This window comes from Coffea arabica, chromosome 2c (assembly GCF_036785885.1).
Source record: "Coffea arabica cultivar ET-39 chromosome 2c, Coffea Arabica ET-39 HiFi, whole genome shotgun sequence".
In the NCBI taxonomy this organism is placed as follows: domain Eukaryota; kingdom Viridiplantae; phylum Streptophyta; class Magnoliopsida; order Gentianales; family Rubiaceae; genus Coffea; species Coffea arabica.
In genome coordinates, this window is record NC_092312.1 from 31,759,887 (window position 1) to 31,831,975 (window position 72,089).

The 72,089-nt window shown below is 34.0% G+C and overlaps 3 protein-coding genes across 5 annotated transcripts; 1 reads left to right on the top strand and 2 right to left on the bottom strand.

The window, feature by feature from the left end:
• The first annotated feature begins 307 nt into the window (after positions 1–307).
• LOC113727195 (putative calcium-transporting ATPase 11, plasma membrane-type) lies at positions 308–9,005 on the top strand. 3 transcript variants are annotated; one of them, XM_072075739.1, is made up of 7 exons: positions 308–780; positions 4,014–4,068; positions 4,160–6,102; positions 6,192–6,350; positions 7,170–7,341; positions 7,445–7,743; positions 8,460–8,655. In XM_072075739.1, the coding sequence occupies exons 1-7, from the start codon at positions 607–609 to the stop codon at positions 8,472–8,474; spliced, it is 2,817 nt and encodes a 938-aa protein (XP_071931840.1). In that variant the 5' UTR covers positions 308–606; the 3' UTR covers positions 8,475–8,655. The 3 variants fall into 3 exon arrangements, with proteins under 3 accessions (XP_071931840.1, XP_071931838.1, XP_071931839.1); XM_072075737.1 differs by having other exon boundaries at positions 311–780; positions 8,318–9,005; XM_072075738.1 differs by lacking the exon at positions 308–780 and adding an exon at positions 1,685–1,863 and having other exon boundaries at positions 8,318–9,005.
• Positions 9,006–9,878: 873 nt separating this feature from the next.
• On the bottom strand, positions 9,879–12,241 carry LOC113727196 (uncharacterized). Its single transcript, XM_027251226.2, has 3 exons — positions 11,944–12,241; positions 10,920–11,231; positions 9,879–10,195 (listed from the first exon to the last, which is right to left on the bottom strand). Exons 1-3 carry the CDS (start codon positions 12,138–12,140, stop codon positions 10,126–10,128), a joined length of 579 nt encoding a protein of 192 aa, XP_027107027.1. The 5' UTR covers positions 12,141–12,241; the 3' UTR covers positions 9,879–10,125.
• Positions 12,242–17,554: 5,313 nt separating this feature from the next.
• Positions 17,555–24,018, bottom strand: LOC113727197 (probable glycerol-3-phosphate dehydrogenase [NAD(+)] 1, cytosolic). Its single transcript, XM_072075740.1, has 5 exons — positions 22,629–24,018; positions 21,002–21,223; positions 19,192–19,439; positions 18,108–18,247; positions 17,555–17,960 (listed from the first exon to the last, which is right to left on the bottom strand). The coding sequence occupies exons 1-5, from the start codon at positions 23,278–23,280 to the stop codon at positions 17,840–17,842; spliced, it is 1,383 nt and encodes a 460-aa protein (XP_071931841.1). The 5' UTR covers positions 23,281–24,018; the 3' UTR covers positions 17,555–17,839.
• Positions 24,019–72,089: the final 48,071 nt, after the last annotated feature.

The window sequence follows — 72,089 nt, forward strand, 5'->3', positions numbered from 1 at the left end:
ATAATTGGTGATTTATAAATCTAAATACCCCCATATTTAATCTAAACAATTAGAGGGATTTGAAATCCTTTCAAATCCTTTGCCGAATCCCTTGATCCAAATGAAATCTGAATGAAGTTAGTTATCTTAAGAATTGTTTTTTTTAGCTTTGGTTCAATTTAGATCAAACATATATACATAAATTGCAACTATACGTTCCCCAATAAGCCCATTATTATACATAAATGGTAACAAACATAATGGGAAAATGTACATATGCTGCATGGATTGTTCGAATCTTTCAGTTTATTTGGCGCCTTTTCCGGACAGAAACTTTGAAACTTTCCTGAATTCAATCACACGCAGCATCAAGCAGACGTCAATCTCCAGCTCAATCATTAGCTATATTTATACCTGTCCAACCCTGAAATTTCCAGATTTATATCCATCCAAGCTCACGCGGCATCACGCAGACATCAATCACCAGCTCAATCATTAGCTATATATGCCTGAAAAAACAAGATTTATATCCATCCAATTATCCCAGCCAAAAAAGAAAAAAGAAAAACCCATACCAGCTTTAAGCTAGCTGCCTTGTGCCTTAAACTGCATTTTTTTTTTTTTGAAATGGAGAAGTATTTGAGAAAGAACTTTGATGTAGAGCCCAAAAGGCCATCTGAAGAAGCTTTAAGAAGATGGCGATCTGCTGTTTGGTTGGTGAAAAACCCTCGAAGGCGGTTTCGAATGGTTGCAGATCTTGCCAAACGTGCCGAAGACGCGCGAAAGCTTGAAAATTTTCAGGTTTCACTACTAACTTTTCTGGCCTTTTACCTCTTACCTTCTTGATTATATGACATCGTTTTCTTGTTTTTCATGATGTAATGTGTGTGATTTTTTTGGGCCACGTTGTATAGTACTAATTGCTTATTATCTTGAATTCAAGTTGATTTAAAACATTTCTTGCTCTGCATTTGATCTTTTCTCAATTTCAATTATTTTCTACAATTATCTTTATTTTAATTTAATCCCTTTTCTTTCTTACTCAATATATAAGTACAGAACCCTTTCCTTGTCATTCTTCTTGCTCCACTCCTGAAATGCATGTTTACGTGTTTTTTGTGGGTGTGAGTATGAGTGTTTTTTAGCTGCAACTATATAACGTATCAAATTGAGAACTATTCACTGTCTGTCTTCTTCTGTGTTATGAATTTTTGGACTGACTTTTTCTTTGTTATGATTGCTTTTTCTGTGTTTTTTGCCCTCTTCCTTTTGACCTTAGTTTGATTACTCTGATTTCACTTTGTTGTTGTTATGGAAATTGGAAAGTCCAAACAGTAAGCAACAAATTTTAAGCCTTTGGTCCATTTGTAAATCTCCTTGCAATTTCCACTTCACAATTTCACATGAGAAGAAGAGAAGAGTAGAAACTTTTGGTAAATTTCTTGAACATTGAGAGCTAGGAAAGTCAATTGTTAATAACCAAAATCAAGAAAAGGAAACGAAAAAAGAAAGGTAAAAGTCATAAACCTTCTAAAGCTAAAGGTTAAAACATGGAATTGTCTTTTTAGGCAAGGCCTACAATTTCAGAATTTGGACTGTTGTCCTCAATTAGCAAAATGTTTTCTGGGGGGGTCCTTAGTGAAGTATGCAAACAGGCTTTTTGGAATACGGCAAAAGCAGAATGACGAGGACAACAGATTTTTGGTTATCATACCAATAATTGTTTGTCCATGCAGTTTTGCCTGAGTCCTGCAAAACCCAAAGCTTATCTTTAGGATTCCACCTAATTAATACAAAATCCCAAGGCTTATTAAAGAGCCTTAGACTTCACTTTGGTATGGAAGAACTTTGCCTGTCATGCAGGGAACACCTTCAAAAACCCGAGTAAGTAGCCATTTTTTCAGTTTGTTGTGCTAAGAAATTTGAAGTCCTTTTCGAACACTCCTAAAAAACTTATAAGTCTGCGGGATTATTTACTTTCTCTTATTAATCTCAAAGTATGTACTAGAGAGAATACATGTAGTCGATCTGATTTCTCTTTCTCTTGTTGGACAAAAGCAAACAAATGGAGCTTTGATTTCTCTTTTCTGTTGTTTTGTTATTCCACAAATGGAGCTAATCTTCTAAAATCTTGAATCTATTATCGATTGTCTATCTAAAGTTTGAGAGCTAATTCCATTAATATATGCATCTGCCTTTTATTTGCACTCATCATGGTTTCACCTTTTGAAGTACTGAGCATAGATATATATAGTACTGGCTCCCGCAGTATAATTGAAATTGAAGTGCAATATCATACCCCATTCAAATTTTAGTTTGCAAGCAACACCTTTCACATATTTGGTCCTTTGAAACTCAATAACTTTGAATTCCAAGCAAGTGTACATCAACTCTGACAACTTATCCATGAATAAGATCTTTGCACTAGAAGTTTTGTACTGACATCCGGGTTTTGCATGAAAGGATGTAAGATTGGTCGGAGAGAATGGTTGACACCGTAAAGGGTTGGAAAAGTCGTACTATATACCGAGTAATATTTGTTGAAAAAGACAGATGAGTTTGACACTTACACCCTAGACCCCATTTAATTGGTTGGATTTGAAATGAGGGGGCCTAGTAAATTTTGACTTGAGAAATTAAGAGTCTATTTGGATTGCTATTTTCTGCAATTTTTTTAGAAAAATGAACTATAGCGATTTAATGTGTATAAGGTAAAATGGTGATTAAGAAATGTGTTTACAGAAAAGATTTTTTTTAAAAAAAAAAAATTGCAATCCAAACAATTCATGGTAGCAAAAAGGGAGTCCTATCTAAAATTTTTTGAACACCATTTATGAATTATGTAATTAGGAGTAATTTACCAGAGCGCCTTAAGCTTCTTTGAATTTACGCTTTACTCCTTGGGCCCTTTTTTACAAGTTTCGGTTTGTTTTCTGTCTTCTAAAAATATTGGTCGAACATGGACCTTTTGATTTAGATGCATAGTAATTATTAACTGAAAATTCGTTAGTTTTTCTTTTCTCCTTTGATTAATCTCTGTCTTTCTATCAATTTCTCTTAGTCACTGTCTACTGATTTCACGAGGAATTTCCCTATATCCAACTGACAATAACTAGTGCTCATATCTAGGGGTGATTTACCTAGGAAATTTCATTCAGTTTAATCTCTATGTCACCTAGATGGAATAAATTGTCAATTTTCTGAGCTCACTCCTTACGATATTTAACTTGAGTCAAATTCTAACCATTGATTGTGACTCCCATTTTCTTTCCTTCTTACTGTTTTCATTCAAGAAAATGAAGCAAAATCCGTCTGAGGTTTGAAGAGAAAATAGTTTTCCTCAAAACTTTTCTGCTGCTAAATTTTCGTCATTTTTAATCTATGCTGGCCTCAACCAGTCAGGAGGTAAGATGGTGTTGAGTTTCTGAAACATTTTACAGAGTGCCAGAAAGACCAAGTAGCACTGCTCTTGTTGTTCAAAAAACACACACTAAATCATCTGGGGACATTATTCGTGTTGGAAACGCAATCCAAGTGTCTGAAAATTTAACAGTTAACCGACCTCCTTATGCCGCCATAAATGTCCCTCCAGCTCTGTTATTGTCAAGACTTGGGAAGCATACGTAATTGCATGAAATTTTTCCCCTCTACCTTTTTGAGGCGTAAAGAGTCAAGAAATAAGTTGAAGGGTCAAAGTTGGAGATGACCATAACTCCCCGTGAGTTGTTACCGTAAATTTGGGGAGTTTCAGAAGTAAAGTGATCTAGTCCCCAACATCATAAAGATTATACTTGGGTGCTTGTACTTCATGAGTTGGGCTTGATCTATCTCCCAAAATGTGGACCTTGACTTATCATAAACAGAACTTGCAGGATGCATCAGCAACTGAGATATTTGGTTGAGTATCTTGCAACATTTGGAACAATATGGTTATTTTTGTCAAGATTGAAATATTTGTTTAATAAATTGTTTAATTTCTGACTTCCTAGCTTGAGTTTCCTTGGCTTTACTCTGATACGCTTTTTTTTCTTCAGGAAAAGATACGGGTAGCTTTGTACGTTCAAAAAGCAGCATTCCATTTTATTAGTGGTATGATCTTTACTAACTGCCCCTTGCATTGTTCTGTTTAATTCAGTTTTCTGTTTCCATTTTGTTTCTTATTCTCATTTACGTTGGGCAGGGGTTAGTCGAGGGGAGCAATACAGGATATCTGAAGAGATTAAGCAAGCAGGTTATGGCATTGATCCGGATGAACTCGCTACTATTGTGCGGAACCATGACTTCAAACGCTTGGAACAACATGGAGGAGTTGAAGGATGTGCAAAAAAGTTATCTGTTTCCATTCAAAATGGGGTATCCTCCAACGAAATTCATCACAGACAGAAGATATTTGGAGTAAATCAATTTGTTGAGAAACCTGCAAGACCCTTTTGGATGTTTGTATGGGATGCCTTGCAAGATATGACTCTGATAATTCTCATGGTATGTGCTGTGATCTCTGTAGGAGTTGGAATTGCTACTGAAGGATGGCCAGGAGGTATGTATGATGGTTTAGGAATAATCTTGTGTATCTTGTTGGTAGTTTTAGTTACTGCAATCAGTGATTACAAGCAGTCGTTGCAATTCAAGGATCTGGATAGGGAAAAGAAAAATGTAATTGTTCAGGTTACCAGAAATGGAAGCAGACAGAAGGTATCTATACATGACTTGGTGGTGGGAGACATAGTTCACCTATCCATTGGAGATCTAGTTCCTGCAGATGGGATGTTTTTATCAGGTTATAGCCTGTCAGTTGATGAATCAAGCCTTTCAGGTGAAAGTGAACCGGTTGATAGAGGAAGAGAGAATCCTTTTCTTCTATCTGGTACTAAAGTGCAAGATGGATCTGGTAAAATGCTTGTGACATCAGTTGGCATGATGACTGAATGGGGAAGATTGATGGATACTTTAAATGAAGGGGGAGAAGATGAGACACCATTGCAGGTGAAGCTAAATGGGGTTGCAACTATTATAGGAAAGATTGGTCTGACTTTTGCTATTTTGACATTTTTGGTGCTCACATTTAGGCTTATAGCAAAAAAGGCAATACTTGGTCAAATCAGAAAATGGTCTACCAATGATGCACTGGATCTGCTTAACTTCTTTGCTATTGCAGTGACGATTCTTGTAGTTGCTGTACCTGAAGGGCTGCCTTTAGCTGTAACACTGAGTCTTGCTTTTGCAATGAAGAAGCTGATGAATGATAGGGCGCTAGTGAGACATCTCTCTGCATGTGAAACCATGGGTTCTGCAAATTGCATTTGCACTGATAAAACAGGAACATTAACAACCAATCATATGATAGTTACAAGACTATGGATATGTGGAGAATGTAAGATTATAGGAAGTAACAGCTCTCAAAATGCTTTGATGTCTACTGCATCAGAGGAAGTACTACACACGCTTTTGCAATCTATATTTCAGAACACCAGTGGTGAGGTTGTGAAAGGAAAAGATGGAAAACCAAGCGTTCTAGGTTCTCCAACAGAGACAGCCTTATTAGAGTTTGGCATGCTTTTTTATGGCAACAGTGCTCCAATATTTCGTGAGTCCAAAATACTAAAGGTTGAGCCTTTCAATTCAAACAAAAAGAAAATGTCTGTGACAGTGTCTCTTCCAGGTGGTGGGGTTCGAGCGTTTTGTAAAGGTGCATCAGAAATTGTACTGGGTATGTGTGATAAACTAATTGATAAGGATGGTCAGTCTGTCCTTCTAACTGTAGATCAGAGAAAAAGCCTAACAGATGTCATAAATGGCTTTGCCTGTGAAGCTCTTAGAACCCTATGCTTCGCTTTCAAAGATATAGAAGGAAATTCTTCTACAGATGATATTCCTGAAAACTCTTATACACTCATAGCAATTGTTGGAATCAAGGATCCTGTCCGCCCAGGTGTAAGAGAAGCAGTTCAGACTTGTTTAGATGCTGGAATTATTGTCCGGATGGTAACCGGTGATAATATTCATACAGCAAAGGCCATAGCTAGAGAATGCGGAATACTGACTGATGACGGCATAGCCATAGAAGGCCCAGAGTTTCGTGAAAAGAATCTGCAGGAAATAAAAAGGATAGTACCAAAGCTGCAGGTTTAGAAGGATCTCTAAGATTGCTTTGTCTTTGTATGAAAAGAAGCACTTCTCTAAATGCTATATGTTTTTTTTTTCTTCTTTTGCAGGTGATGGCAAGATCTTTACCTCTGGACAAGCACAAATTGGTGACCTTCTTGAGGAAAGAATTGAGAGAAGTGGTGGCAGTGACTGGTGATGGAACTAACGATGCTCCAGCTTTGCATGAGGCAGATATTGGACTAGCCATGGGCATAGCAGGAACTGAGGTATGTTGATTATGCAGTCTTAGTATTTTATTTTTATTTTTTTATTTTGAGGCTGCCATCTATTATGTTACGTTATTACAACTAAGCAGAAATGTTCCTGCAGCATGTTTCATCCCCTTGTTAACTCTTCTTAATGCAACTAATGTAGGAGTTCAATCTAATGAGCCACTATGACAAAAACTTAAGATTCATTGGTCCATTAGAGAAGTATATATGGCTGATAAAGTTCTTTCAAGTTTTTGGTCTATAGTTTCTTTCTTCATACATGGTAACCTTACAACTATTTGATGTTTACATTCCCTCAATTACTTTCTTGCTCTGTCAATGTCCAATGTAAAACCATTTCATTTCTGCATTATTTTTAGTTCTTTTGACCACATTTCTAACACAAACCCTTATGCTGATATCTTATAGTTAATGTGATGTCTACATAAGCTTCCTAAACTTTTGTTTTTCTTATAAATTTAAAAAAAAGTACCCAAGGTTATAGATTTTTGCTTACAGCAAGTAATAAATGTGTACCTGTGTGTTTGCATTTCTGCAAGATCCATAATGCTCCAATAACTAGCTACAGAAAGAAGAATTCACAAGATCCAAAAAAAAAAAAAAATGAAAGCATGTTTACTTGCCTAAACCGCTGAAGGTGCCTAACCTTTGATTTTCATAGCATGAGCACTGTTTTGCAGTACCATTCATTGCTCGACCGAAGCAATGGAAAATGGAATATCTATTAACCTGTTAAAGATGCATTCAGTCTAGATTCTTTTGTGCCTCTTCATGCTTTCCCTTAATGACTTAGCACCTCCTTTCTAATTGCAGGTTGCTAAAGAAAATGCTGATGTAGTCATAATGGATGACAATTTCGCAACCATAGTGAATGTTGCCAAATGGGGTCGTTCTGTTTACTTCAACATTCAAAAGTTTGTACAATTCCAGTTGACAGTAAACGTGGTTGCTCTGATAACAAATTTCGTTTCTGCTTGCATCACAGGTTGCATTCAATTTTAGGCTTTAATCTTATAAAATATTCATATATTCACAGATTTTCCATCTACCAAAGTATATAACATAGTAAATTCAATTTTTTAATGCAGGTTCTGCTCCTCTCACTGCTGTTCAATTGCTTTGGGTGAACATGATCATGGATACTCTTGGAGCCCTAGCACTTGCAACAGAGCCTCCACATGACGGGTTAATGAGAAAACCACCAATTGGCCGGAATGTTAACTTCATTACAAAGATTATGTGGAGGAACATAATTGGTCAGAGTGTCTACCAATTGGCTGTCCTTGGAGTATTACAGTTTCAGGGAAAGAAGCTTTTCAATCTTAGTGGTCCAGATTCCACCTCTACTCTCAATACCTTAATCTTCAACACTTTTGTGTTCTGCCAGGTACTTCCTAAAACCTTTTTACGCATTTGTTTCTTCAACCCGTAGAGGATAGTCTTCTGCATTCTACAGAAGCTGTTGATCTTGAATTTTAATTTCTGCAGAAAACATTGTTCAGGCCAGTTGCCATCTAAAAAATTTGTCCATCTTTAGAGAGAGTACATATTTGTTAATCTCCATTAGAACATGAATCCATTGGGTTACTTTCAAGTGTTTTGGTTTACAAGCTGTTCAAATTGTCAAGATTTGAGCCACAAACTTCACAGAACAGTCAGTCAGGACCAATCAGTTGAGGCCTCAAATCCTCAAATTTTTGCTACTTGTTAGCTTCCATGTCTCACTGCAGATTTAACCGATTGTAATCTCTTCTTGCATCTAGAATCATATTTCTCCACTGATTAACCAAGGCAATGAACATGGAAGCTTATCCTATTTGTAAAGCCATTTATGAGCTTCCATTTTGATGTAGTACTCGCCTGAAAGCTATTCTCGCACTTCTTGTACATATGCGTTTGCATTCATTATCATGCTTCCCAATTGCTAATGTTGTTTTTAATATCCATGCATTCACCACCAGATATTCAATGAAATAAACAGCCGCGACATGGAAAAACTAAATGTGCTGCGTGGCATTTTTGGGAGCTGGATTTTCATGTGGATAATTGTCTCTACAGTGGCTTTCCAAGTTATCATAGTAGAATTCTTGGGAACATTTGCAGATACGGTACCTTTAAGCTGGAATTTGTGGTTGGCCAGCATCTTTTTTGGAGCTGCTGGTTTGCTCGTTGGAGTTGTACTCAAGTGCATCCCTGTTTCGTTGGAGAGGAAGACTACGACCACTGCTAGCAGCCATCATGATGGCTATGAAGCACTACCCACAGGACCAGAACTGGCATGAAAAAGACATAATCCAAATGCAAAGTTTGAGTGGCAGCCTGAGCCAGATATTCTCAATTACAAGGAGATTAGAGCTCCAATTTTTAACTAGGAGCTACATTTTTCATTGTTCAATAGTATTCTTTATTTTTTGAATTTGAGGGAAAATGTAGGTAAGAAGATCAATTTGGGACAGAGCATACAGATGCAGTAGTTGGGACCTGGATGTACACTCAATGTATTTCCATTTCTTGCTGATTCATTTCATGTCAGAATACGAGCAACTAGTTTTTTAAGATTGAAGAACTAGGACTTTTTGTTCAACAGAATGCTGTTTAGATCATTTTTAAGACCTCAGGCTGGAATTTGAAATATGTTTCTGTTGCAGATATTTCGTGCACTATTTTCTTACTTTTCAGTGTTTATGTAACCAAGTGAACCACCCAGCCTGCAGTTTAATTGCATTCTTGTTTGCCTGAAGTTTAAGGTACACTTTTTCTAGTGAATCAAATGGTTGCAAAAATATTTAAATCTAATGTAAGAAAGATTTAGTTTGGGCAGAAGTAACAATATCATTCTCATTCCTCTTAAAGCATCGATAAATAGAATGAAGGTCGCACAAGAAAGAGTTATGTTGGGAAGGGAATGCCTGATAGAAATTTTGTTGGAACAACCAAGTAGCTAGCCATAATAAAGGGTGGTGAAGGATTGTCGTATTTACCTAGCTGTAAAATCTAGCAGACTTGGTAAGACACAAAATGCAAGAAACGATCTCTGTAAAAACTTCAATTCCACCACCAGCCATAAGCCGAAGACGAGGTAAAGCTGCCGGTAAAGCTCATTTGTTTGCAAAAGCCTTCATATCTTGTTGCTCATTCATTACATTTATTATTTCACTGTATAATCAAATTTTCTTGTTCTTCATACCATAAGGTAATAAATTTTGAGCCCTGTTATTCGAACAGTACAATAAAAGCTGCAGAGAAACTTCTCTATTTCTGTCTGGCCATGAACTCGGACATCTTTAAATAAGTGTCGTCCAGTTTGGACTGGAGAGGAGTGTAGATTCTAAAGCCAAATGCTTCCCTCCAAAATTTGAGTGATTCGAGGGGGCACAAATTCCTCCTGGTAAATAAAATTCCGGAGCTGGTAGGCTAGTTCACCTGTAGCTGGTAGTGTGCAACAGATATTAGCATGAAAATATGCAACAAATGCGCCAGAAGACGATAGCCAGTAGGCATACATAGACTTTCCCCAGAGAATTTATCAACTCTTGCAAAGCAAACACTTGATTCTTATTTCTTATCCATTAAAGTCAAAACAGTTAAGTGAGCTTATGTCACCCAAATATGGTAAGTGAAACAACACATTCATCAATTCTATCAAGGTCTCCAAATATGCAATCTTACATCTCTTGAAGGTTAATGTGACATGCACTGAAGTGTAATAACTATTCTCTAACATGCTACAAATTTTACATCCTGAATCAAAATTAAAATTGGCAAAATTCTATTCAGATGAGGAGTTGACATGCTTTTTGACGAAAAGCTTGGTCATGTCTTCAGTTACAATGTTGCTCCTGTAAAATATATATTAGAAGATGATTAGAAGTCTTCACCAAAAGGAATAAAAAATAGATAGTACGTCTAGGTCCAGAGCAGCAAAAGAACATAAATTTGGTATCAGCAGAAAATAATGGTTTCAATAAGTCAACAGTTCTGTTCTTCTTAGTCTTGTATCTCCTGCCATACACACGCTTCGATCGTCCACCGAAGCAAAAGATAATTTCAGATTCATACAAAAAGGTGAATTTAATTAATGTCAATGCAATATCAGTGCCTATCATTCATTGGTTCTTCAGTGAAAACTAGTTCATGTTCCTCAGTAACATAGTTTTTCACAGAATTATCACTAATGAACCGAACCAAACATCCTATGACATTTCTTGAATTAACTAACTATTTATAAACATGCAAGAATACACAAATATTGCAGCAAAAATTGTCTCTAAAAGAAAAACAGAGTTAATAGCATCTAAACATTTTCAAAAAATGAAAAGCTTGTACAATTCAGAGCACTTAGGAAGCTTTCTTCTTGGGAGTCCAGATGGCAAGTGTAGCTTTTGGAGATGACGGAATGTACTAATGTCACACATTCACAAAGTTCCACGAATGAAGTTACATCAGCCTTAGCGACTTGCTATTCCAAAATGCTAAATAAAGGCTAAATTTGGAACATTTTGACAAAAGGCACAGCATTGGTCGGAGAAAAAGAAGTAAACTTCCAAAGCAAGAAAAATTCACCTTCCGGCAAGTTGAGGTGGCAGCAAATGACCACCTACTGTATCTGGAACTCTTCTCGAACTGGGCAGGTTCCCTCTTGGTACTTTATTTCGAGTATGATTAGATGACGATGAACCATTTAAGTCTCTCTTTCTAGACTCACTTTCCGCCATTGCAGCTGCAACTCTGGAAGAATGATCGCTATGATTGCCCATGTGAGATGGCAAAGCAGGTGAATTTAAGAGAAGAGAAGCATCAGGGAGTACAAGCAGCGGAGTCTCCAACCGTTCTGGAACTTCTTCCCCTCTCTGATTTACACTTGACCCTGATCTCCTACACATTGAAAACAAAACTTTCACTCAAAAACAGCCACTACACAACTTGGAGTCTGATCTTTTTAACATCATTATAACATGTCAAACACCATATTCTAAGTTTCCCCAAACGAAAAGTACAAGATTCAGCCTAAATGACAGAGGAAGGGTTATTGCATATCCCCTAATACCTCTTTAAAGTTTTGTAACAATTGCCCTACAGGCACCAGTTAATACACCTCATCTACACCTAATTTACCATTTAAATTCACACACTCCCATTCATTGCCGTCTTGCATTGTGATCCATTCCCAAATTAAGTTCACTTTTCCAAAAACTAACACCTGAACCCCTCTTAACCAGTGCCTATTTGGCACCCATCAAACAACCCCTAATTTCCTTCCCTGTCAATAATCTCTCCGCTAAAACCAGAAGCTGGGAGTATCGTAGTTTCTAATACAATGTGAAACTCAGCATTTCATCCCAACTGTTATTCTCGGCCAGATCTTGCCAAACAGGCCCTAAAAAACTAGCAGCTAATTTTAAAGTTAAAAAAACCCTAGACCTAAAAATCAAATGAATTAATTATCAAGAAAGAAATTTTCTGGATTGAAAATTGAAACATATTCAAAAATAAACCACTGGAAAAAGGCCCATTAAGAAAAAGAAGGAAATAGAAACCCTAAGCTGAGGAAAAAAGGAAATTGAGAACAAGAAAAAAAAAAACTTACCTGTTGTTGTGATCTTCAGTAGAACTTGGAGCTGGAATTTGACTAACTGTAGCCTCAGGACGGCGTCGTTTTACATCGTCTGCAACAACTGTATCTGTTTCTCGAGGTTGTTCAGAAGCAGAAACTTTGGGTTCTTGTTCTTCTGCTTCAGCTTCTTCTTCTTCATCTGATGAGGATGCGTAGTCCACCAGCGACATGGCTGATAATCCCTCACTCTCCCTGTCTCCTTCGTCTCTGTTCCTCTCTCCCTTCTTTTACGGTGTGCCTTCGGAGCATCCTTCCTTTCCTGCGACCCGTTTGGCATAGCAGCGAATTTTTCATTTCTTTTTGGGATAATATCAGAAACCTCCCCTGAGGTTTCTTTTAATAGCACTTAGCATCTCTAAGGTTTACAAAATATCACTTACCTCTCTTGATAATTGCAAGATAACTTGGATAATAAATTATTTGAGATAATTTTATGAAAAATATGGTAACCTTTTTTTGATGTGATATATATGAGATAAAAAGATAATTAAAAAATATATTAATGATGTAAACAAGTCAATATGTGTAAATAAGATGTGAATAATGTGCATTCCAAACACATTCTATATTAATCCTCACTTCATACATAACACACACATCAAATAAATGGAATTAAAAAAATTAGAGAAAAAAAGTCACTTTCTTCTCTTCCTCTTTCTCCGACTTTCTATCTTTTCTATTGTTTGGATGATTATGTGATTTTTTTTTTGTAAATTACCATATAGTGAATTTTGTTTATCTTTTTCTGAGATTATATTAGAGTACGGTACACTTTCTTTGGTTATTTTAATTTGATTTTTATAATAATTTAGTACAACTTAAACGTTTTGGTCATGGGTTGAGAAGAGATTGGAAAAAAAATTAGAGTTCATAAAAAAATTATTTTTGAGCATATAAAGTTGAATTGGTGCTAATGTATTTCTTTACACGTATCTTTTTTGTTTTTCAAATTTATATTTTTAAGAGTTATAGCTTTGTGATATGGTGATAGTATTTAAGATCGTTTTTTAGGCGGTAATTTTTAATAGAGTAAACAAAGTGGCTTAAAAGTATTTTTGTTTAACAAAAGAAGCAAAAGGGTAGTTTAGGGTTTTTAAAGATTAAAAATACAAAAACAAAAATAAGAGAGGTAAGTAATATTTTAAAAACCTCGGGTGCATGAAGTGATATTAAGAGAAAGTTCAGGGGAAGTTTATGATATTATCGCTTTCCTTTTTGCACTGCTTTTTTTTAATTCTTTTTTTAATTAATTAGGAAAGAAAGCTATTCATTTACCTTGGAAAATTTTCATTTCTTTAATTATTTTTTATTTTATTTAAAGATATAACACATCTTCGAATTTTGAAATTGTTTTTTTTTTTCTTTTTTTAGGTTATATTTTCAAAATGCAGCCTCAATCTAACAAGCATCTGGTTGCAAAATCCAAACAAGAATTTTTTTTTTTTTTTTTTTTTTTGTTGTGCAATTCTCTGTAGCCAGTTTGGGGGGCACTCAATTCATAGACCATGACTAATTTTTATTTTTCGTGATAGAGTAAAACATTCACTATTATAATCATCTACCTTTTGAATATAAGAGAAAGAGAATTTATTTAATTAACAATTGGCAGTACTAGAATCCTCCACTAAGTTGAATCACCGAAAAAAAATGAAAAAAGAAAAAAGAAAGAAAAAGATCGCTAGCATATTCATGAAAGGTTTTGTTCTCGATGAGCACTCGACAACAAATTCAAATCAAGCCTGTCTTATACCATATTAATAAGCACAATCACAGTTGTTGCACTTTCTACATTTAGACTTTTTTCAAATTAACTACATTTTTCTAAATAATTAACTACGTTTAGTCAAACCGTTTTATTAATCATAATTTTTTTATTTGATTAATTGTACTGAACCAATTTAATTTTGATTATCATAATTTTTTTTTTTTTTGAGATCTCTTACTTGTAATTTGTCATTGTTTATCTAAGGTTAACTCAAGTCTATGAATCTATTGCAATTGGTCCAACAACCTCGGAATGGTTATGCAAATTTTCATATATGGCTTTTAATGTTTCACACATAATTTTGAATTCCGCTCATTGAGATATAAGCATGAATGAATACTAAAAACACACACTGAGGAGCAGCAGAAGGCAGGAATTTTAGGTATGCTGGGTGGAATGAAGGAGGTCAAGCAGAGTAAGTATCGTGGGCTACCAATGGTGATTGGTAGGACAAAAAAAACAGGCTTTTAGCTACATCAAAGAGAGAGTTATCAAAAGGCTAAGTAACTGGAAGGAGGAGTTATTGAGTAATGCAGGTAAGGAGGTACTGTTAAAATCAGTGGTACTAGCTTTTCCTACTTATGCTATGAGCTGTTGCAGGTTGCCAAAAGGCTTGTGTGTGGACTTATGCAGAGAAATGGCTAAATTCTGGTGGGGGGATAGTGAGGGTAATAAAAAAATTCATTGGATGGTTGGAAGGAACTCTCAGAGGTTAAAGGCAGATGGGGTTTGGGATTTAGAGATCTACAGGAATTTAATGATGCTATACTAGCTAAGCAGCTCTGGAGGATTTTAACCAATCCAAACCTGTTAGTTAGTAAAATTCTGAGAGGGATGTACTTTAGGGGAGTTTCAATTTGGAGGATGGAGGCTAAGGCTGGGGATTCAGTGGTATGGAGGAGCCTATTAAGTTCTAAGGAGCTGTTACAGAGAGGGATTAGGAAGACTGTTGGTGATGGACGAACTATAAATATTTGGGAGGATAATTGGATTCCTGATATGGAGAATGGAAGAATTAGGACCAGGAAACCTCAACACTGCCAACTAAAATCTGTCCATGAGCTGATGAAGGATGGTAGATGGAATGAGGACCTGATGAGCACCTACTTTGAGGAGGAGGACTGCAGCAAGATTAAGAAAATTCCTATTAGTGAACGAGGAGACAAGGATAGACTAGTGTGGGTGTTTTCAAGTGCTGGCCAGTATACTGTCAAGAATGGCTATGCGGTGGCAAAAGACATGCAGAAGAGGAAAGAGAGGCCTAATCATCAAAGGGGCAGCACCAATAGAAATATGGAGGAATCTGGTGCTTGGAAATTTTTGTGGAGTTTAAAGGTAAAACATAAATTGAAGCACTTTATTTGGAAGTGTCTACATAGAGTTTTACCAGTGAATGAGGCAGTGAAGTGTAGAATGAGGAGGGGAAATGACACACGTCTATGTTGTGGTGACATGACAGAGGCGTTGGAACACATGTTGTTTTTTTGCCAGCATGCAGAGCTAATATGGAAGGCGGCTCCCATCTGTTGGGATGGTCTCAATGTTTATAGGATTAATTTTTGGCATTGGTGGAATAGTTTGGTGGAAGCTAAGGAAAGAAAGGAGGGCAGGAACCATATTGAACTGACGATTAATACACTGTGGCAAATTTGGAAATCAAGAAATCTAATTCAGTTCAGCAATGACAGAAAATGTCCTGGCTTTGTTGTTGGTAAAGCTGTGCAGGAATGGCAAGAGTATGCTGAGGTAGTTAATGAGGGGGATGGGCCGAAAAAGGACGGTAAGGGAGAAGCTTATGGAGAAGGAAAGTGGTCACCTCCACCACAGCATTTTATCTGTCTAAACACTGATGCAGCATTGAGACAGAAGGATGGAAAGATAGGTTGGGGAGTGGTAGCCAGATGTAGCAGTGGTAAGATGGTAGGAGCCTGGGCAGGGAGTGAACAGAGATTTGGGGATCCTGCTGTGGAGGAAGCTAGAGCTATCAGGAAGGCTATGACCATAGCCATGAAGAATGGTTGGAAGGACATAGTTATACAATCAGATTGTAAGATTGTGATTGAGAAGATCAAGTTGGGAAGGTTGGAGGATCCTCGGACCAGTGCTGTGTTATTTGACATACTACAAGTCTACAACTGGGGAAAGAGTTTCGGAACTGCTCTTTCTCCTGTATCAGAAGGGATGGCAATGTAGTGTCCCATTCTTTGGCAAGATTTGCCTTAAACTTAGCTGCTGATATAGCCTGGAGAATTTCCTTTCCTAGCTGGCTGCTTCAGTTAGCCCAGCAATGATGCAGGAGCAGTTGCTCCAAGTGATGTAAACACTTTATAGAGTTTTATTGGAAATCTGTTATTGTTTGGGCAAAAAAAAAGAATAGTAAAAACACGCTTTAGAATGTAAAATGCGCCTGAATTACTTTTGTTTATATGTTTTCGAAAAAACTTTGGATTATGCCTTATCCTTAATTGCCCCTAATATTTTTAGGGTTTTTCTAAATAAGCACTTGTTAACAGATCTAAAATTCATCTAACCTACTATGTATATGTATACATACTACTCTCTCTGTCCCATTCATTTGGTTATGTTTGGGGAATCCAACTTTTTAGAAATAGTGGTTTGATTGTGATGTTTGTGGTTCTCTTTCCAACTTTATCCCTCAAATTCAAATTTTAAATTTGAATGTATGATTAAAAAGAAGGATTATATTGGAAAGAGAGTGTAAAAGTTGTTTTGACTTTTCTAACATGACAATTGTTTTGGGACACCCCAAAATGGAAAGTATAACCAAATGAATGGGGACGGAGGGAGTAACAATTATTACCATCTCTTACATTTATATACTTTCCCTATTTAACCTTACCTACCCTCTCATGTATTTATTTACTTTCCCCAATTAATCTTTCATTTTCAAAATATAAAAACCTAAAATATATTTTAACGGGTACCAATTGGCACCCGTTGGACAGATTCTATTTTTAATTCGGGAGTAGTTACCCCCAATGCTTAGTAGCTAATTCAATACTTAAGAGCATACCAATGTAGTTAATTAGTTATTCAGAGATAAACATAAAAAATTTGCCTCCTTCTGCTGTCATCAATAGCTAGTTTTTGAGTTTGTTAATTTGTGGAACAATATTCATTTTGCACTTGCGGTTATCTCACAAAAAGGCCGGAAAACTTACCATTTTGTATATAAACAGAAATAATAATATTTTATCGTTGCCTTTTTTTTTTATTCTTTGTCTATTAGATTACATCGTGACGCTTCCTTGACGCAAGTTCATAATGCTTGAGATAATTAAACTTTGCATTTCTTTTTTTTTTTCTCCCTCTTAAAGCATTAGCTTTTGATAGATACATCCCTTGCGTACAAGTTGCTCAATATATCGTACCATTCAGCTATTCCAAGTCAAAAAATATCCAAAAGTCCTTCGCTGCGTATAGGTAAAAGGTTCGAAACCCCTTGCGTGCTTTTCCTACCCGCAGTTTTCTCGAACATTTCAGAAGTGATTTAATTCCCTCCATGTTTTCAATAGTTTTCAATATTTTAGTTGGGTCCATTCCCATTCCTCTCTCCCTAACCCCAAGTATAGCACCATTTGTAAAATGTTGTACTTTGAAAAAAATACATAAGAAGGGTCAAAAAATGTCACCCATCTCACTTACTGAAACACAAGAATGAAAAACTTTGATTAGTATCAATGGCAATTTGAACTAGGAACATGGGTAATGGTTGCCTGTTGTCATGTCGTGTCTCTTGGCCCAAAAACAGATATAGATTACAAGTAGTAGAAGTAGTAATTATGAAGATATACCTGATTTTGTAATCAAATAAATTAAATTATAAAATACATACTAACACCATTTTCAGTTGAGACATTTTTACAAGAGAAGGAAGACAGGAAAGAACCCATAACCAAACGAACTGAGAAAACAAAGCCCAGAAATCTACTAATGCAAACTCTTGCTGATTCCTGGAATTCCTAGTTATCATTCTTCTAGAGCATATGGAAAATGGTTGAACATGAAGCATTCAGCTCACTCATATTCTCTTCCAAAAAAACCAAAGAAATTCATATGACTGGATGCAAACTATTGCTAAAACTATTGACCAAGCAATGTAGGCCTGTAGAAAGCGTGGCTTTGGGCCATCTCAATCCGTTCCCTAGGGTCGTTCATGGTTTCATCTCTCAAAGCCTGAAGAATTGCCTCGCATGACAGCTCCCTACATGATATACATAGGATACAAGGATCAGATGCATTGCAGTGAAAAAGGATCTTCACTGGAATGACTTTTGTCAAGTTTTGTCAGGAAAGACCTGTATTTGGAAGATGTAGATACAGATTTCTAAGGAAAGAAATTTGATCATACCTTAATATGAGTATTTTATGTAATGTCTTCAAGATAGGACACAGCTCAACTGGAGCAACATGCTTATTTTCGTTTGGATTCAGAAGATTCAGACGGGACTGACTGAGGAGCTCATAAAAAGCTTTCACTGCAGAAACTCCCTGCAAAACAAGCAGTCAATTAGGCTGGTTGATAGATGATACGAAGAAAAAAAAAAGCTATTAAAAGGCCATAAAATTCAATTGACAAAGCCAAACTCAATCCTAGGACAACCAAGTTAGTCAGTGATCTTCTGTATGAGCTATTGCAGTAGCAAATTATATGCAAAAGAGCCTCGAACACATATCATTCACAACGTATAACTGCCAATCAGTAACTAATTTACAATTGAGGCAAACTTCCAGCAGTCATGGTATTAGCCGTCAAGACAAAATTCTTTCATTTTCTTTTTCTGACAGGGACCTACACAAATTGTGAACTGAGACTATGAGGTTACTATGATGTTGCACAAGACTTTAACATGTAGATGCTTCAATCAGGCCCCAAAATGAGGTCAGGAGATACTTGTAGTTGTGACGCTAATACTATTAATTACCATTTCCTCCACAGTTATCAACGGACATAGTCACATCTTCACACCACACTTAAGAATCATAAACACAACAATGCACTATATATATATATATATATTGGACTGAAAGAACACAACAGAAATGAACAAAAGAGTTAATTTAATACACAACATGGGATCCCCTTCTCATTACTCCTCAATCATTCTTGCATACTACGAACATTGATGTTGGATATTTTGTATCTTATCAATTCTATAAGTTCAAATTGGTCATCATACATATCTGATTCAAAAACTTCTCTAGTATTTTTTTTTTTTTAAATAAGGGATGTACTAATTTCCTTTCTCTGATCCTTTGTACCATTCAAAAGGCATAATCCTTATTGAAATATCTAATGGTCCAACAAATACTCTGAATTAAAGAGAATCAGAAAGCTAACAGATTCTCATTATCCAACTAATGCCTTTTGGGCTTTTTTCAGTTGGATTGACATATTCATATACTAGATGCCACTTGTGTGTAGGAGAAAGTACCTGAATCATTCCCTTTCCCTTGATGCTGTCACCCATATCCAGGCTCAAATCGCCTTTAGCCAACTTCTGACCATACCATGCATTACGACCTTTTAACAGGGTCACGTATGTGTCAGCCAACAAAGGACCTGCAAGCTTCTCTGGTTCTTCCGCCAAAAGATGAGTAATAAATATCATCTCTGACGTACAGTGTGCAAAGTATACAGATTTGCTAGTTGCACTCTCATTAGTTAGAGCTGCTACCATACCTGTGAAGGCCAACCACAATGTTAGACATGAAAGTGCCAGATCAGAACTAGAATACTAATGAAATTACATACTTCTTGTATGCAAATGATGTGCACATAATACCTCTCCCACACAAATTTTCTCAGGCCTACGTCAAAACGATTTCTAGAAATACTGCATCAGTATGTGAAAGACTTTAGGTTTTAATTTCCACATCCCAAGCAAAAGTAGAGAATAGGATAGTGCAGAAAAGGACTCGAGGATAGGAAAACTATAGGTCTTAGAGAAAAAATACAAGAATCATTTGCTATGACTCATTAAATTGACAAAGCCACATTCCAATTAAAGAAATATGCATCTCTCTATTTGCTGCAGCAGCATGACCCATATATAGACAAAGAAGCTCCTGCTAAGGTAGCTATCTGCGTGCCTTAAATATGATGATCCAAGTGCTTCAGTGAAAGGGGAGTAGACAAGTGGAGGTAAATCAAAGAAGGCAATGGGTTTTGTAAGTTGGCTAAATGATCGCTTCAGATGTGAAACTATCTAAGTTCAAACCAAGAGAAGCACAATCTCAATGCTAAGGAAACATTGGCTTAATAAAATGGAGCCATGCTTTTTAATCAACTTTAATCACAAACAAATCCATTTGAAACAATAAATTTCTAACCATGAACTTTCCATAAGAACCAATATGAATGCTTAACTTGTTGATTCACCAAGATTGGTAAAGCATTCATAAGAGAAACTTGACTCATACACATGTAGGAATGCTTTAAGCTTTTTCACTAATTAGATTGGTCTTGTCAACATTCAGCTTCCAGATTTAACTATGTTGCACCCCAATTTATTAACTATAAAATTAATTTAACCAGCATTCTTATTCTCATTTTCAAGGACGATCTAACCAAATAAGTTATGGAGAAACTTTGGTTTAGGTCCAGCATGCTAGGCCCTGCAAATGCCATTAAATTTTGACAACACTGATGACAAGTCAATAATAGACAGAATGACATCATGAAGCATGATGCATCTTTTCTCAGAAGTTCAGCAAAAGAGTAACATCAATACTTTACTCCTCATTACAGCATAATCAGTTGATATAACACAAATACAACAGAAATTGAGAAAGTTGGCCCTTGCCATCACTCGAATCATTTCCACTCACTCCTCTAGCTCTATCAATTTCTTTTTTGCTGACATCTTAGATTAGATAAAAAGCCCAACTAATGGCACTTTTCCAGTTGAGAATAAGGCAAGGAATGTGTGGCATACTCATATTCTATTTGGTTCATGTGTGTCCGGAGCGAAATTTTGATAATACAGAACTAGAACTATTTAGGTTAACCTCAAAGATTTAGGCAAAAAGTGTCAGCTAATGCATAAAGCAAGCACAAGGATCTAGATCAAGAAACCTAGATCAGTCTACAACGGCCACACTAACTGTGCCTCAGTGACAGAGTCATGGTCATTCAAAAAGAATTGAATACTAATTTTGCAAGCAAAATTTCAATAATTAGGACTAAATACATTTTCAAGAACTCAGAAAATCTAAGAACAAAATAGCGCATTGGGTTCTTACCAGCTCCAATGGCATACACGTTCTTTAGACCGCCCATAACTTCATGGGTGACCAGATCACCATTGTCCCACACAATAAAATGGGGCTGCCTCAGAAATCTCGCCAGAGGTTTTCTCCACTTCTCAGCCCCACAAATCCGGGCATTAGCATACTCTTTGTTGTAAATTTCTGATGCTATGTTAGGTCCTCCAAGGTAGAGAATGTTCTCAGTAGGGACCCCAGCTATGGAAATACAATGCTCAAGGTTAGAAATTTATATTACCTCCATGTGTCTAACCAAAAAGTGAATTGCTTATAACAAAATTATCTCAAGGTTAACAGCTGTCAAAAATTGTTTAAGTAAGATGGCTAAATCAGACAAGTGGCAAAACAAATCACTTCCATTCTAAAGAACTCAAATAGACAGCAGACCAAGAAGTTCAAAAGGACCAGAGAGTATACTGCAGTTATATTCTTAGAAAGGCACTAAATTTGGTCCAAGAGGGCAGGGGCAGGCATTGATCTCAGAAGTAAGAACCTCTGATTTCATTGTCTCCCACTTGACCATTGAACAACTTGTTTAGTTATTGGAAGGAAACATTATAACCATCAGAAAATACCAAAAGAAACACAATGAAATATGCATGCATGACACTCAATTCAAGTTAGGTCAGCACTAGAAATGAGGAGATTAATCATCAAAAACTTTTAACCATGCTTTCTTCATGCAAAAGATTTCTTGCATTTGAAGAAGAATCAGTTTCCGAGACTGGAGTTGCAACTGATGGACTGATTAGCAGACTGATAACTTGTTCCTACCACGGCAATAGCTTTTGTCTCTGGAATGACTGCCACTTCAAAAATCTAGATCAACTGAAAAGTAAGATGCTTTATTTGTCCATACCAGTAAGGTAGGCTTCTGTAGTCCATTGGCATTTAACAGACATCTTAAAACAATTTACTCGATGTGACTATTTTAACAACTTCATCATCTCGGAAATAAGAATTTAACAACTTCATTCCACTGCTCAATAGCTCATTGATAGAATGACTAGACCCAAAAATTTAAAAGCCTATGTTACCTACAAGGCAAGGATTATAACTCTAGTTTCCATGCTCCAAAGTGTCCACCTTCTCAAAATTACAAAAGTTTGCGTCCAAAAGCTTTTCAATGAAACTACCACCTTGACTCAAACATAAATAGTTTTTGTTTCATTTTTTTTTCCTTTTATCCTTTCCATTTCCAATCTAACACCTTGAAGAGTATCGAGTTTGATCCTACCGCAAGAGGTGATCTAAAGTGATTACCTTCATAAATGCCAAGAAACAAAAAATAAACTAAACATATAAACACATATACTAAAATCATAAATGCCAAGGAGGTTAGCACACGATACAAATAGGTCCGGGGGGCAAAATACCAGTATAACAGAGAATTCACACCTATCAGTGACATCAGCAGATACGTGGTTTTTTAAGTTCCATTTGAAAGCAATAAAAATAATTAGTAGAGAGTGAAGCTATTCATCAAATAACGAACTATCCTCAACAAGTTGAAGTATTTGATAACCTTCTAGAAGTACTAGGCATCAGAATCAGATAAAAAAGGGCAGAAAACCAATTAAAAAGGCCAAAGAGAGAGCCTTACTTGCTCTATTTATCATCTGAGTGGGAGTAATTATCCGTGGTTCAGGCTCTAATTCAGCCTCTATACCCTTTGCTAAAGAAATTATAACTGGTACAGTCAATCTTTCTTTCCAATACCTTCTAATTTCTTCAAACACCACATGTGTTTCTGTTGATGGTAAACCATTGATGACAATATCAGCATCCCATACAGCCTCCTGCAGATTGGTAACAACTTTCATAGGACAAAGAGGCGTGTCAATCATATTCAAACAGAACCCATCCTTCAAAATCTCATCCGCATACAATGTTCGATCACCTAGCCTTCCCTCCACATACTTCAAGTATGCACATCTCCTAATCAACCTTCTCAGGATATCTTCCCTTGAATTAATCACCTCAAATAGGTGCTCTGCAGTTGCTCTGTCAACAGCCTTCCCAGCTCTCCTCCATATCCTAATATGAACTTTCTCGCGGAGATTACCATACGCATCCTGCAGCATTGCTGCAAAAACACTACCCCATGCTCCAGCTCCAACACCAACAATTCTCAACGGATCACCATCTGCTTTCCCAAAAAGTCGACGAAGCTCATCAACTTTCTCCTCCGTAGTACCATTAGTGGCCCCATTCAAGTAACCATTATTACTCATTCCCTCAGCAGTCCCAACCATCTTATATCAATACAAATATGAATTCTACCCCAACACAACCTTAATATTCTTTGCGAATAGTTACCAAACAATGACTACCAACCTAAAGCTGTTATACTGAATAGCTTAGAATACAAATTCAAGTAATCCCACTTGGAATTCTTGAATGGGGTTTGAACCCTTTATACTACACACCAAAATTAACCTAATCAAGCACTCAAACTTCAAGATTTCTAGATTTTCCAGGCATGTCTAACAGCAATATAAAACCAACTCCTCCAATCAAATTTTCAGCACTCTATGTACAGGAAATCTCCTCCTCCGTTTTTATCTGCTCTTTTAAACTTCTAGAACCGACCTAGCACGAAGAATCAAATTTTATCACAAAGGCTTTTTCTTAAATACCAAGAAATCATCCCACATCATATGAACATTCCTAAATAAATAATACAACAGTCAAACTTTGAAAACTCCGTCAAAGTTTGAAAACTCCGTCAAAGATAAATCTTGGTGAACTACCCCACCAAGCAAGTCAGCAAAATACCAACCGTGTAAAAGCATGAATCATTCAAAAAGAAACCAAAGCCAGCTGGGTTTTTGTCCTCTAGTCTACAGCAAAAGCAAAGCCGGTGAAGTTAAACAAAATCTGTTTGCTTCCTTTCTTCTTATTTAGCCAAAAATGCGTCAATTACTCCTCCACGCGGAATCGATGCAAGCACGAGAAAAAGGGAATCGTTAAAATGATTTGCTGGAAAGAAATGTGATATAAATAGCGATCAGATTGCAGCTGCCTAATCTAGGACTGGAATGGCAATTGGCAAAGGAGTAAATGAATCGCACAAATCTGGGTTCGGGGGTTCATAGAAGAGTTTGCCTTTCTTGTTGCTTCCTAGAAAGTGGTAGAAGGTAACGTTTTTCACGTTTTCTTAAAATTATTTTATTGCCCTTGAATTATAGAAAATGCATTTTTCTTGCCCCTTCAAATGGGTCTTTGTACAGATTTCTACTGCAAACTTTTTAAGAGCATTTTGATTGGTACTTTCTTAATTCCACCCAATTAGATGTAGCGTGTGCTAAATTAATTATTTTAAAACATTTATGGAGACCAAAAGACAAAAGATTCTTGATCAAGATAATATCCTTATACTAAAATAATTTGAGTTTGCAATGCTTTGGTGATTTTCAATGACCACCTTAGGGTTAAATACTGAAGGCATGGAAGAGCAGAAAATATCATGCAGTTTGCATTGGTAATATGAAAATTTCAATTTTTTGGGCTAAAAACATGCATCAATTATTTGTGGTGCTTTAGGAGTGTAGAGTATTAAAATTAAATACGGAGCCCAAAAACTCTCTATTATTTAAAAAGAAATATGAGAGTTACATTGTGAGAATTTATGCTTTAGTTTTTTTCTATTCAAGATTTTCTATTGTTTGAGATTTAGAGAAAAAAGAAACACCGGAAAATTATATTTTTGTAATCATAGAATAGATCCAATATAAAAGAAAATTTATTGCATAGTATTATAATTGGATTAAAGCAAAGGGCTAGTGATTGTGATTGTAAATCCAGCGTTAAAGAAACAGTCAAAATTTATATTTTTACAATGAGAGAAAAGGAGCATAAAAAAATTTATTTATGCTATCATGATCAAAGAAAAAATTAGCAAATCTTACGGTAAATGCAGCCTTATTTATAATTTGTGTATAGTATTAAATTAAAATTATGTATAGAGTATAACAACTCTCTCTATAAATACAAGCTTATTTATTTAAGGAAAAAAGGAATACCAAAAAATTATATTTTTGGGGTAACAAAAAATGCATAAAAGATAATCTATTTTACAGCATTAGAACCAAAGAAAAAGCCATTAAACTGTACGTGTAAATGCAACCTCATTTATTTAGAAAATAAATATACTATTTTATGTGTTTGAGAAAAAATCTAACAAAAGTTATATTTTAGTGTTGAAAAAAACGTATAAAAGAAACAAGACCCCTTTTTTGTTTTATAAAATTAATTCTTCTTTATCGGTGGATTTTCATTTATCACCTGTTATGTTTTTAGTTACCATTCGATTGTAAAATTAGCTAACTTAGAAATACTAAAGTTGTCTTCAATTACCCAACTATATATAGGTGCACAAGAAAACATAAAAAAGAAACATTTTATGAAGGTTAGCTCAAAAATTAAATAGAGACTACATATAAAAATAGCTAGGCACAAACAATTCATTATATTTTTCCAAAAATATGATCGCAGTTGAAAGCTTTCGGGTGGGCAGTGCTAACCTCAACTAGTATAATATATATATATATATATATATATATATATATATATATATATATATATGAGAAATCTAAAAGTTTTGTGCGTGACTGTACAAGGAAGAGATACATAAGCTTTCACATAAGCATGTGATTGAACCAAGTAATGGTTCAAACACATGGTCATATACTAATTTACGACATATATTGTTATCGACTATGCACACAACCATAAAGATCGAAAAAGTGTACGAGGCCACAACTGGGAGGGGCTATTATAAACTTCAAAAATTATACAATATGCAAAAGGTTGTTGGAAAAATTTATGACAAGTAAATTATTTATAGGAAACTAAGGTCCTTTTTCATAAGCCAAATCAGCATTTAAATTTAATGGGTTCAGATCTTAACATGTTCAGATACGCTTGATAACGAAAAATAGAATATTTCAATTAATTAAATGATACTAAATTTTCTGGACAAAACTTGCTTCCAAAATTAATTGATAAACTATTTGCTTATTACTTAATGTGATATACACTCAAATTTATCAGATTTAGACCTTGTTTGATAATCCAACTCAGCACTTAAATTCAATGGGTTCATATTTTAACATGTTCAGTTGCATTTGATAACTAAAAATAAAACATTTGAATTAATTAAATGGTACTAAATTTTCTAATCAAAACTGGATCCCAAAAATAATTAATAAACTATTTACTTATTATTTAATGTGATATACACTCAAATGTATCAAATTTAGTACTTAACTATTCAATAATTTAATGGATTCAGATTTATATTTCACATTTCAGATTTCAGTTTTATCAAACACACCCTTAGTACTTAACAATTCAAAACTTAATGGATTCAAACTTCAAATTTTAAATTTTAGTTTTTGAACTTCAGTTTTATCAAACACGTCCTAAGGTTCAATTGTGCTAGGTGTCCATTAAAGAAGAAATTATCATGCTCAACAACATAGAAGATTATTTCTATAATTTCACTAATAAAAAAATTTCAATACATTTTTTTTTGCGTAAGTGGGAGGTGTTCCCCCATATCACCCAATCTATCTATCATAGTTTCAATACAATTTGATTATTTATACTTTGTAATTGGTCTCTTTTCTACTTATTTATTTTTTTAAGTAAGGCCTATAAGATAACAAAAGGTTTTAATTTGTTTTCTTATCATCTAAAACGAATTTCACCACAGGTTATGAAAACACTATAGAAAAGAACCAAAATTCATCATTTTTGACAATTAAATACAAAAGTATGGTTACTAAAATTGTCATGAAGTCAACATTGCAAAAGATATGAAATGAATGATATCCCAAAATAGAAATACAAATTTTAATTTTTTTTCTTATGAATCACCATTTTGTCATCAACCAAAAAACATACACATTTTCCTAGCAAAAAATTTAAGTTTTTGCATTGAAATGCACCAATTTGCCAAGGATGGTTTTGATTTCAATTAAAAACTTTTTGTGGTCAATTGTTTTAGTTTGATTACAATTTTTTTGATGATCGATTATCAAACCATCATGCTATGATAAAAATCATGGTAAATTGTAGAACATTTGGTGATGATTTTTTAGATAACTGATTTTCAAACCACTGGATTATGAAAAAATCATAATCGATTCCCTACAACTTTTTTTGTGTAGCCAATTGTTAGACCATGCCACTATGAAAAAACTCATAGATGACTGTTGAACATCTGGTTATGATTTTCAAATAGCTGATTCCCAAACCATTCTAGTAGAAAAATGCTTTATTGAATTATAGGACATTTTGGTTTTTTTTTTTGTATAATCAATTATAGGACATTAAATTGTTTGTTGAATAGCAACTTTTTATACTTATCTAATTGTAGTGCATGATTTCAACTATTGGAGGGTCTCATGCAAGTACTAGATACTGGATAGCTTCTCTGGCAAACTGATAGAGCCGCTACTCATATCAGCTAGGATCAAGGAAACTCGCCGTTTAAAATGGCAAGTGGCGATGAAGTTGAGGCAGTTGTCCTATTTAGTCGTCAGCACCCCACAGGATCTCAGCAGGTTGATCACTCGCTGTCGCCCCATTTTTCGCGATGAAAAATAAAGTGATTTACAAAAGATGATGATTTTATTAAAAAAAATAAGTGAAAAAAGATCTAAAATAAGACTTAAAAAATGCAATAATTTGGATCCAAAATTTAGTCTAAAAGAGTTTTCAAGAAAAAGAGGAGTTGGCGCTTGGTATTGAGTGTGGGTGTACCAAGTCACTCAAAAGTGTTTTTTTGACAAAAATAAATAAAATAAAATAAAACCCTTTTCGACAACTCCAAATCTTTGAAAAACAAGAGAAAATGAGTTCGAGAGTCACAGTTGAATAAAAGGGAAGGGAAAGGTTCGATTAATTCAAACCTAAGGCACCCTTTCAACCTAGTCTAAGTTAGTTGCTAGATTTAATCAAAATTTTCCTAATCTAACCCTTAAATTTATCACATTTGAATTTTTCCTACATGAATGCAAGTCTAAATTTATAAAGGAAAAATCGTCCAAAACGTCCCTCACATTTTGTAAAATGATTTTTTTCATCCCTCACTTTTAAAAGTGTAATTTTATGTCTCTTATATATTCACATCGGTCAAATTTAGTTCCTAACTAGGTTTCCGATCATTTTTTGGCCGGAATCCATCACGTGCATGGCACGTGATCATTTTTGAAGGATAAATTTGTCAAATTATATTTTACATAATCTAATCTATAGTCCTCCACATTTTATAAAACAAATTTTTTCGTCCCTCACATTTTATAAAATGATTTTTTCATCCCTCACATTTCACAAAATGAATTTCTCCATCCGTCACATTTCAAAAAATGAATATTTCCATCCCTCACTAATTATGTGTGTGAGGGAAACCCTAAATATATATATATATATATATATATATATATATATATATATATGTGTGTGTGTGTGTGTGTGTGAATGCATTTTGTTTAAACACATGTATATGTCTATTTGATTTTACTTAATAATACGAATAGTATAAATATATGTATGTGTCTATTTGATTTCACTTAACAATACGAATACCATATATTATACGTGATCATTTGATTTCATCTGGTATTAGCTAGTAAAAAATCTTGCATTCATTGTCAAGTTGGCCAATAAAGCTATTTTCGATCAAAATACAATAAGAATATGCAAATTAAGGTTCTATTACTAAATATTAGTCATAATCATACAAAAAGAGAAGATAACCCACAAGTTGGGCCCAATTACATACATGTGTTTATGCTATTATTATTAAACAAAATCAAATAGACATATATATATATATATGTGTGTGTGTGTGTGTGTGTGTTTAAAAAAAATGTATTCACACACATAATTAGTGAGAAATAAAAAATTCATTTTTTGAAATGTGAGGGATGGAGAAATTCATTTTTATGAAATGTGAGGGATGAAAAAAATCATTTTATAAAATGTGAGGGACGAAAAAATTTATTTTATAAAATGTAGAGAACTATAGATTAGATTATGTAAAATATAATTTGATAAATTTACCCTTAAAAAATGATCACGTGCCTTGCACATGATGGATTCTGGCAAAAAAATGATCGAAAACCTAGTTAGGGACTAAATTTGACCGATGTGAATATATAAGGGACATAAAATTACACTTTTAAAAGTGAGGAACAAAAAAAGTTATTTTACAAAATGTGAGGGACGTTTTGGATGATTTTTCCATTTATAAAATATCGAAAGGGATAAAATGTTCATTCAAGGGATTAATTGATACCAATCGCATTAATTGCGAATGCCAAAATAATTCCTTGAAGGGGTCACGAGCATGCATGAATGAAATTCAAAGAAAAGAAAAGAAACTTAAATTATATATCTAGATATAAGTGGCCAAAGAATAGGAATGCAACATAATAGATAGGGGAGACAAAAACTCGTGACATAATTTTCTTATACAAGAATCGATGGGGTATTTAAACTAAGAAATTATAATCACCCATTTCCCATGTTTGAAGAATAATTCTCCTAACATAAGTAAGCAAATGAACTAACTTATTTTGCAATTTCTTAAATGAGATGTAATTCTAAATGATATGATTAACACATATAGAGGATAGAGGATAATATAATAAGGAATATCATGCAAATGAGAAAAGATCCTAAAAAATAAAAAATATGCATGAAAATGTAATGAATACCACACAAAGATGAATCTAACGCACGAACAATCTAAGAATCTAGCGTTGGACTAACCCATTTCTAAAAATCCTTACTAGCGTTGAACTAACAAGTAAACGGAGGGAGAAGCCATAACTAGCGTTGGACTAATGTGATAACATCATGCATTAGTAATACATAGTAAAACAAATAAAGTATAAATTAAAACAAATAAACACATAAGAATACGTAGCGCATAGCATGTAAACATAATATTTAGATGCAAAAATTTTTAAGAAAGCGGATAAAACATATAACATATAAGCCATATAAACACACAAAACCTACCTATTACAACGGGAAACCTAACTACAATCTAGAATGGGGAATATGATGAAACAAATCTAGTTATTCTATCTATTACAATCTTGAGGTATTTAAATGCCCCTCAAATAATCATAAAAATTAACTAAACAAATATATATAAAAATTTGAATGAACATTTAATTGAAATAAATAAAGCATATAAAAATATATAAATATATAGGAACACGTAGGAGCATATAAAAGCACGTAATTGATATTTAAATAATAACATGGGTACCTTCCTTTTGAAGTGGTGACTAAATGGAAGTCAAATTGCCCTATTTATACTGAAAATGAACAAAAGAATCATGACACCAATTTAATTAAAATAATAATAATGATAAAAAATACTAAATTCACCTTAACAAGTCAAATGCAAAGAAATTTAAGAACATCTAAAATTACAAGTTAAATATACTCAAAATAACATAATTAGCTATTAAAGAAAAGAAACAATTATAATAAAGAGATTCAAAATTCATTAGGGATTGAATTGCAAAAATTGAAAAAAATTTTGGGATAAAAATTATATTTTTTCAAAGTTTAGGGTGAAAATTAAATAAAAGATAAAATTCATGGACCAAAGTGCAATTAATTTAAGGACCTAAGTGAAAGAAATTTAAAATATTCTAGGCTGAAGTAAAACTACTTCAAAGATCAAGGGCTAAAGTGCAAATTTTCAATTTCTAATTTGGGCAAGAAAAAGGCTATCGGGCCTTTCTTTTATTTCTTTGGGTTGAACACTACCTAAGCCCAGTCGAAAGTCCAAGACAAAACACACAAGTCAGCCCGCCTTTTATCACTCAAACCCAACCAAAATAAAGCATGGGTCTGACCTTCCAGCCCAGCCGAAAATAAGAAATAAGCCCACCAAAAAATAAAAATTAGCCCAACCCATTTCCTTTTTTTTTTCTCTTTTCTTTCCTTTCTTTTCTTTTTCTTTTTCTCTTTTCTTTCTTCTTCCTCCATTCCCATCCGTTTCTTTTCTTCTTCTTCGGCCAACTGAAGAAGTCACCATGGCCACTAGCTACTTTTTCGGTTGTCAAAATTTCTCAAAATGTACCCCTCCCACTCGATTTTTCGTGTAGATTCCAATTCCGAAGTTAGTTTTTATAAAAAAATGACCCGAAAGTGTCCAAAAAAAGCAAAAGACAGACCAGTTTTTATTTTTTTTCAGATCACCATATCTTTCACTAAAAACTATAAAAAATGTACTACAACACTCCGTGTGATTTTTACAACCTAACTATGAACTGAAATCAATACAAGGAATAACAAATATGACAAAATTAAAATAAAACAGTCCAAAGTGAAGAAAAATTATTCACATGCTTCTAAAGTTCAAACTCCCAAAATGCTTGAGCAACCTCACGTTTTCAGGCCTTGCACTAACCATAATAATCTATTTTAACAAACAAAATGCACAATAATGGGTACTTTAATTCGGTTTTTGATTTAGGCATTTTTTCAAACATCTAACATGCATATACAAAAATTTTCTCCTTTTCTCTAATCTAGCTCAAGCCATTTCCCAAATGTTCAACAATGCAATAACAACAATGCAAGACAACAAAAGTAGGAGAAAACAAGCAACGAAATATGAATTTAATATTAAAAACAAAACTGAAAAAAAAAGATACCTCAAGAATATTGCAGTCAATTGGTAGGTAAGGTTTGTGATTAAATTCCTAAGCCTCAATGGTCTGACAACTTTGTTCCCCATTTTGTTTGCTTTGTTGTGTTTAAGTTTGTTGGGAAAAAAGGGAGGGAGCCGAGAGGGATAGGGAATTTGAGAGAGAGCTTGTTAATTTTGTGTTTTTGAGAGAAAACAGAGAGCCAGGGATGTTTTTTATTTTGGGTTGTTGTTAACCAAAATGAGAGGGAGAACTGAGAGAGAGCCAAGGGAAAAGTCCAGAGGATAAAAAAAATTGGAGCTTCTCTTTTTTTTTTTTTTTTTTTTTTTTTTTGCCCTTGTCTGATGGGAAAAGAAAGAAAAAGCCAAGAGAGCTCTTTAGTTGGAGTTTGTGTGTGTGTTTGGTTAAAAATGATGACTTTTACCAAATGACAAGAAAGGTGAAGAAAATTGAGTGTAGAAATGGATTAAGTGTATTTGGTAGGGAAAATGATGAAAATGTGTAAGTTTAGTACTAATTTAATTTTGATTTTTTGCTTTTGATTTTGATTTTTGATTTTTGATTTTTGATTTTTGATTTTTGATTTTTTAAGATAAACCTACAAAAATGAGACAAAATATACTTAAAAATACAAGAAAATAAATAACTCATCAAATAGAATACATTCAAAAAAACATAAAATTTGACAAAACTTTGGTGTTTACACTCTTAATATCTTTTCTACTCCTTTTGGGCATCCATTTGATAGGGTACTAGTTGCGAGCGACAAGGAAATGTTTGAGCTTTCTATCTCTAGGGAATTCAATCCCGTCCGAATTGGTTCCCAGAGACGGCACAGTTCAAGTTAGCATACCTTAGTGTTTAGAGATGTATTCGAATCTTTAGTATTGAGATGTATTTGGATATTTAATATTTTATCATTCCCAATTTCAGTCTTGTAGTGTCTTTCATTGTCTGTTAGTTCCTGTGTTTTGAGTGTCTTTGTGTCTTTCAGTTCCTCAAATTAGATTGGTACTTTATGTATTTTGTTTGAATCCACTGGTATTTTAATCTAGGGCAAATTATCCAATTGGCCCTTGAACTTTTTGTCTAGGTAAAATTAAACCCCTCATCTATTTTTTGCTGACTTTAAACCCTTAAACTTGTAAAAGTGAGAAACCGTGGCTTTTTTAGCCAGTTTCTCCGGTTTTGCAACCAGAGGACCAATTCACACGAATGCAAGTGTGCTTCTTCAAAGGGCATTTTTGTCCGCATATTCTAAGTAAAAAGGGCACAACTTCTCCCTCCCTCCATTTTCCTAACCCAACCCAACTGCTAGTCGAAACTTCACAGCAACAATGGAAGCAACAATGGAGTGGCAAGAGAACATTTTTCCTACATTTTCCTTATCCATTGTCATCTTCCCTTGAGGATCTTTGCGGAGGGAGACGAGCAAGAGAGAATTAGCACTGTCGGGTCGACATTGAAGCAAGAGAGAAGTCTGAAAGGAAAAAAAAAAAGGGGGAGAAGGTAAAAGCTTTGTGAAGGGAGGGAAAAAATGCGCAAATATCGTGGCCCTCTGCTTCCTACTTGTCGTTGCGGTAAAGTCACGAAGATGATTACTTCTTGAACTGATAGAAATCCAGGAAGAAGGTACGCCGTTTGCTCAGAAGAAGTTGGTGGCTGCGAGTATTGGAATTGGATTGACGACGAGATGTGCCGTCGTTCTATTGACCTGATACCAGGCCTTCTAAGGAGGATCAATGCAACAGAAAAGCAAAAAGACAAATTTGAAACTACAGCTGCGAGATTCGAGGCAAAAACTGCCAAGTTGAAGGCAAAATTGAGAGAAACAGAGGAGCAGCTGCAGTGGCAGAAATGGTTGAATAAGTTCCTTGTAAGGGTTGTTGTGGTAAGTTGGTTGGTTGCTGTAATAATGATGCTTACAGAGAAAAAAATTGTAGATGGAGTCTCTCTTGGGATGCTGCAAATTAGGGATAAATGTAATGGGATTATGCAAATTGAAGGCGATACATGAAGGGCAGTGTGTAAGTGTAACACATTGCCATCGGTACTGCTAGTTTTGAGGACTATGGATAGAGCAAATGGATCTACGATGTATGATGCAGATGGTTAGGGAGAAGTATATTGTATTGTTTAGCTTAAACAAGCCTTTGTTGTACCCACAGATTAATATAGAAGTGTGGTTGAACTCAATCAATGCTAACTGTAATTTTCGGCAAGTAATGTAATGAGAATTATTTATCCCAATTCGCATGTCATGGGCTTTATTGGATGTATTTGATTTACCTAGTCAACAAAAATTGCTATACCAAACCATACAAATATAAGATAGCAACTGCATAACATTAGAATATAATTAGCAAAAGAAAATTACAATGATGTTTGCCTGTAAATACAGTCAACAATCACTTTCATAGGAAACAGACAAATACACAAAAAGCAGTGACCTGTGTCCATGTTGCTAGATACCAAGCACAGGTACATGCTTTGATTCCCCACAAAAGCCTATTCAAAAAAATATTATTTATAGTTTCAACATTCTAGCTACATCCATTTACAAGTCTTTCTTTTGGTCAGGCCTGAGTTCAAAGAGATAGTGCAATACTTCAAGAACTTGTGGAAGATCCAGTAGATGGATCCTTTCCTCTTCCCCTTCCCCTGCCTCTTCCTCTTCCTCCACCTCTTCCCTGCCAGTTTCCAACATTGAAAGGTGGATCTTTACCCAAATAAGCATAGTTGAGATTAATAAATCCTTTGTCTGCTTCTGTCAGTGGCCTTTTTGATGTACTTCTCTTGTGCCTATGAACTGGTGGTCTTGAGGTGGATTGCTGGGACTGAGGTTGATGTGTTGGCTGCTGCTGAGATTACTGGGACTGAGGTTGATATGTTGGCTGCTGCTGAGTTTTTTACTGATTTCTTTGTCCCTGATTCTTGCTTACCTACATATTAAAGAAAGCATTTCAGATTACCAAAAAAAAAAGTTACAAACAGGCTGAAAGTTATAATGAAGTGCAAACGCACACGTTGTCTTTTTGTTGGTGCTTCGTGCTGCTGCTGATTACATGGCTGTTCAGTAGGTGCTAGTTGTTGAGAAGGTTGCTGTTCAGTAGATGACTTAGGAGGATTCTTGCAAGTTTTAGCATTATATCCAATCCCTCCACACTTTCTACAGTGGATTACAACCCTCTTTCGTAACCTTTTGCTATGATCTTTTCCTTCTATAACATCTCTCTTTCTAGCTTTCTTTAGCCTGCCAGGTTGAGTGACACTTGCTGGTGGGTCCAACTCCAGCATGTTTGACTGTGGCCACTGAATATTTTCATTAATAGACTGCAACACATTATCATAGATGGTAAAGAATACCTCCCTATGATAGCAGTTAGCCAACATTTTGTAGGGATCTTTTTTAACTCTATGTAGAGCAGCAATTGCATAAGAACATGGAATGCCACTCAAGCCTCACAAATTGCAGGTGCACTCATTTTTGTCAAGGTCAACAGCAAATTGAGCTCCCCATGGCCCTTTTGCTTGATAACCTGAGCTTGAATTCCATGTTATTTTCCATTGTGCTGCATGTTTGACCATTTCTTCCACAATTTCTCTAATGAGTGGTCTACCATCTAACTTGTATTTTTTCATTGCAGCCCTTCTCTTTTGGATCCTTTCCATCAGGTATTCCTTAATAGCCTCCATCATAGAAATAATAGGTTGGTCCCTAGCCTATAAAATATGGGCATTAAATGATTCACACAAGTTATTAACCAACATATCACACTGTGTATGCTTGGAAAAAAATGTCTTACACCAATGTCGAGGGTGTGGTCCCTTCTTCACCCATGCATGTGCTTCTTTGTCATAGGCTTCAAGATCAACCAAGACTTGGTTGAAATGTTCAACTGTTGTGGTGCTTGCTATACGCCACAATCGATCCTTTAAACCTAATCCTGGATGTTTCTTCTTGAAATTTCTATACATGTGTTGAACGCAATATCTGTGTTCAAAATTTGGTAGAACCTCTGCGAGTGCTCTATCCAGTCCCTACAAAAAAATCACAACAGGTATAAGTATGAAAGCCAAGTGGTGGTGAGTTTGAGGGCAACAAGTATGCTACATTAAAAGTTCAGGGGCTTATTTTTACCTACACTAAAAGATAAGGGGCTTACATTATGCTTCACTAAAAGTGAAGGGGCTTACATTCTGCTATATTAAAAGTTAAGGGGTTATTAAGCTTTTACCTTCTGCTGGTCGGACATGAAAGTATAATGTCCCTAGTTCTGTATTTCCAGGTCGCCACTCAAGAGGGTTAGGAACCATCTCCATTGCTCCGTGGCCTCCCTTTCAAAAGCTGCCTATGCAACTGGCCAAAATCCGTTGTTAGGGTCCACTGCAATAGCTGTCAACAGTTGGCCTGGGTATCTACCTTTAATATGACATCCATCCAAACACAAAATAAGTCTGCATCCATCTTTAAAGCCTTTCTTCAGTGGGCCAAGGCAGCAGCACATCCTCATGAACCTTGGATTACATCCGGGTTCTCTAAATGGAGTGAACATAACTTCCATTGTACTGCTAGGATGAGTCCTTTTAATCTCTTCACAATATTGCCATATTTTCTTGTATTGTGACTCAGCTGACCCTTTGATCTTCTCTATAGCTAGTGTCTTCGCTTTAGCTGCAACATGCTTAGATATTTTTGCCTGGTAGTCTTCATGGGCTGTTTGCCTTAACTCTCTTGTTGGCAGACTGTTATTTGATCTTATCCTCTCTACATACCTGTCAGACAACCACTTGGCTGTAATATTTTTCTTTTTCCATGCATGGTTGCATGTTTCATGGACATCATGCAGAGTCTTTACTACCAAGTCCTTTGGGCCTAGAGCCTTTTCTATTGAGTCAAATACAAACCATTTACATGGTTCCCTTGTGAGAACTTGCAAATTCCTTATATATTTCTTGAAAATTTTCTTTTATTTGAAAATTATTTGGAAAATATTATTCTATACCATCTTACTACTTAATCACCCTAGAAAAAAATGCCAATGATCATAGGAAATTAGGGTTTTCCTTTCTGATTTCAAATCGAAGTGAAATAGGGTTTTCGTGTATCCGTAGTGTAATTATCTGGTATGGAGTGAGGATCAAATTTGGTGCTTAAAAGTGACTTTTAGGTGAGAAATAATATGTGATTAGAAGCTATGATATAAAGTTAGTGAATAGGAAGTAAAAACCCTAATACGTGTAATTTAAGGAAAACGGTTAGAACTGACGTGTACCGTTCGTTACCGAGTGAGTACACCAATTAAACCCTACTTTATTTCTTTAATCTCCTCATTTTATTTTGACTAATTAGCCCTCAAAATATCTTATACATGAGTCACCATGGTGGGCCAAAGGAAGAAGGAAGAAAACTCTAGAAAGGACACATGTCAAACCCTTATTGGAAGGAGCTTTGACTAATTTGTATCAACCATCATAAAACAAGAATTTAACCAAATCTTCTCCATTTCTTCACCACCTTGGCTGAAAATAGAGAGAGAAAAAGGGGAGAGAAACTTCATTTTCACCAACTAAATTTCTTGCTTAATCTTAAACTCCAACCAGAAATCTTGTGAATCACTTCACAAAAACTACTCTTTAGGGAAGATTAGAGCTTTGTATGGCAAGATTTTGAAGGAAAGGTTGTGGTCTTCTCCTGCAAGCATCCTAGGAAGGTATCATGGCTTTTCACCATTTTCTTTCTCCCAATTTTGGTTAAATATGGCTAGAAACTTTTAATTTTGAGTTACAACGGTTAATTAGTGAGTTTTGTTGGAGTTGGGGGGATGATTAGTTAGGGTTTCATTTTCACTTTGATTATGATCACATATCCTTTAATTGATGTTATGAAGTTGCTAGTTGGAGGTTTTGATGATTTAAACCTAACAAACATGAAATTCTAGTAACAAAGTTCTAATTCCAGGTTTAATTTCTCACAAACACCATTCTGCCGTTTTTGTTTCATCATGATAGAGGCCGAATTAGCCTTAGATCAAAACATAAAAGTTGTATAGAATGATGTTTTATAGTTGCCTGCAAAATTTCAGCCCAATCGGAGCAATGTAGCATGTGAAAAGACCGAAATACCCCTGCTACCCTGTTTCTACCCGAACATGCTAATCAGCTTCTGTAATTGATTAGTTTGACCAGGATTACTACTGAATTTGTTGATGATGTCTTCTTAAGAATTATATCCTTGTATCTTAGCTTTCAAATGGCTTTGGAATTACCTGAATTGGAGTTGTGTGTGCTGAAATATGAGTGATTAAAGCAGGACTGTTAGTTGATTTCTGCAGTGAATCTCGAACTGGAAAATCTGGAATTGTTTTGGTAAATTTGACCTAGTTAGGGTGAGAACTGGATTGAGGGGTCTTCATGGAAGTTGTAGGTATTTGTTTTAGCTTTTCAATGCCTCCAAGAACACCCTAAAGGGACTTTGGTAGCCTGAGATATGGACATTTAAATGTAGTACGGTTAATTAGCCGATTAGTTGGAACCTGGTTCTGTGAACTGGGAATTTGATTAGGTTACACTGGAAATTTGACTAAGTGATCTCATGAAAGTTGTAGGACTTCGTCTTAGATTCGAAATGGTATAAGTTGCATCCCAATCCGATAAGCGTAGCTTCGATTGCGTCCGTTACGCAAAACTCTATCAAATCTGTCTTTTGTTAAATTTGATTTCCGCACTTGTTGTTAGTTGATTTTTATCATTGTATTGTCTTGAGCCTATTGGACGGCTATTGAAGTTAGATTGTTGTGTGTGTACCTTTGGGTTTAAATGAGAAAAATAATGAAGCCAAAATGGTTGGAAAATTAGATAAACACAAAGGGCATACTGCCCAAATTTACGCTCGAGAACTAGAAAACTATATTTGCAACTTGAGTAAGGGTTAAGAGTGAATATCACTTGAACCATCTAGGATATTTACATCTTTTTTTACCGAGGTATATAAGTAAGAAATTGGCCGAACTTATACCCTTGAGAAATAAAATAATGACTGCTCGGAGTACGTTTTCTTTATCACTTCGATTTAAATGGAGATTTCAAAGTTTTACGAGCAAGCATAAGTTTTTTTACTCATAGCCTTGGTTTAAATGTACTCTTTTCACTTCCAAAACTATACTTATACTTTGTACTAGTAGTTATTCGGATTTTCTTTGGTTCACTTAAACTTTGGAGGGGTTTAACTATAATATTTTCTCTTGGCTATTATTAGGGTTTCTTGGCGATTGAGAGTGTTATCCGGGAAGATACTTTGGACATTATTTTGCTTAACTAGGTGAGTGTTCCTTGTTTGTTATATTTTCGTGACTTATTGGCTTGTTATTATTGATTGATAATGTGTTAAGTGCTTTCAATGATTGCTTAAAATGAGTTTTCTAGGTGAGTGTGTACTTTATCGCACTCGACCTAAATGAATGTGAAATTTTCAATGATTAAATCATTAAATGCTAGTTGCGCATGAATGTAAGCCGTTTGGCTGAACTAGGCCATTGCCCTTCGTTGTTGATCGACTCGAGTCAGAAGCGGACTCGGTCGGGCGATTTAGTGACCCTGGGTGAACGTTTGGTATACTCGAGTATTACCTTGTTGTCGGGTGGAGCCTGGCCAACGTCCAGGAGGGGGTGAATGAAATGAACGAACGAATGTCAATGCAAACGAGGGTTTTACTTACAAAAATACATTTTAAATGATTGGAGGAATAAGGGGAATGACAGGAGAATGAACGAACGAACGAACGAATGAATGGTTCCCTGTGAGCCGTATCCTTTTAATGAATGTGTTTATCGCTTTATTTTGTATTTGTATCTTGAATTATTGGTTATATGTAATGAATGCTTTGAACTTCTTGTTGCCTATGTGTTCGGAATCTCACTGAACTTTTATCTCACCCTTTTAGTTTTGTTTTCCTTAACAGGGGGATGTGAGCAAGGACGAGAGCCCAGTGTAAGTTAGCTTAGTCTAGTTTTTTTGTTTTGTAATGGTTCTCACCCTAGTGCTTGGCACGGACTGGATGAATGACGAATTGAAAACCTTTGTATATTCGATAACTGTACTTCCTTTTGAGATAGAAATATATATAAGTTTCGCTTTAAGTTTTGGATTGTTATTTCGTTTGATCTTGTGGTTTTATTTCGGATTTGATTGAGGTTCGACTGAGTCCCGACAAGAGTTGGGCAGGCGGTCCGCCGAACCCTCTGGTTCGCCTTAGGGGGAGGTGGGGCCGTCACATCCCTACACTTGGCCCTCACCTTGGTGGGCTCATTTTTACTGGTCCAAATAGGTTTACCCATCCTAATCCCATACTCAGTCACAGCAGATTTGAATTGTGCTCTTGACTCAAATTTCATCCCAATCTTGAATTTGGGATCCCTGAGGAATTTCTCTAGGACAAAGTCCTTGTATCTCCCTTTGAATTCATCATCTGATGAGTCATTGTCACTGCTTAGGTGATCAGGGATGTAATCTTGTTGGAGTGAATCTATATTCTCTGGTCCCTGGCTTGTTTGTTCTGTTGATCTGGTTCTCTTTCTCCTATCTTGTTTCTTTCTCGCACCTTGCTGTTGTGTTTCCAGGTCAGTTTCTGTTTGCTTTCCACAAACATTCTCCTGTTCTGAACACTGCGTCTGGCCAGTTGTTTCATGTCTCTGCTGTTGCTGTGAAGTTTCACCATAGCCATCAACATTCGAATTCAAAATGTCCAGCATAATCTCTTCACTACCATAGTCATTGGCACCACTAAATCTATCATTTTCTTCCTCTACTTGTGATTCAAATTCATCATCTATGTTTTCACCCTCTGTTTCATGTTCACCTTGCTGTTCACCACCATAGTCAACTTCATGTTCACTCTCTGCTTCACGTTCACTTTTGTGTTCACCACCACCATAGTTAGTTTCATGTTCACCCTCTTCTGTCCCAACATTACTAGCTGCATGAGTGTTTTTTGCTGTTTTTTCACCCCCTATCTTTTCAACCGTATCTACACCCTCTGTTGGCCTAACATTACTATCCCTTTGACTATTTTTTGCTCTTTTTTCACCCCTACATTCCCAACCATACAATCCCTTCTACCTACATATCTAGTTATGCATTCTTCCTCATCTACTTCCTCTATGACAACTCCAGTTTTCTTTTTCCCCTTGTCTGGTGACTCTATTATTACAGCATTTTTCAGTTCTTCAATTTCTGGATCTGTCAGATGATGGCAACACTTCCATCACCTTGAATTTATATGCCCAGTCACAGAATGTCCTAACATGGGTATCAGTAGACAATTCTCTCAAACCAGTCCTCATGTCTGCAACTGGTTCAAGGTAATAGTACAAAATGGCTGCATTACGATGACCAACTTTTCCAACCATTTTATTCAATTCATGGATTGACATACGTTCAACATTACACATATCTATGTAGGCCACTTCTCCATTCTCATAACTGACATAATTTTCCCAATTTATTCTTCCCCCGTGGTGTAATCTTTTGCTAAATATTTCACATTCTGGATCTGCATATCAATATGAATATATTGTTTCAATACAAGTTGGGCTACAACAAATGCAGATAAATATACTATTCAAATTCAAATATAATTAATTAAAATTTCAATTTCTTCTTCACATGCTTTTTAAAAAAGTAACCCTAATGTAATGCTTAAATCGAAGTTAAACAATAAAAAAGTTCCAACTTTTAATGAAATGCTAATTATTCGTAAATCCCTACACTTTTTGAACAACTAAACAACAAACTTAGCTGCCCACCACCATACCCCCACATCTAGGATCACTGGCACGTCATTTTCAGTAACCTCCACCACCAAAATTTTACTCTCTTCACCCATCCGACCACTAAATATGCTACCTATTTCACATTTAAATGTTCGAACGAATATACATACCATAAGCGAGGACAGGATCAAAGTATTCATTTTTCGGCCTGATTTGCCACTGCATTGTTGCTTCAATGTCGATAATACCCAAATCCGACAGTGCTGATTCTCTCTTGCTCTTCTCCCTCCGCAAAGATCCTCAAGAGAAGATGAAAATGGGTAAGGCTGTTGTTGTGAAGTTTCGACTAGCACTTGGGTTGGGTTAGAAAAATGGAGGGATGGAGGAGGAGTTGTGCCCTTTTGCTTAGAATATGCGGACAAAAATGCCCTTTGAAGAAGCACACTTGCATTCGTGTGAATTGGTCCTCCGGTTACAAAACCGAAGAAACTGGCTAAAAAGGCCACGATTTCCTACTTTTACATGTTCAAGGGTTTAAAGTCAGCAAAAAATAGATTAGAGACTTAATTTTATCTAGACAAAGAGTTCAAGGGCCAATTGAATAATTTGCCCTTTAATCTATCTTTCAGTTCGTGTCTGATACTGTTTAAGTTCCTATTTTTATAGTTATTGAAGAATTACCTTCTCCAAAAAAAATTATATATATATTTTTTTGTAAAACACTTGCACATTAATTTTAATGAGGGCATCTTAGTGTAGACAAAGAAATTTTATTTAATTTATTTAGTCAAGATTAAATAAATTGAATTGATCTTGATTAAATTAAATTAAATTGTATAAGTCCATTATGTTTTGGACCGTCAAAGTGGACCAATATTATATGGACTATTAAATCAAATTAAATTTGTAATGCCCATTTAAGTTGGAGTGAATTAATTAATTTATTAGTTCACAATAAACTATTTAGATTGACTCACTATTTAAGCCTAAGTTAAATGGATTTCTTGAGTTACAAGTGATCCAAAATACAGGAAGGTTTTGAGGATTTTCTTGATGATTTAGCCTATATATTTTGACTATAATAAAGATTTTCTCTCCAGATATTATATAGAAGAAAATTCCTAAATTTCGGAGAAAATCTGTCAAACTCTCTCAAGAGTTTTCTCTTTCAAATCCAAGTCCAAATCAAATCGAACAAATCCTCCTAGTATCGATGTTGAAGACTTAAAGTTCCAAATATTTGATGCCATAATCAAATCATTCATTTTTCTACGCTAAAGTTGTAGGAAATACTCTTTTGATTGGAGAACAAGCATTTTCGGCCCTTCAATTGAAACCATTCGAAGAGAAGAATCAGGAAATTAATTTTTTTGATTCAAGAACATTCAGAAGTTGTAACCCACTTATTATTTGATTTAATAAATTTGATATTTGTGTAAGTTTTATTGTCTTTTATTTTAGGTAACAAAATTTGTGCATACACATTTTTGGCACGTCCAGTGGAACCATCTCTGCATTTCATCTTTTTTTTCCAATAACTTACCAGTTTCAAAATTCAATGGAGTTCAAGAAGGTGAACTTTTCTCTTAAAGGCTTAGTTGTCGATGTCCCAACAACTCAAAAAACAAATCTCGAGATACTTCCCAACAAGAAATGAATCCATAATAAATTTATTGATACTGCAAGTGATTCGCCTGCCTCTGTGGTGATGCCCGTCATTATGATCGACACCACAACTGTGGAAGATCAAATTTTGAATCTAACCAAAATTGTCGAAGGGCAAGTAGTGCATGCGCAAGGTCAAAACGGCAAGATAGTCAATTTAATGGTTATGATAAAAAATATAGGTGAAAACAACCTTGGTATGTCCAAATAGAAATTCAAAGTGCAAGATGAAGGTGACTCATCATTAAGGGAGAAGGAGAAAGAGGATGCGAAGTCACAAACCACGAAGAAATTTTCAATCTCCCCTGATGGCACCATTCATATTTGTAATCTGAAGGAGTTTATCAAAGGCATAATCAAGTATAAAATTGGTGAAAGTGCCAAGTCATATAGTAGTTACACCAAATCTTATACCACTAGAGTGGAAAGTTTGAAGATGCCTGTGGGATATCAATCTCCAAAATTTCAACAATTTGATGGCAAGGGCAACCCTAAACGACGACATATTACACACTTCGTGAAAACTTGTAACAATGTTGACACTGATGGTGACTTGCTCGTTAAGCAATTTGTTCACTGGTTAAAGGATAATACCTTTGATTGGTATACAGATCTGGAGTTTGGAACCATTGACAGTTGAGAGCAGGTAGAGTATGAATTTCTTAGTCGCTTCTATAGTACAAAAAGAATTGTCAGCATGACTGAACTCTCTAATTCACGTCAATAGAAAAATGAACCTGTCATTGATTTTATCGACTATGGAGGAATTTGAGCTTAAATTGTAAAGATAGAATTTCTGAATCTTTCACTGTCGAGATACGTATTCAAAGTGTGCACTGGGGACTCAGACACATCTTGCAAGGTGTGCAACCAGAAACATTTCATGAATTATCCACAAAAATTCAGAAGTTGAAAATTAATCTTGATGGACAAGAACTGCTAGTTCCTGACTCTCATAAGGCCAAGGAGAGACAAGAAGTGAGGAAATGGGGCAAACCACCAATTAAAAATAAAAAGAAGGAGGCCATAACTACAAGTATAACATCTTTTAAGATTGTTTCCAAAACTGTCAGGAGAAAAGATAGGAAGATCAATGCGCATCAAGAGCAAGGAAAGAGGAAATCGACTCTCAAGGAGATGTAAGACAAGAAGTACCCTTTCCTTGATTCTGATGTCCCTAGTATGTTTGATGATCTATTGAGTATAAATTTGATCACGCTTCTTGAGATGAAACGACCTGATGATGTCAGAAACACTGAGGATCCAAATTATTGTAAGTATCACCGATTGGTTGGACATTCTATTCGAAAATACTTTGTCTTCAAAGACAAAGTAATAGAGTTGGCGAGATAAAGAAAAACTCTCCTTGAAGAAGACAAGACAAGTGTGAATCAAACATCCATTGATTCCCTGCAGTCCATGAAGGTCAAAAAAGTCATGGTATTGGTATTGCCAACAATTCAATTTGGATCATTTGATCCCATAGAAATCAAACAAGAAGGTGCTTATTCAACTCTTCAAGAACATGCATATGAAGATGAGAAGGCGTTATAATCTAATAGGGATGATGAAAGATGGACTCTAGTCACGTGAAAAAGGAGGCGAAAATCTTATCCATCTAATAAGGCGAACAAGGTCTTAACAAGAAGTATGATGATTTGGAAGGAGAAAAAAAAGAACATAAAAAAAAATAATGACTATCGTAATTTTCAAGGGAGTCGAGTTATCAAGAAAAAGTAGCGAACTCCTGTCACTCTAAAAGAATTCATGTCAAAAGAATACTTTGATGTTGATATAGTCGTAAGTCACGCAACGCGAGTAGATCATATCGAAGAACAAAAAGATGATACTCGCGAATCTCTCGGTGAGATAACCCGTGTGCCTATCGACAATGAAGAGGTGAACGTCACAAGTATCACTCTTACTAGTGAAGACTTGTTATTTGGATCAACACCACATAACCATCCTTTGTTTGTGACTGGTTATGCAAAGGAGCAAAAGGTGAATATAATTTTGATAGATGAAGGTTCCACAATCAATATTTTTTCTTTAAAAACTCTGAAGGAACTTGGCATCCCTATTGATGAACTCTCCAATAGTCGACTGATGATTCAAGGCTTCAATCAAGGAGGGCAAAGAGCTATTGGATCACTAAATTTGGAGATAGTCATTGATAACATGCTGTTCAAAGCACTGTTGTACGTGATAGATGCTAAAATAACATACAATGTACTATTAAGAAAGCCCTGAATTCATGAAATTGGAGTTTTACCTTCAACTTTTCATCAATATTTCAAGTATTACCGAAATGGGACCGCAAGAAGTGTGAAGGCCGATGATAATCCTTTCACTGAAGTAGAAACGGATATCGCTGATGCCAAATTTTTACATTAAAAGGCACAATGTAAAGGATGAGTTTGAGCAACCTCTATTTGTGATTAAAATCCAGAACCCCGAATCTTCAAGTACAAAAGGGAAGAAAGTGATAATTTTAAAATAAAAAAAATTCATGAAGAAACTGATGTTTCATTACCAAACGATAAATCATTTGCCTTTTGTTGCCATTCCAAATAAAGAATGGAACAGAGATAGTCACCTGCAATTCAGCATGAAACTCTAAAAGGTTTGACTCTTCCTGTGGCTCATCTTGACATAAAGAAGGTGTCATTCCCTTCACTTAAAAGGTCTAACCTTTTAAGTAACGAATCTGAAATCGAACAAGGCACCATACCAAAGTTAAGAACCAAAGAAGATTTTGATCCTATTGCTTATAAGTTTCTCGCTAAGGCTAGATATGATTTCAAAGAATATGCAGTGTTAAATGTTCCATCCTCTCAATCTACCAGTGACATGATTCATGGGTTGAATCCAACCTAAAAGATGTTGAAGGAAAAAGAATATGTAGTTGAAAATCTCAAATTTGGTCTTGACTATTCCTCTCTTACACCAATCCACATTAAGATCAATAGAGTTAGTAGCCAATATCTTACTATGGGAGATGGATCTTCTCAAATAGCCGATAAATCCTAAACTTTTCATAAAAATGAGAATAAAACTTTTCAGGTATATGTTTTTAAAAGGTTAGAACCACAAAGAAATCGAAAGGCTCAAAACTCTTATAAGAGTAAAGGAAGATTGGCAAAGTCATTAAAAATTTTTAAAGAGTCTTCTGATCATTCTCATAAATTTGGTAGCATTATTTTTTCGAGAATAAGAAAATACACAGACTTTGCAATAAAGTGTGGGACTGAGTTGAAGGTCAGGAAGCATACCGTATTGTACATAAGACCAAAAGAAAATGATGAATAGAGTGTTACTTCATACAATCATATAACTATAATTGACGATGACTCTCCTGTAAAGAAAGAAAATGCTGAAGATGCTCCATTTGAATTGGAAGAAGGTGTTAAGGTCACTGTGGATGATTTAAGAGAAATCAATTTTGGTATTTCAGAAGACCCACGTCCAATATATAAGTGCTTTATTGAGTCCTGACGAAGAAAAAACATATATTGACCTCTTGCAAGAGTATAGAGATATTTTTGTCTGAACTTATAAAGAAATATCGAGTCTAGATCCAAAAATGGCTGTCTGCTGTTTAGCTGTCAAAAAGGGAGTTCGACCTGTAAAACAAACACAATGGCGATTTAGACCAGATTGGGTTCTCTTGATCGAAACAGTGATTAATAAACTCATTGAAATTGGGTTTATTCATGAAATTAAATATCCTATGTGCATTTCGAGTATTGTGCCTATACGAAAGAAAAATGGGCAAATTCGTATCTGCGTTGATTTTAGGGATCTTAATAATACTTGTCCTAAGGATGACTTTCCTTTACCTATCACTGAACTCATGATTGATGTAAATAATGGGCATGAGACTTTGTCATTTATAGATGGCTCTTCTGGTTACAATCAAATTCAAATAGCACCTGAGGATGAAGAGCTTAATGTATTTCATACTCCTAAGGTTATTTATTATTATAAACTAATGTTCTTTGGTCTTAAAAATACCGGAGTTACCTATCAAAGAGTAATGCCAAATATTTTTGACAACATGTTTCATGAAAATGTCGAATGTTACGTAGATGATTTGGTTGTTAAATTAAAAGAAAAAAGTAATCATTTGTGGGACTTAAGACAAGTCTTTGATCGGTTGAAAAGGTATCAATTCAAAATGAATCCCCTTAAATGTACATTTGAAGTCACATCGAAATTTTTTTTTGATTTTTTGGTTCGTCATCGAGGTATAAAATTTACAGAGCCAAAATTGATGTTATATTAAGAATGCCTGAATCTCGTGATATTCATGAATTAAAAAATCTTCAAGGGTGGTTAGCGTATCTGCGGAGATTTATTTCAAATTTGAAAGAAATGTGTCAACCATTTAGTTGTCTTATGAAGAAAGGTGTGCCGTTTCAATAGAATGAGACATGTAGTAATGCATTCAATAGTATTAAATTTTATCTTATGAAAACACCTGTATTGACTGCACCTATTCATGGAAAGTCATTATTTCCTTATATTACTGTCCAGGAACGTTTATTGGGGGGTATTGCTTGTACAAGAAAATAATGAAGCAAAAGATGTTGCCCTTTATTATTTAAATAGAATGATGACCTCCAACGAACTAAACTATTCGTCGATTGAAAAATTGTGTTTAACTCTTACTTTTACAATACAGAAGTTAAAACACTACTTTCAAGCATATAGTGTGAGACTCATTTTCAAGACGAATCCCATAAAATACGTGATAAGCAGATCAGTACTATCCGACCGTCTAGTTAGATGGTATCTTCAACTATAATAATTTGAAATTATCTATGTATCTCAAAAAACTGTGAAAGGACAAGTTTTGAAAAATTTTCTTGCTAATCACCCGATACCTGCAGAATGGGAGTTAAATAATGGCCTGTCAGATGAGGATGTACTCTTTATTGAGATTTGCCCACCATGAAAAATATATTTTGATGGTGCTACTCATCTTCATAGAGTTAGAACGAGTATTGTATTCATAACTCCTAATTGAGATATTTTGCTATACTCTTTTATTCTAAACCAACATTATTAAAATAATGTCGCTGAGTACCGAGCTCTTATACTCGGATTTAAAATAGCTGTTGACATGGAACAGTTGAAACTTTAAATCTATGGTGATTCTCAATTAGTGGTTAACCAACTCTTGGGAAGTTATGAACTCAAAAAGTTCGAGTTAATTTTGTATCACAAATATGCAACGTGACTTATGAAGCAGTTTGGGGGTGCAAGTATTAAACATGTTTCTAGAAGAGAAAATAAACAAATTGATGCATTAGCTGTGCTTGCCTCTTCACTTACCATGTCAAATCATGATATATAAGTTCGTGTATGCCAAAAGTAAGTAGTTCCACCACTATTTAATGATGAAAATATTCAAGGAGGTGACGCTCACATGGTCTCAACTTATGAAATTGACAAAAAAGATTGGAGAAAATCCCTCGTTGATTATGTGAAGTATCAAAAATTACTTGAGGAGCAAGTAGGAGAGCTGACATCCGTCGTTGTGCCCCTCGTTTTATCTTGTACAAGGATATGTTATACCAAAAATCATTTGAAGGTATATTTTTACGTTGTCTGAGTGAAGACGAAACATATCAGACAATGCACGAAACATATTTTGGAATATCGTTCATCAATCCAGTTCCAAACTGTATTTTCGGATTAAAAGGATGGGCTACTATTGGCCTACTATAGTTAAAGATTACATGGAATATACTCAAAGATGTCAACCTTGCCAATTTCATGCAAACTATATTCATCAACCACCCGAGTCATTACACCCGATCGTTATTTTTTGACCTTTTGATGCTTAGGGTCTTAATGTTGTGGGGTCATTACCAAAGTCATCTGATCAACATTTATATATATTTGCTGCGACCGACTATTTTGTCAAATGGGCTGAAGTCATACCGTTCAAACAAGTTAGAAAAGAAGATGTGGTAAATTTTATTCGTGTGAATATTATTTGCCGCTATGAAGTTCTCCGGTATATTATTACTGATAATGGAAAGCTCTTCTCCAATAAATTAATGAAAAAGTTGTGTTAAAAATTTAAATTCAAACAACGCAAGTCCTCTATGCACAATGCCCCTCCCAGTTGCCTCGCGGAGGCATTTAACAAAATTTTGTATTACTTGTTAAAGAAAGTGGTGGTTAAATCAAAGAGAGATTGACACGAAAGGATAGACGAAATTCTTTGAATTTATCGCACCACATCTCGAATTCTAACGCAAGCCACGCCATATGCCTTAGTCTATGGTGTAGAAGCTGTCCTGTCCCTTGAGTAACAAATTCCTTCTCTGAGAATTGCTTTGCAAGAGGGCTCATGGAGGAAGAAAATATTCGCTTGCTCCTTGAAGAACTAGAAAATTTAGATGAAAAGAGATTAAATGCTCAACAAAATCTTGAACGCTACAAATCTCATCTTTCTAAAGCTTTTAAAGTCTGACGCCGTTCCTTCCAAATTGATGATATGGTACTTGCAGTTCGAAAGTCAATAGTTATAACTCATCTTATCAAAGACAAATTTGTCTTCAAATGGGATGGGCTATATATTATTCGAGAGGTTTGCACAAATGGCCCGTATAAACTAGTGGACAAAGATAATGTAAAGGTTGGTTCTATAAATAAAAAATTCATGAAATTATACATGCCATAAAAAAAATAAAATTCTCCATGATGCATGAGTCTAAACTGCATGTTACTCTTGACCCGCAAGAGTTTAAACTGTGAACGGTAGGAACTACGTGTGATTTGATTCCCTTTTGGGATGTGTAAGCAGTTTTGAGGGTATCTTCTAAATTCAGTTACAATTTTATAAAACTAAAATCTTTGCCCCGATGATTCTTTTGTTGCAAAAAAAAAAAACATTTCTCTTTAGGACAATTCAAAATATTTTGCGGCATGCACTTGAAAGTTTGTTGTTCAAATTGTTGAAATTATTTGAATAATTATCTTTTTAAGTGTGATCAAAATTATGCAAAGATAGAATTATTCATATTGCATTTAATAGTCTAAAATGGTAGCTATTGAAAGAATAAGAAAAAATGAGAGACGTCTACAAGAATGTCATGAAAAAAAGATCAAATTTCATTATGAAATGTTTGTACTCATAGCTGCATTATTTGAACGATTAAATAATAGATGAAATTTGAAACAAAATAAAAGATTGCAACTGTTCCTAGAATTCAAATAACGATAGCTCTTTTCGATTGCTTTCAAGTAATGCTTGCATCTTGTCCAAACTTTGGCTCTACTCAGCAAGTAGGGGTAGAGAATTCTCAATCTTTCGAAATTCATTTCGTAAGTCGACCATCATGCTTTGCACTCGGGTAAACTCATCTTACTCTTCTCGTAATAGTGAAAGCGTCTCCTTCCTGTGAGTATCCAAGAACTCAAGCCGCTTGCTCAACTCTACTTTCTTGTGGTCAATCTCCTTACGTTTCAACATATACGTTGAGATCTTTTCTGTTTGTTGTTTCTTCTTACTCTGAACATCTCTAAGATGCTGGGTGACTGTAGAAATCAATTCATTATATGATTCAACTAAAATTTTATTTGAAAGAGAATACTTCACTACGACGTAACGAGTTGCATTTACAAAGAAAGCCTTTAAAAAATCTTGCAAATTTGAGATATCCGTGGCATTGAAACTTTGCATTTCCTTCATGATTTCGTTTGCTTTCATCTCAAGAGCAGACATACCTTCCAGGGTTGTTTGAGATATCATCATCCTCAAGTTATTCCACAGCATTTGAATGTAGTCTCGACAATATGTTGAGATCACAGTTTGGAGGCAAAAGTCAGACACTTGAGATACCCTTGGCCACAATGGTGGATCAAAAATCTTGAGTTTCTTTTGTTCCGAAGGAGTCATATGTTCTTTCTTTTGTAGCATGATTTACTGGATCGCATTTTCATCCTCTAGCACCTTTTTCGAGTTCTGACTAGTATCCTTTTGTTAGGTAGAATTGATCACTTGTTTTGCCAAAAGTTCAAACACAGTGGATCTTTCAACTGATGCTTGGCTTGGTTCTCCGTCATCAATAAAAATCAAATCTTGATCATTCAAATATAAGAAAAATATTAGGAGACAAATCATGAATATGAAATTAGTAAGTAAATTTCAAATGCCAAATTAAAGAAGGCAAGGAGAGTCCTTACAATATTGACACGGCTTATACTAGACACAAATATGTCCGGAATGTCTTTAAAGAATTTTTTAGGATCTAAAGCAATATCATCTAAAGGGAGAGTCATTACCTTGGATCTCTTGCGTTTCCAGTGCTGGTCCGTGCTAGTGGATTGCTCATCTTCCTCATCAAAAGGATCGCTCCTCTTCATTTCATAAAAATTGCAAGAATCATGATCCGTACCCTTCATTATTATTGCAGGAAGATGAAATGAAATACCCTTTAAAGATTCTTTATTGGAAGTCAGGATTTCTGGAGTATCATCCTTGTTGCTATAACTTTTCAAAATTTTTTTCTCGCTTCTCGCAGTCTTTTGCTTCATCTTAATATTATTGCCAACCTTGAAAGAATTATTCAGGTTTGCAAGTTCCTTTTCCTTTGATTTCTTTTTTTCTCTATTTGATTGGACACTTTTAATCAAAATATCACGTCATTTAAGTAGATAGCCATCGTGCACCATGGACCACCATGTTTGAAAACCTGAAGAGGTATGCTTGTTGGCATTCAAGGGATAGTTAGAAAAAAATACCTTTGACTCTGTTTTATTGCAAATAACAGTGCGCCAAAGTATTCGGCTCAATTCATAATTTGTGGGACAAACATCTGCACCAAGTTCCTGTGAAAAAACTTGATAAAACTCGAATTGCCTTGCGAATCTATATGGACTATATGGCTCAACAAGGAAATCTCCTTCAGCATGCAAAACTAAGTAATTTGAGTAGGCACTGACAAAATAACTTAGTTTTGGATTCGCTAACTTGCCATTATCAATAAAAAATTCATTTTGATTCTTCACAAGAGAAGTTGTCTCCCAAGTTGCTTTGTCTCCTTGATGAATGAGGTCGCAAGCACTGTTTTCATCAAAATATCGTGCGCTGCTCTTTCCAGAATAATTGGTCATTGTTGGTCTAGACATGGTATTTGGAATTAAATAATGGGTAGAGAAATAACTCGCTAGCCAAGCATATACGTAGTGCACCGAAAAAGTCGCATGCGCATACCCTGAGATAGATAAATTTGAAATTTTATTGAATCCGCGGTAGATATTTAACAAGAGCAAGACAAATCTTATGACCGGCAGCCATCATACTAGTCATTTTGAAAGTAGATGATCTAATATATTAGACATTCTCATCTGGTAAAGGAAAGTCGTAGAGTCAACAAGATATAAATATTGCAAGATAGGTCTCTTCTCGAAAGTGAGATTTAACTCCGATGGTATCAAATACGCCATTATCTTAACTTGAAAACTTGCGTGATTGTCCGATTTCTCCATTTAGATTTTGGGTCGCTTGAGCACGAGAGGCCCTCTTTATCCTTCTTTGTTTTGATTTTGAATATCTCGTTTTACCTTTAAACCAAAAGGTAATCCATTTGTTAGCTGAAACTTCAGCTTTGTCGGATTTTCCATGTTGAAGGTGATGCAAAGTCTCGAACAAATATTCACAACTTTGAGGAATGTGGCTCGATTTATTCTCATTGATTCTAGTTAACTCCTCTGCGCATGGGATTACCTCTTCATAAATACCTCCGATGATTGGAAATCCTCCTAAACTTGTGCAAATTTCAAATCGAGAGGACAATTCTCCAGCAGATGTATGCAAGGTATCATTGTTCGGGTACCATGCCTCACAGAATGCCCTAAGTACATGAGAATTTCTATCGTATGTAAAAAATAAAGCATATAAGGCGTCAAATAAGTGATTTTCACGGAGCACTCGTTTGCTTCTTCCGAGAATATTCTCTAACCACTCTCAATAATTTTTGATATAACTAAATTTATCAATAAGTCTCAAGAAAGGACCCAAGTGTGCGTCTCCATCTATGATTCGTCTGCCAAGGGTTTGAAAGGGAATTGTCCTTGGTTTCTTATTATGAATAAGAGATTTCAAAGAGTGAACTTTCGTGTCATCATCTTGAGAAAGTTCGAGTGACCAATTCTTTAATTCTAGGTACTGGTGGGAAGGCTACTTACCAGAGTAAGTTCCTTATATAGAAGAATACACCAATAATTTCGTTCCTTTGTCACCAGAGTCATCATGACCATCGGCGATGAGAAGATATTTTTCGTTTGAAGATATGACTTTCTTAAACATCACTATTGTATCAAGATCAACCTGTAACAAAAGCAAGAAAAAGAAATTTTAGTTAAAATAACATGATCGAAAATAGTAAAAGGACTTTGCGAGTTTTGGTGAGCTCTCATTGAAGTGGGTAATCGCGCATCCTTCTTTGTACTCCTCAAGCCATAATAGGCTCTGGTAAGAGTTTGCGGTTGTACCTTCTTCAAATTTTGGTTGTGCCATTTTCTTTGTACTTCTCGAGCTATAATAGGCTCTCGTGAAAGTTTGCGGTTGCACCTTATTTAAAATTTGGTTGCGCCATCTTCTTCATGTACTCCTCAAGCCATCGTATGGCTCTCGTAGGATTTTGCGGTTGCACCTTCTTCAGACTTTGGTCGTACCTCCTTCATATATTCCTTAAGCCATAGTATGGCTCTCATGGGAGTTTGCGGTTGCACCTTCTTCAAATTTTGGTCGCACATTTTTCATTGTACTTCTTAAGCCATAATATGATTCTCGTGGGAGTTGACTGTTGCACCTTCTTCGAATTGAGTGTCCATCATATATCTTTGTGATAAGGAATCTTTCTTTCACATCACGCAAAAAAAAAAAGAAAGGAGAAATCATCATCAGTAAGAAGTAAAAGCCATGGAGTAGGTGAATTACTTAAGTATTCCAAGTGATGAAATTCTTGATTGTAGAATCATGACCACGATTGAGGTGAAGATGCAGCTTTGTTTGCAAATTAGAAAAATATATATATATATATATATATATATATATATATAAGAGGAAAGGGTATCAATTTGCCTTGAATAATAGATATCAATACAAGGTGCAACTTGAAAAAAAAAATCCATCAACAACAAAATTTTGCCTTGTTTTGCAAAAAGAGACATGCAAGAAAAAATGACGTGTCGCATGCATTAGTGGGACAAGCTCTTCTGGTGGGTTATATTCATTTCTAATGTCAAGTGTGGCATCACTTAATCACTATGGTAAAGGCAACGCAGATGGTCAACAAAATAGATCAATTAAATCCAAGTCGAGCAAAATTCACCAATTTCATCATGCAAAGTGGGCACGTTAATCATTGAAATCTTTTTGGATTTCTAGTTGCTGCGATGTCACTTGACTATGCTACATGAATTTGTTGAATTGACATATTCAATGAAATGGGAATTGGCATGTGCTTTAATACAGTTATATGTGTCACATATGCATTGAGCAAATTTGACAAGCAACTATGATGCACTAGTTTCAGCAACAATTAAAGCTTAACAAAACTCAATTTTCAATTGCAACAAGCGCAAGGAAATTGAATTAAACTCAATTTTCAATTGCAACAAGTGCAAGGAAATTGAATTTTGAAAGCTAGCAAACATGACAAGGTGAGTTTTCATCTAGTAAACCTCCAGTTTAGTCCACAAAGGCATGGCCCGGCAAAATAAATTGGAAAGACCGAGCAACTTAATTAGAATAGAGTTTGATGGCTACCTTATTAGAGTGAAGCGTGTTGGTTGTGCTTTTTCGAGCAAACTCTAGGGTGACTGGCCTTCAATATGATTAATTTGCAATTATGCTTGCTACTCTAAACAAAGCTTATACCAGTTTGCAAAGAAAAAAAAATCAATGAAAGCAAAAGGCTAGTGTCTTGGCACTTGTTACTCTCGACTTTCTGGAATCATTGGAAGTTACGAGTTCTATGCAAATATTTATAGCTTAATAAATTTGGTCTTGAAAGATTCTTATTTGATCATCGCAGTTAGAATTGATTTTAAGTAAGTTGGGAACTTGGCAACCTAGATTAGAAAAGAGGAAACCAGTTTTTTTTTTTTTTTCAAGAGTTGCAAATATTGGCTGTTGCATTGTCTTGAGTTTGATTTAGGAAGCTACTAAAATTCGGGACATTCCATATTGTCAAGACGTTGGTTTCGACACTTACCTATTCATTGTATGGAGCAAAGCTGCAACTCCACATGGAAGAGGAAGGCACATATCTCTCCGTAATATATATTTGCAAAGAGAGAGTACTTTTTTTTTTTTTACAAAGAGAGAGTACTAGTATTAATGCATAGTGTTCTAGAAACTCGCAAAATTGATTCCAAATATTAACTTGCAATTGGATGTTTCCATTTCTTACTTCAACATATTGCCAGTTACCATAAGCAATTACGTGATCTTGGGAAATTAGAACAATGCATGTTTGATTGAGCAATTTTCTATAAACTTGATGACCAGTTTCGCGCAGCATTTGGAAATATAAAATGCAATGGGTCACCTTTCGGGGAACGCAATTGGTTTTGTCAATTGCCAAGCCACTGAGATGATGCAATTTCCATTTTAGCAGCTCTGGTTCAATTTCCAAAAAGAACCAATGCTTAATACAACAGGAAACTCGTGCATGTGACCAGCAATTGCAATGTTAGGCTTCCTAATTTTGGCAATTTAAATATTGGATTTGGTATCAATGGGGAATCCAAGTTGCTCAAAAACAAAAAAAAAAATCAAGTTTGAGACATCAAGTCTCGTCTTTGGCAATTGTCAAGCAATGCCACGCCAAGTCTTGAAGTGGGGGCATTTGTACACAAAGAAATTTTATTTAATTTATTTAATCAAGATTAAATAAATTGAATTGATCTTGATTAAATTAAATTAAATTGTATATGTCGATTATGTTTTGGACCGTCAAAGTGGATCAATATTATATGGGCTATTAAATCAAATTAAATTTGTAATGCCCATTTAAGTTGGAGTGAATTAATTAATTTATTAGTTTACAATGGACTATTTAGATTGGCCCACTATTTAAGCCTAAGTTAAATAGATTTCTTGAGTTACAAGTGATCCAAAATGCAGGAAGGTTTTGAGGGAAAAACATATTTTGGCTATAAATAAAGGTCTTTTCTTCATATATTATATAGAAGAAAATTCCTAAACTTCGGAGAAATTCTGTCAAACTCTCTCAAGAATTTTCTCTCTCAAATCCAAGTCCAAATCATGTCGAACAAATCCTCCTGCTATCGGTGTTGAAAACTTAAAGTTCCAAATATTTGACGCCATCATCAAATCATTCGTTTTTCTACTCCAAAGTTGTAGGAAATACTCTTTTGATTGGAGAACAAGCCTTTTCAGCCCTTCAATTGAAGCCATTCGAAGAGAAGAATCAGGGAATTAATTTCTTGGATTCAAGAACCTTCAGAGATTGTAACCCACTTATTATTTGATTTAATAAATTTGATATTTTGCAAGTTTTCTTGTCTTTTATTTTAGGCAACAAAATTTGCGCATACACTTGCAGGTGTTCTTTGTCCTCATGCAATCAAGATTTATGATGAAAACAGGAAAAAATGTAAAAATTTAAGAATTTTGTACGTGACTGACTATACAAGAAAATGGTACAGAAGCTTTAATATAAGCATGCTGTTTGATCTATTAATGGTTCTTCCGAATGGTTTTAATGTATTGTTTTACTTATTTTATAATTTGACAATATACTATAACTAGGAAGGTGTAAGAAGTTTAAGATGCAAGAATAGGCAGAGACTCCTATAAACTTACAAAATTCATATAAAAGATTTGGGAATATTTAGAAAATGTGCATTATCTTTAGAAAATCATGTTGCAATTGTGCTTGGTGTCCATTAAAGGAAAAGGTATTATGTTCAACAAAATATGTGGTAATTACTATCAATTCACTAATAAAAAAAGTTTTTGTACAATTTAACTTTTATGGTTTGTAACTGATTCATGTTTTGCTTTCATTATTTTAGAAGAACCTAATATTGCAATACCGATGTGCATGTTGGCCTAATTCATTTCTTCTATTTAAATTCATGAAGGAGTCTGTGACATTTTCTACCCAAGGAATAGTAAAAGCTACAAATTACCAATTTGATCGTTAGCCCAGTTATCATCTTTTATCTTGTTGTATGTATTATTACATAACCAAACATAAAAGAATAAAGAAAGAACATTTGATTTTCTTGCTGGTCGTGTAACCCTACAAGAAATTCTACCATTTATTAGTTTGTAAGGTACATGTACCACCCCCAGTTAGACCGATTGATTCAAGCTCAACTTGATCACCCCTAAATTTAGTGGGTTGAGTCCTATGTAATGTGAGTTGACTAATTGTGGGCCAAAATATTTTTCGCGATTTAAACGTAAGTTCAGCATGGGCCAAAATATTTTGTCTGATTTACATGTGAGTTTGGTTGCATTGAACTCATGCTACTTTGTACTTTGTTGGAACAGTATATATACTAGGGCTCATTTGCAGAAATTAAGAAGATTTTTTAAATCTAAATTCAATCAAATAGTTGAAATTTAAATTGATATTTCATGACAAATTGTACTTTTTAATCTCTAATTGATAGGTTTATGAATGTTACAGTAAACTATATTATTTTTTTGTCATGATAGTCAAACATCTTTTAGGCACCGTTTCGTTTGAAGGAAAGGAAGGGAAGGGAAAGGAAAGGAAAGGAAAAGATACCAATGGAAACGAAAAAAAAGAAGAGTAGAAAAGAGTGGCTTTTATCTATCTTATTTGGATTAAATATGGAAGGAAAAAAATACTGAATTTTTGTTTGGATTGAAGAAGAAATAAAAAAGGAAAGGTAAAAATCAAGTGTTAATTTACTAGAAAAGATAGGGCAAAAATGATATTTAAAAATTTTCAAATTATTTTAATTAATTTAGTTTAATTTCCCTCCATTTTTGCCCACTTTTGGGGGAACATTGTAACTCAACAAAACAACTAGACTCTTTCTCTCCTTTCCCTTCTCAAAAATCAATCCAAACAACAAAAACAAATCCCTCCATTCCTCTTCTTTCCTTTCCCTCCCAATCCCTCAATTTAAATGATGATTTAAATGATGCCTTAGATAGTATAGGACATATATAAATTAGTTGATTGTTTGGTTTAATTAGATTTTGTGAACATGAAAAATACATTACATGAGTTTAGAATTGCCTAAATTAGGCCTAATACTCGATTTTTTTGAAAGCTGAGCATGAGTGAGTTGAAATTGGGTTCAAAGAATGATATTTTATATGAATTCAGTTTGAATATGTCAAAACCCTAACTCATATATGCCTATTTGTAACTAAACTAAACTCATAAAAGATACTTTATGTGTCTAAACAGGATAATTGGAAGGAATGTAGTGACTATGTACCACTCCTAAAACTCATAGAATAATAGGACCAGATTTTCAGATGCCTATAAGAATGGACAAGCAAAATCTAAGAAACCTACATACAATTAGACTTGTTAGTTGGTAATTTTATTTAGTACCATTGAGAGCCCTAAGTTTGATTATATTGAAACTCGCTTGTGGGTTGGTCACCCTAAGTGTATCTTTAAATAATAAATTTCTCAAACCAATCTGTGCATCTCTGTATCAAATTACTCTTGGAGGTTGATATAAATTCAATTTGGTCATATGATTATGTACAGCAAAATTTGCTTTATATTACAAAAAGTTTGTAATAAAATAACATTAGTCATTGTCTTTCAGAATTGGCTACGAAAAAATATCATCGCTAAAATTCACATGAAATTCATGTTACAAGAGACATTAAGCAACAATATTCTAGAATCATAGTCAAAAGTTCTATTATTTTCTATTAATCACCAATGCTATTGACCAAAATACTACATTTTGGGAATCAAATTATATGTCACGAAATATATAAATTTTTGCATCCCATGAGGTAATTTGGTTGCAAAAAATCTAAATTTTTGCATTCAAGTGCACCAATTTGACAATGAAAGTCTTACTTTTAAATATAAATATTTTGTTATCAATAGTTTTACTTTTACTACATTTTTTATAGTCAGTTATCAAATCATCCTATAGAAAAATCAAAATCAATCGTAGAACATTTGGCTATAATTTTTGTTGACAATGATTTTTTATGTAGCCAGTTCTAAGGCTACCCAAAAAAAATTATAGTTGACTACGGAACATATACAGTTTTTTGTGTAGCCAATCTCAAACAATTAGACCACCAAAATTTCATTGTTGATTGTAGGACTTTTGAGTAGATAATTAATAAAATTATTCTATTATGAAACTATGATAATTTGAGTAGATGATTAAGAAATTATTTGACCATCAAAATATTGCTACCATAATATTTTGAGTAGGCAAGAAGGTGGAAAACCTGCTACGCACGGTTTGAAGATAATAAGGTGCCCATCAAGAGAGTGATTCAAATTGAAAAGAGTGAAAAAGATTGAAAAATGATGATTAAATTTAGAAAAGAATAATTATATCATATGTAGATAGTATTTTAAATTTTGTATTATATGTAAATATGATGCAAATTAATATGGCATGTGGAGAGAGCATGGACTATATTTAAAGCAGTTACTGGTATGAACAATATTATATTTTAAAAAATATTGGGCACTAAGGATAAATATGTATAAAATGAAAAATAGTTATAACTATAGAGAATGTTAATGTTAGAAGAATCTTAATCTTTGCCAAAAATTAGTAAAAGGGATACTTTTTTAATATAATCTTGCTTAAAAATAATTACTTTATATTAACAAAATCTTCCGGTAAACATTTACAAATGTAACACTTCAAACACAAATAATAATATACTACCTAAAATATCTTGACGGACAACTACTCAAATCAATTTTTGGATAACCTCTCATTGAGTCCAAAATTTCTCTATTGCCTTAAACTCCCAGTCAAGATAAACTATAAATTACACATCCCCAACTACATACTAAAGGATACGTTAATCGTATAAAATAAGGCCCATTATGCAACATAGCATTTTTGGTCTTCATTGAGATGATACATAGTATCAACCACAGCAAGAGCAAGCCTTGTGATCTGAACAAAACTAGCAACATCCCAATGTCTACTCAACTACTCTAGTAATTAGAAATCACCAGTTAAGAAGCAAATTCAAAAAGTTATGAACAAACATAGGTACCTACACAAATTTGACTCCATTGGATGAACTTTACCTACTATAGATGTATATAACATTCTATATAGCATTCTCCTAAATCTTATTCTTTCCTAATAAAAAAAATCTCGCTTAACAAGATTGACATAAGCAAAAAACTAATGGTGGGTCTTTGGGAGAATGCAACAAACCTAACAAGGCCTTCAACCACAGCCACTACTTCATCTTTAATCCCACCAATTGGCTGCTAATTTATATTATAGAAGTTAAGTAACAAATTGTGTTGCTATGAAGAGTGCGGAAACTTTTATTAGTTGATTATAATAATGACTAAGAGCTATTACAATAGATAATGCAAAAATTTGGGCATTTTATAATAATAAGAAAAATGACACAGGAATGGATATTGGACTTCCAATAAATCATACAGAAGTGATAAATCTAATTGACAACTTTTTTTTTTTTTTTTTTTTGCTAGAACTCATATTCACATCAAATAAATCATAAACCTAATTGACAACATTTCCCTTTTTGCTAGAACTCGATTTCATATCAAGAAAACCAAAACAAAGTGGCATACTGTCAAACAAACATTTCCTACTTTGATTCAATTCAATTGTTGCTACAATAATTAAATTCAATATCTAAACAATATCAAACTCATTAGCTACTAAAATTGACATTCATCACATATGAACACAAAGATAAAATATATCAACTATAATTGGTAATAGACATAGAAATGTGAACTTAGTAGCTAATTATCCAAAGATACCAAATTCACATATATTACCTACTTCCAGAAAAAAGTATAGTCCATTAAACTATGCACCAAAAGAAATCTTTAAAGTAGGTCTATCTAGCACAAATTTGGAAATATGAAAGCTTGCAAAACACAAAAAATTTTAGCCAAAGAACACTTGCAATTCAAACTAAAGTTGCATAAATTTGATTCAACCAAATTTTAAAAGGAAAGAGGTAAACAGATGGGAATGAAAGTAATATATAATAATAAATCAAGTTTTATTTTTATTTTAAAGTGCACCAAGATTTTAGATTCAACAACCATTTTGGAAACAAGATTGTTTACTTCAGTAACAAAATTCACATATAAGCAAGATAAAATCTCCAGGTGATAAATGAAAAATCTGTGAAAGAATAAAAGAAATAAAATATAATCATACATGATTTGAAATTCAACCGATAGCAAATATAGAATAGCATAGAACCATGCAGAAGTAAAGAATAAGAACCTTATAGTGCATTAATCATTCTATTTTTTTTGGAGATTCTATAGTCTTTACTAGTCTCGATTAAGAGAATACAAAAATGATTCGAATAGAAAATCCTATGAAAAGTAATGCTTCATAGAAAAAGGACAACAGATGTTACTTCATTCTCGAGATAATAGATAAACAAAGTCTTATCTTGCCTGCAACAGCAAAATTTTAGAAGTCAAAGAACACTATTTGGTGTACATTTAAAAAATATATATATACCCATATGACTCTACAAAAATATAAGCAGTATGCATTCTTAGAAAAGCACAAAAAATACTAGTTTATTTTACCAAGTGGCAAAATTTCTAGGTCCAATCAAAACAATGAGTTACAACATATGGATGTAACTTCATTCTATGGTGATCCATAATCTAATCTATTCGGTTGGCAGTTTGGACCTAGAACAACTAGCTATTTCAGAAGATAAGTACTCATCACAATATTTTTTTTTCTGATTCTACTGATTGCTTTTCTATCATTACAGTACTGATTACACTTGCATCTTGTGGAGGCTTGTATAACACTGGTTTGATAATATGACATTGGTTTGACAAAAGCATGTACGATGGATTAAACATCTAGCTCCTCTCCTAATGAATCATCTTTTGATACTATGATAGCTATCTCTTTTAGAATTAAATAGTATATTATTGCTACTATCATGCTAAAATTCTAGTGAACTTAAGAAAATTAATAGGTCGTATTATAAAATAAGCATAGCATCAAAACAAGAAACATATTTGAGTTTAAATAACCTAGTAATTGAATTCACTTACTACTTCTAGATCGTGCTTAAAATCTAGTATTTGAGACTTCTCATCATTAGACAAATATTTTACTACCTACAAACATTTAATCTAGTTAAATTTGGTGTTACAATTTGAAAGATTATTGTTTGGTAGAAACCACTTTGGTTTTCTATGTAGTTAATATTGAAAATAGTTTGTAATACAACTCAGAATGAAAAGAGATGAAGTGTGGCACCTTTTCATGTGAATTTTCTAAAAGATTGCCTGTGAATTTTCTGCAAATTCATTTGACACTTTGTCATGTGGATTTTTTGAAAGATTGTACTGTCAATTCATGTCTATTAACATGAACAGTTTTGTAGGTGTTATAGCAAATAAATAATTGCTTTAACACCAAAAAAAAAAAAACAAACTTTAAGTATTCTAATTCTTGTCAAAACAATTCAAGAACTTGCTACTTGGTTATCTTTTCAAATTCATTGTGTTCTAGAGTTTTTGCCAAAAACTTGATTAGCAAGATAGTAGGAGCAATCAAACTTTAAGAAAAGTGATTACATGCCTTGAATTCACTTAGTGTTATCAAATTCCGCTCATTTTGTATATTTGCAATTTTTTTCTAGAATTTCGCCATCAATTCTCTTTTTTTTTGACTTACTTGTTGTCTTATATACATTACAACATCTTTGTTCCTACACTCTCAATCCGGCCCTTCTAGAAATTTCTGCTGCAAATGAGAGTGATTCCGAAGAATTGAAGAAACAAAGACAAAAGCATGAAGAGAACGAGATATTATGACGAGGCCATATTCTGAACACCTTCTTGGATAGCTACTATGACATGTTTCAAGGAGTGAAGAATCCAAGAGAAATTTGGGTTACGATTGAATGAGAGTATATTACTTAGAAACAAGGCACAGATAAGTTTCTTATCAAAAAGTACTTTGAATTCAAGTTGGTTGATACTTCTTCCCTTATGGACCAAATTCTTAAATTTCAAGTGATAGTTTCAAAACTTAAAAATTATGTTGTCGAAATTTCTGAATCTTTTCAAGTTGGTGCAATCATTGCCAAGTTGCCATCATCTTAGAATGATTATCAAAAGAATTGCTCCACACTTCTGAAACTTTGACTTTATCAAGTGTTTTGAAACACCTTAAATTCGAAGAAAGGGCTAAAATCCTTAAAAAACTGGAAGTTGATAGTGATCCTAAGGCCAATATGATTGAAGAGAAGAAGAATTCTGATAATAAAAGAAAAAATCCTGAGAATACTAATTCGAAAGATAATAAAAAGAAAAATAGGAATTGCTACAATTGTGGTAAGAAAGGCCATTATAAGATTGAGTGGAAACTTAACAAGAAATAAAAGAAAAATGATGCTTCAATTGCTAATCTTGTTGATGCGTGTGCAGAAATTGTAGCAATAATGACTCTTGGTACAGTGACTGAACTTCATATGGCGGTGACTCTTGGTGGTATGATTTCAGTGCTGTAATTCATGTTTGCAATGACAAGAATCAATTTAAGAATTATGAAGTTGTTGAGGGTTATAAAGTGGTCATGGCAAATGGAGTGAGAACCAAGGTTTTTGGTAAAAGAGATGTGCATCTTCAATTCACATCCGGCAAAAAATTGGTTTGCACATATGTATTTCATGTTCCCGATGTTGTTAAAAATCTTATATCTGCGGATATTTTTAACAAGGAATAAGGGTTGTACTAGAGTCAAATAATGTTATCTTGTCTAAGAATGGTGTATTCATAGGAAATGGCTACTCTTGTAATGGAATGTTTAAATAGAGTATTAATAAATGAATGATATTTCTATTCACTCGTTGGCTTCTACTTCTTCTACTTATACTTATTTTCTACTGCATGGCAGATTAGGACATGTAAATCATAAAGTTCTGAAATTTATGTCAAAAGATGGCCTAATCTCATATGATGATCTTGAAAATAAGAAGTGTGAAACTTGTGTTCAAACCAAAATTACAAGATTGCCTTTTCCTAAAATTGAAAGACAAATACAAATGCTTGATCTTGTGTATTCGGATGTGTGTGAATTCAATGATTTTCTAACTAGAGAAGGAAATAGATACTTTTTACATTCATAGATGATTGTTTTAGATCTGTATATGTATATCTTATGAATTACAAAGAAAAAGTGATTAGTATGTTTAAAACATACAAGTCTCTTGTAGAAAATCAATTGAATAAGAAAATAAAAATTTTGAGAAGTGATAGAGGGAGTGAATATTTCCCTAATGAATTCTCAAAATTCTGTAAAGAAAATGGAATTATACACCAAACAAGTGCACCTTACACACCACAACAAAATAGTTTAGTTAAAAGGAAAAATAGAACTCTTGAAGGTATGGTCAATGTCATGCTTGTGAGTTCAAGATTGCCAAACAACTTGTGGGATGAAACCTTGTTGGCTGCATGTCGGTACATAATAGAGTTCTTTTCTTAAAAACTAGAGTATCTCCCTATGAAATTGGGAAAGGTAGAAAACCGAACTTGTCTTATTTAAGAATTTGGGATTATACAGTCTACTATAGAGTCCCTGACAACAAGAGAACCAAGTTGGGACCTAGAGTACTTAAAAGTGTGTTCATTGGTTATGTAGAAAATTCAAAGGTCTATAGATTGATTGATCTTGGTTCAAATGTAATAGTTGAATCAAGGCATGTTGAATTCTTTGAGAATAAATTTCTTAAAAATTCAACTGTTAATATAGATCCATCTCAAAGTTGTGAAATTCCTTCAATTGCAGTTTCTTCTAGTGATACAAAAAGAAAAGAAATTGACTCCTAGTGAACCTAAGAGAAGTCAAAGACAAAGAAAAAAAACAATTGCCTCCTCACTTTGTATCTCTACAAGCTATTGTTTTCTTTGTAGAAAGGGATAGAGATCTTCTACTAAACAAAAATCCCATTTTATTTAGTGTAGAGGATGATCCAAAAACATATAGTGAAACTATAAAGTCAAGGGATGCTACATTTTGGAAAGAGGCTATGAATGATGAAATGAACTCAATATTGTCAAATAATACTTGGGTTTTGGTGGACTTGCCTCAAGGTTCAAAACCTATTGTTGTAAATGAATATTTCGTAAGAAATATGCCACAGATGAAACAATTCTTACATACAAAGTTTGGTTAGTAGTTAAAGATTATAAGCAAAAGAAAGCAAAAGATTATTTTGATACATATGCACCTGTAACTGGAATTACTTCTATTCGAGTGCTTCTAGCTTTAGCTTCTATATTTAGATTTCATGTACATCAAATGGATATTAAAATGGCTTTCTTAAATGGTGACTTAGATGAGAAGATATATATGGAACTATCGGAAAGCTTTGTATTGTTAGATAATGAACATAAAGTGTGTAAATTAGTCAAGTATTTGTATGGCTTAAAACAATCTCCAAAACAATGGCATGAGAAATTTGAATATGTTTTACTCTCTAATGAATTTAGATACAATAATGCTGATAAGTGCATTTATTCTAAATTTAATATTGAGTATGGTGTAATCATTAGTCTTTATGTGGATGATATGCTCATTGTTAATACTAGGAAAAAAAAGTGTAATAGAGACTAAGAATATTTATTTTCTAAGTTCAAGATGAAAAATCTTGGTGAAATAGATACTATCTTAGGAATCAAAGTTAAGAGGCATAGTGGAAGTTTTGCCTTATCATAATCACATTATGTGGAGAAGATATTAAAGAAATATCAGCACCTAAATATGAAGGAAATTGGGACTCTCTTTGACCCTAACTTTAAGTTGTATGAAAATATCGATAAATCAGTTGCTCAGCTAGAATATGCAAGTGTAATTGGTAGTCTTATGTATGCAATGAGTTGCACCAGATCAGATATTTTATATTCAGTTTGTAGACTTGCTAAATACACTAAAAATGTAGCAATAGATCATTGGAAAGCTATTGGCAGAATACTTGGTTATCTTAAGAAAACTAAGGATCTTGGACTTTTTTATACTCCCTCCATCCTATTTATTTAGTCATGTTTGGCAAATCAAACTTTTTAACAATAGTGGTTTGATTGTGATGTTTGTGCTTCTCTTTCCAATTTTGTCCCCATAAATTCAAATTTTAAATTTGAATGGTAACATGCATATGATTAGAAAGAAGTGCTATTTTGGAAAAAGAAACTAAAAGGTGTTTTGACTTTTTTAACATAACAAATGTTTTGGGACATTCTAAAATGGAAAGTATGACACTTTCAATGGGACGGAGGGAGTAATAGTTTTCCTAGTGTTCTTGAGGGATTTTTAGATGCTAGTTAGATTACTAGCATTAATGATAAAAAACCTACAGGTGGTTGGACATTCTTGCTTGGTGGTGGAGCTATCTCATGGGTTTCAAAGAAGCAAATAGTGATAACTCATTCAACCATGGAAGCTGATTTTATTGCATTATCTTCAGCTTGTAAAGACGCTGAGTGGCTAAGGGATCTTTTACTTGACATTGATTTTTGGCCTAAACCAATGCCTCCAATAACAATCTTTTGTGATAGTGAATCTACTATGTCTAGAGTATTGAATAAGGTTTACAATGGCAAGTTTAGATATATAAGTTCGAGGCATGCATTTATTAAAGAAATGTTTGCGAATGATGTTGTTAGTATTGTGTTTGTAAGGACACAAAAACTTAGCAGATTCATTGACCAAACCTCTAGTAAGAGAGTTGGTGAATATGACAACATCTGGAATGGGATTAAAACCCTTAGACTAAAATCACTTAGCAATGGTAACCCAACCTTCTTCTAGTACTACCCCTAACTTGAAAGGTTTGAAGCATAAAAATAAGTTACTTTAAGTGGTAGTGAGCACTATAATTTAGGTGTAGACCATTTCAAGGAGTGGTGCCAATTGTTACTCTTATGTGAGCAGGATGAGAAGTTTCTCTTAATAAACATGTTTCTTAGTACTTTATGTATTAAAATTAGAAATATAGTTTACTTATATGATCATAGAAGTGGCGTCGCTTCTAACAATAGTTTGGAGTAATCTTTTGCATATGATCATGAATTAGGATGAACACATGGCCAGTAATAGTACTAAAACTAAACGTGAATTTATGAATGCTTTGAAAGACCATATGTGTAATATTTCTTTCTTTGTTGAATCTTGGTTTAAGCAATCTAGTCACCATTGACTTAACTTAGATATGTGATATATGAACACTAAGAGAAAAGTTTTAAATGAAAATTACCTTCTTTTATGTATGGCCTCTCCGTTGTTAGTTTTGAAATTATATTACAAACTAAGTGAGGGAATGTTGGAAATAGTTTGTAATACAATTTAAAATGAAAAGAGATGAAGTGTTGCACCTTTTCATGTGAATTTTCTGAAAGATTACATGTGAATTTTTTGCAAATTCGTTTGCCACCTTTTCATGTGAATTTTTTGAAAGGTTGCATTGTTGATTCATGTTTGTTAACATGAACAGTTTTCTGGGTGTTATAGCAAATAAATAACTGCTTTAACACAAGAAAAAAAAACTAACTTTATGTATTCTAATTCTTGTCAAGACAATCCAAGAACTTGCTATTTGGTTGTCTTCTCGAATTCATTGTACAGTACAGTTTTTGCCCAATACCTGATTAGCAAGATAGTGGGAGCAATCAAACTTCAAGGAAAGTGATTACACACATTGAATTCATTTAGTGTTATTAGATTTCCCTCATTTTAAATATCTGTAATTTTTTGTAGAACTTCACCATCAATTATCTTTTTTTGGATTTACTTGTTGTCTTATATACAATTACAACCCCTTTTTTCCTACAGTGAATGTTCAAAGAGGGTTACTATTTTCTATAATATAAGAATACAATAAGATAAACAGTTGGCCAGATACATTTTTAGGTTGAGTTTTGGCCTGTGTCTGCCTTGAAGCTGGAACTTCTGGTTCCCGAAAAAGAATTTTGCCATTAATTTTCTAACTCTCATATATCCCTAAAAAGAAAAAATAAGTATTAGCAGTATCACTAATGCAAAACAAGAGAGAAACAAGACAATAGCAAACTTAAATTTAGAAAATGATTTAAGACTAAAGAATTCTATTGGAGTGCATGATAGAGTCATTATAAAAATCTAAACTCTCTTAACCATACCAAGGGATTTGTAGTTTGAGAATTACTATTCACATTTAGTCTTCATATGTTGAATAAAGTCAAATCACCAATAAATTTTCCATGTCATTCTAAAAAGAAATATGGCTAGTTTTGCATGCCTTTTAAAATTAGTTGACCAGAATCTAAATTCTAGTATTACCTAATCTTATATAACATAAATCTCAAGGTTTTTGGTGTTTCTAAAGTTTCACATATAGTTAGTTAGTTTTCTTTAATTCTTCTAGACAAAAATTGGAAAAAAAATCCAATGCAAATAAGAATGATTTGATGGCTTGTATAGGTAATTTAGCTATGTTATTTAAACTTGATTATGGGGTCCTACAAACATGAGTACTCTAGTACAGAATGAAGGGTTGGACACAAAATGATAGGGCAAAGTGAAGAGTCCAAGTAAAAAGGTAATTTAGTCACCAAGCGGATTAAGTATGATGAAGTCTTTCAAATCCAAAATGGGTTTCACCTGAATCTGTATTTCTTCATTATCTCAAGAGTTTTAAGTGTTTTGATAAGAGGTGGCGGCATGGAGACAAAACCGCTAGTGCATCTTGGAAACATAATTTATCTTCTTTCAGTCTCTCTCCTATAGCATAGACAATCAGACAAGTTACACTTTCAAGAGCAAATATACACCTCAGATTTTGCTTTCTAATTAACTATTTGAAAGAAAAAGAAAAATTTTCAGAATTTATTGAGCATATGTGAACCCAATACTGTGATTGTCGCAAGTAAAAGCTAAAAAGCTTATATGTATAATGTTACAAATTTAATATTTATTTTAATGTAAATGGAAAGGTTCAAAGTCGAGATTTCTTATTTACACTCTCTCCCCTCAAACCATTTAACCCAACCCTTCTTTCCTTGCAAAATTAATATCAAAGGTCACTTTGCTATAAACAATAGATATTATGAGATGCACTATTTTAAAGTTGTCAATTAGTAGTGATCCACTATTCATGTTTGAAGTTGATGTAACCTAAATATCAAACCTTAGAAAGACTACAAGGTTGATTAACATAGCACAAGAAAATTATCCACTTTTCAGCAAGTTCCCTTTGGTTTCTAATATTTGAACAAAGTTCTGTGTTCTAATCAATGCTATATTAAACAATATTCACCTTAATTCAATCTTTAAAATTTTATCCAAACGAACTTTTTTACTACCAAAATACACAAAGTTTTTATCAAAAATCCATCCTCCCTTAATAAAGAGAAAAATATAGTAAAAAGCATATGGGAAAAACTAACAACCTAACTACCAAAGTTAAACAAAATATTCTTTTACAACAAGACTTTGCATTGAGTTATAACATAGTTATATTTAGGAATAAGAAATATTAATGCATCATGACTCTACCCAAAAAAGTTTATAATCCATAATACTTTTCCAATTGTATAAGAGTTACCACTCTAAAAATGGTTTTAAAAAATATAGAACATAGAATCTTCTTACCTGCAAAACTAAAAAAATACACCATTCACATAACTAAATCCAAAAAGAAGAACAACGCATATAGTTTCAAAGTGAAAGTTACCATTGAATTTGACAAAAAAGGCAAAAAATCAAAAAATAAAAATTTTGATACATTAATAACTACTTAACTCCATTTTAAGCTATAATGGATTCGGATCTTAATATATTTAGACTGTTTAATAACCAAAAATTGAACATCTGAATTAATTAAGTGGCACTGAATTTTTTAGGCAAAACTTGCTTCCAAAATTAAGTGATAAGCTATTTACTTATCATTGAATGTGATATATACTCAAATGTATTAGATTTAATACTTAACAATTCAATAGTTTAATGGATTCATACTTTAGATTTCGGATTTTAGATTTCAATTTTCAGACTTCAATTTTATCTAATGCACCTTAACTCTTTTTTGATGCTTGAGGTAACAATATATCTAATGCTGATTTTAACCACTCAATCAGTAGATCACAACTATGCACCAACCATTTTAACAAGTTACTATTCCTTATTTTTTTTTTCCAAAAGTTCATTTACTTTTAGCTACACATACATAATAACCATTTTTCTTTCCCTTAGACAAAATAAAAGAACTGAAACATAAGAGACCACAAAAAAAATTGGGAACATGAAGTAAACAAATAAATCCTTAAGAAAAAAAGGAAAAAAACATTTAAACAAGGTAGATGAGAGGCTAAAAAAATGTGAGGGTCACAGCAAATGAAGGGAAAAAAGGGGAGAATTTATGAAAAACACTAATCGTGATTTGGAGTAGTTCATGAGAAGGATTGGAAAAGCATGCAACCTTTCCCATCTACAAAAGGATAACAAGTACAATAAAAAATTTGGGGAAATAAAAACTCACAAAACCCACTCATGACATACAATTAATCAGAATAATTCGAGAGTGTTGAAGAAAATAAAGACCAACGTTAAAGAAGATAACAACCAACTTTTTTCACCTGCAATTACAAAAAAAAATGAAATTTACATTAGTAAAAGAGAAAATTACATATGTATAAAAAAAAGTTCACAAACATTGAATCCCAAAGAGAGGAAATTTTTGGTGTAATATTCAACTTAATGGAAAAAAGAAAAAAAATTTAAAAAATTTCATATTTAATGTTGAAGGAGAATACCTCCTAAAAGCCTAGAAGAGTCATAGCATTGTTTTCGTTTGTCGCATACTCCCACATACAATAGAAGGATAAAGAAAAGAAGAGAACTTTAGTAAAAAAATAAAAAAAAAAAAAGAAAAGAAGAAGAAAGATGAAGAGAAGGGAAAGATGATTGAAAATATGAAAAAAGGCAAGTACAGGAGAGGATGTTTGATTTTTTTTTTTTTTGCCGGACATAATAGATTTTAATCTACACCTACTTCTACTCGATACTAAGGGAAGGGGGTGACCCAAATGGCCAAGGAGAGAATCCGAATGACTGAATTACCATTGGTCCAGTCGGATGCTTACGCAAGAGGAGGATGACGAAAATGAGTTGGGAAGTTCCTTAACTTCTTTGTCTATTAGTATAATAACTAAAAAACTATTCTATTACCAAAAAATTAAAACTAATTATTAAACATTTCGCTATGTTGTTTACGTATTCGTTTCTTAAAGCATACTAGTATGAGATTAAGCATTGTTGATTATATGAAATTTTGTCACAATATTTTGTGTATTTGACCATAAGTCATTAATTCTTTTAATTATTAACAATTTTTATGCCTATCAAATTGTAAGAATTTATTTCAAAATTCAGAGATTGACTAGCACTAGTTAAACATAGATTTTGTGTGAAACACCTACATATTAATTTTAATGAGATGAAATCTAGGTATTCTCTTGAAAAATTATGAAAATTGTAAAAAAATATCCTAAGTGAAGAAATTTGATAGGTTAATGAAAAAATTAGGACAGACCATTCAAGTGCTAATAATTGGTTGACTAGTGAACTTTCTAATATGAGTTGTACTTTATATTTAGAATTAGACTTGGCAGTTTTTGGACAAGTTGGTATTGAATTTTCATTTAAGTGGGTTAAATCTAA

Bases quoted from the DNA above. Each gene is read 5' to 3' on its own strand.
- LOC113727196 (XM_027251226.2), bottom strand. From the start codon at position 12,140: ATGTCGCTGGTGGACTACGCATCCTCATCAGATGAAGAAGAAGAAGCT. The intron at 11,232-11,943 runs GTAAGTTTTTTT...TTCAATGTGTAG, and splicing joins ACTGAAGATCACAACAACAG to GAGATCAGGGTCAAGTGTAA. The intron at 10,196-10,919 runs GTGAATTTTTCT...TATATTTTACAG, and splicing joins CCACCTCAACTTGCCGGAAG to GAGCAACATTGTAACTGAAG.
- LOC113727197 (XM_072075740.1), bottom strand. From the start codon at position 23,280: ATGGTTGGGACTGCTGAGGGAATGAGTAATAATGGTTACTTGAATGGG. The intron at 19,440-21,001 runs GTAAGAACCCAA...TGGCCTTCACAG, and splicing joins CGTGTATGCCATTGGAGCTG to GTATGGTAGCAGCTCTAACT. The intron at 17,961-18,107 runs GTATGATCAAAT...TATATCATGTAG, and splicing joins CATAAAATACTCATATTAAG to GGAGCTGTCATGCGAGGCAA.
- LOC113727195 (XM_072075737.1), top strand. From the start codon at position 607: ATGGAGAAGTATTTGAGAAAGAACTTTGATGTAGAGCCCAAAAGGCCA. The intron at 781-4,013 runs GTTTCACTACTA...TTTTTTCTTCAG, and splicing joins GAAAGCTTGAAAATTTTCAG to GAAAAGATACGGGTAGCTTT. The intron at 7,744-8,317 runs GTACTTCCTAAA...ATTCACCACCAG, and splicing joins ACACTTTTGTGTTCTGCCAG to ATATTCAATGAAATAAACAG.